We start from the raw sequence: 72,089 nt of genomic DNA on the forward strand, positions 1-72,089 counted from the left end.
AGATTTATTATTTAAAGTTTCAATTAAGTTCGTAATGTTTTTTGTTGTTTGGTGGAAATGAACCGCCCTACAAAGAATTGACCCGTGATGAGTATGTTCAAGCAGTGACCTTACATAGCGAAGGATTTAGCTACCAGGCTATCGGTCGGAGGTAGGGAGTTTCACATACATCAATTTCACGTATTATTCAACGCTTTAGAGAAATGAACGACTACAGCAGATGTCCCGGATAAGGTAGACCTCGACTTACTACGGTCGATCAAGACCGTTTTATTAGACCCGTGTTGAGCTGGCCCCCCCCCCCCCCACTTGCAAAAATTAAAAAACAAATAGCCCTGATTTATGAGCTATTTATGAGCTCTCATATTCCGCAAACTAAAAATTTTGAGCTCGTTCCACTGAGCAGGAATTTAATACCCTAGTGGGGGGGGGCTGAGTCAGCCCCCCCCCCCCCACTACTTAAAAATAGGAATATTGAATCGGTTTTTGCGGCAGAATTACGAGCTATTTATGAGCTCTTGAGATTATATAGTTTCGATTTTTGAGCTCATCCCCTTCACCCCCAAACAACCCTTTAATTGATTTAACTTAAGAGAAAGATGCTGAGAAAACTTAAAATATATCGTATTGCGGATATAATTCCTACAGCTTATATACTCTAAGACTAAACTATTAAATCAAGGGCATTTCGATTATTGAGCTACAACCCCTTCGCAAGAAAACCACCCTATCTTCCCGGCTTAAGAGAAAGTTGTACTTAAAATGCGTTAAACTAATTATTTGGCGACTACATATCATTTAATAATTTATAAGCTACCAAATTACGCGCATTTAGATCAGTAAATTGCAATTTATTTTGTATAGTGCAGTCATTGAAGGTAAAAATCAACGATTACCTTCAATTTCGGTGAACCTTCATCGATTTTCACGAAAATTGGTCAGTGGTTAGAGGATACGTCAAGAAACAAAGGTGACATGGTACCTCCTTGCGCCTTTACCCTGAGGGTGGATACCGCCCCTTCTCCGGGGTGAAAATTATTTTATAAAAAATAACTGCACAAATCAATAAAAGAACAAATTAAAAGCAAAATTTATTATATAAAGTTAATAAAATAAGTCAATACTTTTTAGGTTATTAAAGATCAAAGATTTTAATTATTTGTGAAAAAAATGCATGTTTTGAAGAGGTTTTTTGTAAATCACTGAAAAACTGTAAGTTTTTACAAAAAAGTTAACAGTAGTTTAATTCGTATAGCTTATATTCTAAGAATAATCTCTAAAATCACGCGCCTTTCGATTATTGAACTACAACCCCTTCGCAAGAAAACCATCCCATATTCCCGGCTTAAGAGAGGGTTGTACTTAAAATAATTTAAATTAATTATTTGTCGACTATAAATTGTTTAATAATTTATGACCTCGCAAAATATACGCATCTCAATTATTGAATTGCCATTTTCTTTCTATAGTGCAGTCACTGAAGGTAAAAATCAACTATGACCTTCGATTTCGGTAAATCTCCATTCATTTTCACGAAAATTGGTGAGCGGATTTTGAATCAAAATTTTTGATACTATCAACTTTTTCTGGATCTTATTTTTGATGGGTATTTCTAAGTACTTTGACAAGTATTTAGTACCTAAGTGTTATAAATTGCATCTTTTTCCCGTTATTTAAGCTTGAACCCTTAGATTTGAACAGTCGCGGAAAAAAATATACATTTAATTACCAATAACTTACTTTAAATTAACATTAAAGGTTTTTCAAGTAAGCAATTTATTATATTTTTTATTAGCTTCAATTTTAGTGATGAAAACTTTTTTGTAAAAACTAACAGTTTTTGAGTCATTTATGAAAAATCGCTCTAAAGCATGCATTTTCTTTCCAAAAATTAAAATATTTGATCTTTAATAACTCAAAAAGTATTGATTTATTTTAATCACATTATGTAAGAAATTTTGCTTACAATTTGTCCCTCTCTCGATTTGTGGGGTTATTTTTAATAAAGTAATTTTCACTCCCGAGAAGGGGTGACATATACCCCAGGCTAAAACCCCAAGTTGTTATTGTCAATTCGTGAAAATAAATGGAGATTTACCGAAATCGAAGGTAATAGTTGATTTTTACCTTCAGTGACTGCACTATAGAAAGAAAATGGCAATTCAATAATTGAGATGCGTATATTTTGCAAGCTAATAAATTATTAAACGATATGTAGTCGCCAAATAATCAATTTAAATTATTTTAAGAACAACTCTCTCTTAAGCCGGGAAAATGGGGTCGTTTTCTTGCGAAGGGGTTGTAGCTATATAATCGAAAGGTGCGTGATTTAAGGGTTTATTCTTAGAATATAAGCTGTACAAATTAAACTACTATTAACTTTTTTGTAAAAATTTACAGTTTTTCAGTGATTTACAAAAAACCTCTTCAAAACATGCATTTTTTTCACAAATAATTAAAATCTTTGATCTTTCATAACTTAAAAAGTATTGACTTATTTGAAAAACTTTATATAATAGATTTTGCTTTTAATTTGTTCTTTTATTGATTTGTGCAGTTATTTTTTATAAAATAATTTTCACCCCGGAGAAGGGGCGGTATCCACCCTCAGGGTAAAAGCGCAAGGTGGTACCATGTCACCTTTGTTTCTTGACGTATCCTCTAACCACTGACCAATTTTCGTGAAAATCGATGAAGGTTCACCGAACTTGAAGGTAATCGTTGATTTTTACCTTCAGTGACTGCACTATACAAAATAAATTGCAATTTACTGATCTACTTACTTACTTAGTCCTAAGCCTTTCTACCTTTAGGTGTAAGGCTGGTGGAGTTGAGTTTGGCATTGTAGTCTCCATGCTTTCCGATCTTGCGCTAGGTTTCTTGCACTTTCCAATGTCAATCCCTTCTTCTCGACTTCTTTCCCGATTTCATCTACCCACATAACTCTTGGTCTCCCTCTTTTGTTTTTCCCCTGCACTCTCGTTTCGAACACTCGTTTTGTTAGCCTCTCGTTCGACATTCTACACACGTGCCCGAACCATCTAAGTTGTCCTTCTACTATTTTTTCATTGATTGGTTCTAGTTTTAGGTTTTGTCTAATTGTTTCGTTTCGTATTTTGTCTGTCCTTTTTCTGTTTGCTATTTTCCTCAGGAACCTCATTTCCATAGCATTGACTCTGGATTTTTGTCTCCCCGTCAATGTCCATGTCTCGCTGCTATACATGATTGTTGGTCTAACTACTGATTTAACGACTGCCGTTTTTACTTTTTCCGGTATCCCTTTTTCCCAAAAAATGTTGTTTTCATAGTGTTAAATAAGCTTCCTGTTCGTCCCATTCTCTCGTTTATTTCCATGTCTTGTTTACCATTTGATTCGATTATTACTCCTAGGTATTTAAAATATTCCACTTGCTCTAGTTGTTTCCCGTCTAATTCTATTGCGTGTGTCTTCCTCGTATTTGAAATTATCATTGTTTTTGTTTTCTCTGTATTAATTTTCATATTTATGTTTGATAGTTCTTCTTCTAGGATTTCAAGATTGTTCTGTAAGTCTTCTCTGTTTTCTGCTATCAATACCATGTCGTCTGCAAATAGTAGCTCCGATAGTTGAGTCTGTTTCATTTGCCAGTATCCTAATGTTAGTTTTCTCATTCTTCTCTTGGCTTTCTTTATCGCTTCATCCAGTACCACTGAGAATAGCAGTGGACTCAGCACGCATCCCTGTTTGACGCCTTGACTTGTAGAAAATTCTCTGGATTCCTCGTTATTGGTTCTTACTGTATTTGTATTATTTTTGTACATATCCTTTATTACTTCTATTATGTGTCTGTCGACTCCCCTTTCTGTCAGTGTCTTCCAAACGTCCTTTCTTCGGATTCTGTCAAACGCCTTTTCCAGGTCAATGAAGCACATATGTATCTCTCTATTTTTCTTGATTACCTTCTCACTTACTTGTCTTAATGTGAATATTAGGTCTTGCGTGCTTCTGTCCTTCCTGAATCCACACTGTGTGTCTTCCATAGTTGTTTCTATTTGTGTTTTTATTCTTGTCTCTAGTATTCTTGCTAATACCTTCCCAGGGATACTTGATATGGTGATACCTCGGTAATTATTACAGTTTCTCTTGTCTCCCTTTTTGTGTATTGGTAATATAATGTCTTTCTTCCAGTCCTTTGGTAATTCTGCTCTATTTATGATATCATTCATTAGTTCTTTCATGCTATCCATTCCCTCTGTCCCCATGAATTTTATCATTTCCGGGGTGATATGATCCTTGCCTGGTGCTTTGCCCAGTTTTACTCTTTCTATTGCTTTCTCTAATTCCTCTCTTGTTATGGATTCCACTTGTTGTTCTTCATTCCTTTCTTGTATCTCCCCTATGTTGTCCTTGTCTACATGAGTTAGCTCTTTGAAATGTTCTCTCCATCTTTCCATTATTTGTTTTTCTTCTGTTAGTACGTTTCCATTCTTGTCTTTTATATTCGGCATCGTGTGCTCTTTCTTTTGTCTGAGTTGTTTTAATGCGCCGTAGAAGAGTTTTTGGTTTTCCCTATAATTTTTTGTCATTTTTTGTCCAAATATCTCCCATGACCTTTCCTTTCCTGCTTTCACCGCTATTTTAACCTCTTTCCTTTTTTCTTTATATGCTTCGTAATCTTCCGGGTGTTTTGTGCTTAGGTATCTTTTCCATTTGTCTTTTTTGTTCTTTATTTTCTCTCGTATTTCTTCCGTCCACCATTCTGTTCTCCTCATGTTAGTGTTTGCTATTTTTGCTTTCCCGCAAGTTTCCTCAGCTGCTTTGATTATGCTGGTTTTTAGATATTCCCATTTTTTTTCTATATTTGTATTTTTTGCCCTACCTTTCAAAGTATTATCTAATTTTTCTTGGAATTTCTTCTTATATATTTCCTCTTTTAATTTGTAACTTTTTATTTTTTCATTTACTACCTTTCTTCTCTTTTCTTCTTTTTTCTCTGTTGTTCTCATTCTCATTATTACTAGATGGTGGTCACTGCCAATCTCCGAGCCTCTTTTCACTTTCGTATCCTGTACTCTTTTCCATTTGTTGCTGCTTACCAAAAAGTAATCTATGATTGATTTTTCGTTTCTGCTGTCTTGTACTCTCGTGTATTTGTGTACTTCTTTATGTTTAAATTTTGTATTTGTTATAACTAGTTTATTCTCCATACATATTTCTATTATTCTTTCACCATTTCTGTTTAGCATTTCTTCTCCTTCTTTTCCCATGCACTCCTCTATTCCGCTGTTGTTGTTTCCGACTCTACCGTTTAGATCTCCCATTACAATTATGTTTTCTTCCCCATTATCAATTTGCATTTGGAGCTCCTCGAAAAATTTATCTTTCTCTTCCTTTCTTGCATCTTCATTTACTCCGTAGGCTGTTATTATTGTCCATATTTCTTCGTCCATCAGTTTAATTTTCACCGATAATATTCTCTGGTTAACATATGTTTCTTCTATAACGTGTTGTAGTCTATTCGGTGCAATTATTATCCCGACTCCTTCTTTTGCTCTCTCTTTTGTATCCGCTCCTACCCAAAGTAACCAATATCCTTTGTGTATTTTCTTAAGACCTTTTCCTTTCATCTTCGTTTCTGTTATTCCTAGTATTTCTATTTTTTGTCTTATCATATCTTCTACCAGTTCTTCCTCTTTTCCATTGATGCTTCTCACATTCCATGTTCCCATTTTTATCTCTCCTTTTTTCTGCAATTTAGCTTTCCCCTTTTTCCTATTTTCATCCTTGTTTACCTTTGCATCATCTTTTTCCCTATCGCTTTTCCCATTCATTGCCTTGGTTGTCATTGTTGTGGGTCCGGTCTCATTATTTTCTTTTAGTTTTTTGAAGTCCCTTCCCCGATATTTCTGTGAGTTAGTATAAGTTTCTCTTTATTATGGTCCCATTTCCACTCCTTTCCTTACTGATCTAAATGCGCGTAATTTGGAAGCTTATAAATTATTAAAGGATATGTAGTCGCCAAATAATTAGTTTAACGCATTTTAAGTACAACTTTCTCTTAAGCCGGGAAGATAGGGTGGTTTTCTTGCGAAGGGGTTGTAGCTCAATAATCGAAATGCCCTTGATTTAATAGTTTATTCTTAGAGTATATAAGCTATAGGAATTATATCCGCAATACGATATATTTTAAGTTTTCTCAGCATCTTTCTCTTAAGTTAAATCAATTAAAGGGTTGTTTGGGGGTGAAGGGGATGAGCTCAAAAATCGAAACTATATAATTTCAAGAGCTCATAAATAGCTCGTAATTCTGCCGCAAAAACCGATTCAATATTCCTATTTTGAAGTAGTGGGGGGGGCTGACTCAGCCCCCCCCCCCCCACTAGGGTATTAAATTCCTGCTCAGTGGAACGAGCTCAAAATTTTTAGTTTGCGGAATATGAGAGCTCATAAATAGCTCATAAATCAGGGCTATTTGTTTTTAATTTTTGCAAGTGGGGGGGGGGCAGCTCAACACGGGTTTTTATTAGATTATGCGCTTTAAAAGAATGATTTACCACGTCAAGGAATCTTTTAACGGAACTCAGCACAGTTCATAATATTTAACCCATTATTGATACCGTGAGGATACGTCCTTTAGAACATGACTTGCGTATTCGAAGACCAGCTACAGGTCCAGCATTAACTGCAAACCACCACAGAGCTAAATTTCAATTGGCCAGAGCCAGTAAACTGGAATAAGAGCCAGTAAACTGGAATAATGACCACTGGAAAAACATTATATTTACAGATGAATCCAGATTTTACCTCTATAGTTTCAATCGACGTTTAAGAGTAATCGACGACCAAATGAGCGTGTTTCCCAGTGCAACATGCTCTTGGGGATCTTGGGGAGGAATTGATTTAACAGCGCGGTCAGATCTTGTTCTTTACGTGGAAGTTATTTAAACAGTGAAAGATACATAACCGATATTTTATCTGAGCATGTTGTACATTTTGCTCCTGACTTGGGTAACAATTTTTTGCTAATGCAAGATCTCACGTTGCACGAACTGTAACCGAATAAAAAATAAACTAATAAAATAACCTGAATTGAAAATGGTTATTCATTTTTGTAACCGAATATTTACATCAGGTTAATCTTTGGACTTTGAATTGGCCACCGCATAGCCCAGATCTTAACCCCATCGAACATTTGTGGGACATAATTGGCAGAAGATTACGACAGCGTTTGCCACCTTCTAGAACCCTACAAGAGGTAGAAACAGTAGCTCTCGAGATTTGAAATGATATTGATCAAGACCAAATAGCAAACCTCATTTCGAGTATGTCTCGTCGATGTGAGGCCATCATTAGAACTAGAGGCGGAAACACGCGATGTTGACGCGTATTGTATTGATTTATTTTTGTTACTTTAGTGATGTTATAACCTGAATTTCTTATAGGTCTGGATCCCGCATAAGAAAAAAAAGTTGATTAATAGCAAGCTGAAAATTTGTTAATGGTTTAACGGTGTCTAGTCGAACAAACATTGATATATGGGAACATTGGAACAGGGGAAGTTTTAATAGTGGAACAGGTTAAAAATTTGGAACGTCAGACTACGAAAACGTCAGATGTATTTTGTCGAACAGAACTTCCAATTGATTTGTTGCTTTTTCATTAAACTCTCATGCAAAAATCAGACTGGTGTTTATCACCAACTGCGCATTTTAATGAGTGGAACACGAAGAACATGTCAAATGACAGGGATCATGTTGGTTAGTAATAGCAGTCTGATATTTGCGTGAGAGTTTAATGAAAGGGAACAAATCCATTGGAAGTTCTGTCCAACAAAATACATCTGACGTTTTCGTAGTCTGACGTTCCAAATTTATAACCTGTTCCACCATTACAACTTCCTCTGTTCCAGTGCATATATCAAAGTTTGTCCGACTAGACACCGTTAAGCTATTAACAAATTTTCAACTTGCTATTAATCAACTTTTTTTTCTTATGCGGGATCCAGACCTATTACGTTATGCTAATAAAAACCTTTTGTATTATACAAGGACACATCTCTTTCATTATCGAACATAAGTGAATGAATCACAAAGAATATGAAAAAGTCTAAGGCTACAATTAATTTTTGATTTTAATATTTTATCAACCGAATTTTGAGAAAAACACACAGTATGATTATTACGCCCGGTATACAATGACATTTACCTGTCTATCAGCAATATTATTACAGCGATATTCTTAATGAATAAAGCTATAACATTTTAACATTTTAAAAAATCACTCAAATCGGGCAACAGATTGAGGAAATTCGAGACATCAAAATTATCCCAATTTTAAGATGGTGCTTTAATTGTGCTGCTCAGTGTATTGTACTTTATTGCCAAGCAAATGCCTGAGTTTTCTGCAAAGAAACACCCTTGTGTAAATCTCTGATTATCTTGAATTATATCTGAGATTTGTTTTAAACTTTAGGTACAACATAATCTACAAGCTACCATAATATACACACACCCAAACTTATATGGAATCACCATGTATTTCAAAGTAATATTTATTTCTTTTGAAAAAACTTGTTATTGTTACGAATAATAAAGGTTTTTATTGAAAATAAACAAATATATAAGACAATCGGATAGTACAGCTCGGTACGGTATAGGTTATTTGCTTGAGTTGTAAATTAAACGAAAATAATAAACTAACTTTTGCGTCCAAAAACGAAAATATGCCTAATGTGGGGTTATAGAACTTACAACGAGGAAATATTATTGGTCTTGTGGAGAAAGTAATGTTCTCAGAGGGACATAGGTGTAGAGCTGTAGAGTAATACAGGGCGTTCTGTCCAAAACCTAGGCTAGGAAACAGGATCTAGGAAAGCTCAAAAATAAAGCAACGGAATGTCGCCAAAAGTAATAACGGCTCTCCAAGATCGTTTAATTGTCCAATCAGCTGGAAGACACCCAACCATTTCTCACCTGCAGCTCCAAGGGCAGCTTTTCAAAGCTACAGGTGTAACTGTTTCAGTTGAAACGATAAGAAGAAGAGTTCGTACCAAGAAGTATACAGCAGGAGACAGTTATGGGTTCCCGAGTTATCCAGGCAGCACAAGATTGATCGCCTAAATTGGTATCTTCACCACCAAAACTGGAACATTGGGAATTGACAAAATGTGCTATTTTCAAAAAAAGTCAGGATTTGTGTAAAATCATATAACCCACGAAATCGCGGTGTTAGTGGTCGAGGAAGACAAGCAGGAACGAAAACTGTCAGATCTGTTCAAAAATATACAAGGGGAAGTGTAATGTTAAGGAGAGGAATTGTGATCCGAAAAAAAACTCCTTTAATTTTCATCCAATCAACTTTAACTGCTCACAGGAATGTTGATAACCTGTAGTCAGGCTCTGGAGAGGTGCAGCAGGAGAATATTTTATTTTATTTCATGATAATGGACCTCTACACAACATTAGAGTGACTACAGACATCCTTGAAGCACAAGGTATCCCTTGTTTGGAGTGGCCTGCTTGCTCACCCGAGCTTAATACTATAGAGTATTTGTGGGATATGCGTAAAAGAAAAATTAGAGCTCGCCGGGATAATCCACAAAACACCGCACGGCTAGTAAAAGCTGCGCTTAAAGGATGGAGCAACCTACTAGTACACACACTCAAAAATGTTTTGCATATTATCTGTAACGCCACTGAACGTTTCTTATTTGAAATTTTTTGCGCTGATTTTTTTTTGTCTACTAAAATAGTGTATTTTATTGCTTGTTTTTTGTTTCTTAATCGTCGCAAAGATTCTTAGTATTCATATTGCGGTTATCAGTTTTCGAAAACCGATTTTGTAAAAATTGGTTTGCGTTTTATTCACTTTGTAGTGAACAATATGAGTAGACAAGTGATATCTGAGTTCAACAGAGTTTCAATCGTTAATTTGATTGAGGAAGGCCACACACAAGTCGACGTTTCTGTCCTGGTTGGAGTTAATCAGAGTGATGTGTCTCGGATTGTGAAAAAATACCAAGAGACGAATTCTGTTAGCGATCGTCCAAAAAGCGGAAGACCCAGAATTACTACTAATGTCCAAGAACGCTTTTTAACGTTAACTGCCCGGAGAAACCCCTCTATGACTGCCCCAGCTATTAGAAGAGAGCTCCAGCAAGCTCATAATATTGTAATTTGCGATCAGACTATTAGAAACAGGTTACATTCGGCGAATTTATTTACAAGAAGACCATTGTTTGTACCAAAGCTTACGTTAGAGCAGAAAAGGACTCGACTGGAATGGGCCAATGAACATTTACAATGGCATGACAACAGATGGGATAACGTGTTATTTTCTGATGAAACCAAAATTAGCCTTTTGTCGGATAATCACCGAATTAGGATTTGGAGGAACCCAAATCGACAGGATAGACTTAACCAAGCTGTCCAAAGAGTCCCATATCAAGGTGGCTCCATAATGTTTTGGGGCGGCATCATGCTGAATAATAAAACTCCTTTAATTCCTATTGTTGGTAACATGAATGGACAAATTTATATTGATACCATTCTTAGGCCTGTTGTACGCTTGTGGCGAGGAGCTGTTGGTCCAGAATTTATTTTTATGGACGATAATGCGCCTCCCCATCGTACGAGACATGTGGCAGATTTTTTAGAGACAGAAGATATCGTCAGATTACAATGGCCACCTTACTCACCTGACCTCAATCCCATTGAGCACGGATGGGATACTCTCAAAAGAAAAATTCAGTCCCGGCAGCCACCCCCAAGGACACTACAAATCCTTAGAATAGCAGCGATTGAAGAATGGGGCACCATGGACCAGAACTACATTAATACAGTTATAAGAAGCATGGGACATCGCATTCAGTCTTGCATTGATGCAAGAGGTGGAAATACGGCATATTAAGTATTAGTTCCTATATCTGTATAAATTTAAAAAAATATATTTATAATACATATTATAAATAATAATAATAAATTGTTAATCCTTTAAATTTGGTTTATTGTTTTTTTTTTCAAAACATACAATTTTATATATATAATAAAGTATTTGGTTAAAAAAAATAGATTTTACCAGATTTTGTGGATAATTTTGAAAATATTACATTATGCAAAACATTTTTGAGTGTGTGTAGATGATCCGATATAAGGACGATTTGCACCGATCTGTTTAATGGATAAAAATTATTGGATATGTAATTTAGCATGTTAACAATTATAAAAAACAAGGGTTGCCCGATCTAATCTTGTTCTAACTATAAATAATTAATAATCAAAAATGAAATTTTTTTTATGAATTTTAAAATAAAATTTTTGACCCGGGCAGATATTATTTCAGATTTCTTGGATCATTCTAAACAAAAAAGGTATTTTGTATTTTTTCTCTAAAGTTGATCGTTTTTGAGTTATAAACAATTTAAAACTGAAAAAAGAACGAAAGATGACAATTTTCAAGGCTCAAAAACATAAGTAAAAAATTTAATTTTTGTAATCATTCAGTACATAAATTCAAGTTCAAACCTTTTTCTATCAGGTCTCGATAATAATTTTAGCCATGTTTTATTTTAAAACATATTTTTTTAATTGTTAATGAGGAAGGTTTGTTATGGGGAGACGGGCATTAACAACTAAAAAATAATGTTTCAAAATCTAATAAGTCTAAAAAACTTATCAAGAACTGATAGAATAAGGTTTGAGCTTAAATTTAGGTACTTCGTAATTTCAAAAATGATATTTTATACTTATGTTTTTAGGCCTTGAAAATCGTCATCTTTCGTTCTTTTTTCAGTTTTAAATTGTTTATAACTAGAAAACGATCAACTTTAGAGAAAAATTACAAAAGACTTTTTTGTTTAGAATCACCTAAAAAATCTGAAATAATATCTGCCCGGGTCAATTTTTTTTTAATTTATAAAAAAAATTTCATTTCTTAATTATTAATTAATTATAGTTAGAACAAGATTAGATCGGGCAACCCCTGGTTTTTGTAATTGTTAACATGCTAAATTACATATCCAATCATTTTTATCCATTAAACAGATCGGTGCAAATCGACCTTATATTGTATCTTAGGCTATACCACATCCAAAAGTTGATAATTTGATCAGGAGCGTGCCCACGCAAACTGAAGCATGCATAAGGACTAGAGGTGATAACACTGACTACCACAAAATACAAAAAATAAAAACAATTTAAACATTATTAGTTTTACATTGAAATTTTGTATGCTATTGACTTTAAAACAACAACTACTTTCAATTTGTTTGTTAAATACTTTATTATTTTATTTAATTGTTATGTATTGGTTATTAAATTGCTTTGAAATAAATATTGTTTGACTTCGCGTGTTTGTTTTTTTTTAAATTCGCACGAAATAGTAACAAATATCAGATGATTCCATATAAGTTTGGGTGTGTGTGTAATCTCTTGATAAGTCTAGTTTTGCTATTATTAGCAAATTACCGTGAAGTGTATTCCGTAACTCAGCTCCAAATTTCCTACCAACTGATGAACTGATTACTAACTACCGTATCTATCCCTTAATTGGACGAAGAGCGTGAAGTTGTTTACTCGTTCAGAGATCAGACTGCTGTTCAACCATCTATTTATAGTTATTTTTTACTGAATATTATGTAAACAAGTGTAAAACATAAAATGTAAGTTTAACTATTTTCAGTTTTTTTTATTTATATTAACGTGTCTCTCAGCAAAGGACATTAGCACGGTTACAAAAGTAAGGATTACAGGATAAAAAGAAATATGAGCAAAATGTTAAGAACAATATCTATCTATATAACGCAGTATAACTGACAGTCTTTGAGAAATATTATTACAAAAAGTTATTATTTTCACTAGTGGCTCTTCTAGTGTCACTGTATAGCTGGAACTCAACTAGTGTTTGACGGTGACATAGGAATTGCAGATATGACACAAAGGAGGTTTGCTTTGACTCATCGGGCAACCATGCGTAGATGGAAATGTCCAATTTTTAGTCTTCTTATGAAAACTTTGTCCCTTCTACAAATTGCTGGTATTTTTAAGGTATTCTGGGTTGAATATCGTGAACATCTACGTGCGGTGGAATCCAAACAATGTTCACCAATACGTTTTTATCTTTTATTTGGAGGCATGCGTTATGGATATTTTGAGTTAATGGATTTTGGGAGTAAATATTCTTGATAGATAGGATGGAGTATAGTGATTTAGTGTAGATTGCAAGGGTTTTGTTTTTGTTGGTTGGACAACTGAATGCTCGCATGACGGCATATAGTCCTGCTGTGTAAATGCTACAATAATATGGAAGACGATAGGTACCTAGCTATAACTTCGTTGGTGGTAAGGACAGAAGAACCAATCTGGTTTTCAATTTTAGAAGCTTCTGTGTAGATGAGATGATTGAGTCATACTGTTTGATGTGGATTAGTTCCAGGAGGGATGTCTTCAGGACGGAACTAGGAGTTTCTTTTTTGTTATTATGTTAAAAGACTAGTGTTTATAGTGGGCAACGTTATTGTTCATGGTGGAGTATTGAGTATGAAATTGGAATAATACTTTGTAAATCTATATTACCTATTAGTTCTTTAGGAAATTGTGAAACTGGTTTTACTGCTCTGGGATTGTTTACTGTTATTGGTTTGATATGGTTTACTAACCCGTTGACTGGATTATTTGGATTAATTGATACTTTGAAAAATTATATTTTCAGATTTAAAACACATATGCGCATTAACAGAAAAAAATTTTGCCAAATAGAACAATAAATACCAAATGTATAATTTATCGAAGTGATCAAACGTTTGCTTTTAAAACAGAAAATGACAGTATAGGTATAGCTTTTAAATGACAATTAATAAAGAGAATAGCAATAGCCAAACTTCATTCATCAAAGCCATTGAAAACCAGAGGGCCCGGATTACGTACACTCGATACGCATCGTATCCGCCATGTTTTACTGTAGCGCCTTATGGGAAAACATGGCGGATACGATGCGTATCGAGTGTACGTATCGAGTGTACGTAATTGGTCTATTTTGCTACATTGGTCTAGAATAAGTCGACTCCAAAATCTCAACTGTCATCAACACGCCTAACTTCACGCGCAACTTTGATACATCCAAAATGCATAGGCACCAAAGTTGGATACAACCCTATCATATACACAGGAACTAGCATACATAATATTAAGAAAAATAAATATATAGAATATACTTAGAAATTGAATTAATGATGACATGCTATTATATTTATTATACGTGACGTTTGACAGTTCAACGTTGTTGATGTTTTGCGCCGCACGCCGCAATATCTAGAAAGAATCTACAATATTAGTATAGACACCTATCCATAGATGTCGCCCCTCTAATACTTTATTAATACATGTCAATTGCTGTGAACATTTTTTCGACTCCGCATATTCGACTGCCAGCGCTCCTTATTTACGCACTCCCACCTTACTTCCCACTACCATTGACGAGTGCTAGGAGAATAATCACCGAGAGTTATATAAAAGAAGTTTCGCCGCAACAGAAGAGGAGTTCTACCGTAGAATTGATCTGGTAAGAACTCCACTGGCCGCCGAAATATATTGGTCCAAGAGCTGTGAGACATTTTTGAGTAGGTATTTTAGGCAACCTGAAATTTTTTCAGGTGACTCTTCCATGATAGCTTAATACAAAAATGCCGGTCTGGCTGGAGGGTAGCGGTTATTTTCCCCAAAAATTCCCCCCAAAGTTAAACAAAAGGGTAAAAATTGTTATTACAAAAAATATCATTGACGTGACTTTAAAGTAAATTTAAATATTCAAATATAAAAAAAATAAACAGGACAGGCGATTTGAGGGCGATTTTAACTCTGCAAGATACTTGCATGGGCGCCCCAGGATTATTTTCAGGGGATGCATCTGAAATTCAGAAGATTTCACCTGAATCTGTACATACTATTAACGAGTATAAAATATACAACTATACATGCATAGCTATGTACATTCCTTCCGGACAGTGAGGTGCAATTATTATTTTGACAGGGTATTTTTAATATTAAAAATAAATATTCTAAAAAAGACAGGTTCCTTTTTGGTGAAATTTTCCAACTGATAGGTGAGCAAACAAATTACGCGTGCATATACCTACACGAAAAGCCCTATAGGTAAGCAGCAGTGTGAGAAAGAGCGTACACCGATAGCTGTTTGCGTCCTCTGTTGTAGCTGAGTGAGTTCGTTCGCTCGAGAAAAATCACGTGACCTGACGATATCCATGTTATTGTCCTCGAAACGTTAGAGTAAATATAGTTTTTTAAGTAACTTTTTCTTAATTAAAGAAAAATAATACGTACTATACAATAGATTTTGCAAATATGATAGAAAAAGACACATTTATTATTTTAAATTATATAGGCAGAAAAGTATAAAACTATAAACTAAATTAAATCTGTGTCCGAATCTTGTACTTCTTATTCAAACTCCTCATTTGAGCTTAAATATTCATTCTCTTCTTCTTCGTCAGACTCCCCTCGAGACTCAGATTCCTCTTCTACATGATCTGTAAATAGTTGTAATATGTATTTAGAATTAATTAAAAATTAATTAGTGATTAATTAGTTAAATTTTTAGTTAAGACTTGCCGTTGTTGAGATGTGGAGTTATCGAATAATGTTAAATATATCATGGACACACGTAACAAACACGGAAACATTAAAAAAGATGAAAAAGCAAAAGAAATACTCAACACTATAAAGGAAAGAAACGTGATCTACTTTGGTCATATACTAAGAAATAAAAAACGTGATGTGATTAGTTATATAAGGAAAAGTATTAAGCATTGGTTTTATAAGTAAGAATACGTTGCAACTCAATCAATTTATCACTAATTAATTTTTCATTAATTCTAAATACATATTACAACTCTTTACAGATCAGGTAGAAGAATCTGAGTCTCGAGAGGAGTCTGACGAAGAAGAAGAGAATGTATATTTATTTTAGCTCATTTTTCTTTCCTTCATAGTGTTGAGTATTTCTTTTGCCTTTTCCATCTTTCTTAATGTTTCCGTGTTTGTTAAGTGTTGTGTCCATGATATTTTTTACATTATTAGATAACACCACATCTCAACAATGGCAAGTCTTTCTTCAGATGCGCCTGTGATTGTCCAGGCTTCGACTCTGTATAAAAGGACAGAGAATAGGTAGCAACTCAATTAATTAATCACCGATTAATTTTTAATTAGTTCTAAATACATATTACAACTATTTACAGATCATGTAGAAGAGGAATCTGAGTTTCGAAGGGAGTCTGACGAAGGAGAAGAGAATGAACATTTAAGTTCAGATGAGGAGTTTGAAGAAGAAGTACAAGATTCGGACACAGAACTAATTTAGTTTATAGTTTTACACTTTTCTACCTATATATTTATAATAATAAATTTGTCTTTGTCTATCATATTTGCAAAATCTATTGTATAGTACGTATGATTTTCCTATAATTAAGAAAAATTACCTAAAAAACTATAATATATATAATAATTACTCTAACGTTTCAAGGCACAACAACATAGATATCGCCAGGTCACGTGATTTTCTCGAGCGAACGGACTCGCTCAGCTACAACAGAGGACGCAAACAGCTATCGGTATACGCTCTTTCTCACACTTCTGCTTACCTATAGCGGTTTTCATTTATATGCACGCGTAATTTCTTTGATCACATGGCAATTGGAAAATTTCACCAAAAAAACCTGTCTTTTTTAGAATATTTATTTTTTAAATTAAAAAATACCCTGTTAAAATATCAATTGCACCTCCCTGTCCGGAAGGAATGTACATAGCTATGCATGTATAGTTGTATATTTTATACTCGTTAATAGTATGTACAGATTCAGATGAAATCTTCTGAAGTTCAGATGCACCCCCTGAAAATAATCCTGGGGCGCCCATGCAAGTGTCTTGCAGAGTTAAAATCGCCATCAAATCGGCTGGCCTGTTTGTTTTCTTTATATTTGAATATTTAAATTTACTTTCAAGTCATATCAATGATATTTTTTGTAATAACAATTTTTACCCTTTTTTTTTAATTTGGGGGGGATTTTTGGGGAAAATAACCGCTACCCTCCAGCCAGACCGGCATTTTTGTATTAGGCTATCATAGAAGAGTCACCTGAAAAATTTTTAGGTTGCCTAAAATACCTACTCAAAAATGTCTCACAGCTCTTATACTATATTGTCTGGATGCCAACCGGGCTCTTATCGTGTTGAATTCCTTACCAGACTGAGTACTGATTTTTCTGTCACATTTTTCCATCCCATACCTACTCACACCGACCATCTCTCCTATTTGATGTGTGTTTATAGGAAAAGTCAAACAATAAGCAATACACGTAATTTTCCGCTTATTCTAAATTTGAAAAAATATATAGGAAATAATCATATTTTTTTGACACGCCATTCCTATTACAGCGAGCATTTCATTGGCTAGAATTAGTGACGAGTTTATATGATGTCATTATTATATTTGGGGAGATTGTAAATGGTAACTGGCGTCTGTCATAATATTGGAGGTTAAATATAATATAAAATTATTGTTTTCAATTTATATTTTACTTACTTAGTTTATATTTTAAGGACAGTTTATTTTTAACCAACTTCACTTTCCCTTCCATCTTCCATATCCTTGATTGGTCGATTAGGTTTGTAATACTCTTGCTGTATGGTATGGTAGAATTAGTTAGGCGTTAATTTTAAGAAATGTTGCTAGCTATGCCTGGGCACATACACAGCTCCCAAAGGCCATAAAAGAAGAAGAAGAAAAAATAAACAAACAAAAATCTTACATAACCTTCTATAGGACAATGTCAGTTTGACACTTATAGTACCTACAGATAGTTAGTATAAGACAAATAGAAACACTGTAGCCGGTAGTTGTTTTGGTAAATATATATGTATATATGTTATTTATTTGGCAACAACGCAACGCTTTCCTGTTAAACGTGACGGTAGCAAAAAACTAATATATGAGGAAAAATTTGATGAATTTGTTTGCCATCAAGTTTGTACCGGCGGGTTATGATGTCATTAAATATATGACGTGCATTCCTAATTGTTTGACTTTTAGTTTATATACTTAGTGTCCGACTGGTATATTATTTGACAAAAAATGACATGATTTCGAAGTCAGTTATGTATGATATAATGCCCTAGTAGGGGAGTGCAATTAGAACGAAAACATGCATTGTTTCGGAAAACTTCAAACAAGCTTATATTTTTCTAAAACTTTTTTTGCTAGTTTATATACTCATACATGTTAAAGTAAAAAGTTCTACTCGCAGATTTGGCCGCTAATTGTTTATTAATTGTTTAAACAATAGCAATTGTTTTGTATAAATAATTTTAAAAATATCGTTGAATTCATCATTTTACTTTGATCAAATATGTTTCTATTTTGTTTTTGATTATGCTGAATCCGAATATGACATTGCAATTTGAAAATTCTTAAACAAAAGTGCTCTTATACGTTAGTAAATAAGTATGAAAAATCCAAGGGCCAATTCTACATGAAAAAATAATGCCGGTTTGCTCTATAAACTATGTCCGCAAATGCTTCGTTACCGAGATACGGGGTGTTGAAATTTTTATTTTCCACTACCAATTTATTTATTGCTCTAAAACCAGTTGAGCTATGAAAATGAAATTTGGTGAGTTTTAGCAGGTAGTTATTGCGCAATTTTTGACATACAATTAAGAATTTTTGTGTTCATCATCGACGCGCATACGTGTAATAGTCTGAATTTTTTAAAGAAAAAAATAGTACGCCACTGAGAAATTTTAAATTAAAAATTATTTTTAAATTTCACGTTTAATTTTTGATAAAAAACCTTTCTTGCTTTTTTTTCATATGATGCACCGTTTTTATGCAGAAAAATAAAACATCTATATTTGGGTGTCACATACAGCAGCTTAAACTTATTAGTTCCTTTGTTTGTGTTTTATTACATTATGTTGTAGGTTCAATTTTGCAATTTATAGTAATTTTGCAATATATTGGTTTTTGTTTTTTTACTTCACTTTTTTTTAACTTGTTTATATATTTTTTTTATTGACGATTTATCTAATTTTATAAAATTGTATTTGTTATTGTTATTGTTATGTATATCTTTTTCGTGAATCTATGTTAAGCTTTGTCCATAAAATTGTATAATTTTCAGTGACAATAAAGCATATTTCTATTCTATTCTATTCTATCTTGGCGCGTATTTTTAATTTCTTAATACATCATCAAGAACTATCCAATATAATAATAATAAACTAGAACAATAACAGAAAATATTACTTTTAAGATTTCAACTAGGTGTAAAGCTGCAAGAAATGTTTAAAATGATCTTCTTTACAGATAACAGAAGAATTTTATATTCATCATTGGCGCGCGTACGGATAATGGTCTGAATTTTTTGAAGAAAAAAATAGTACGCACTGAGATATGTCAAACTAAAAATTATTTTTGAATTCCTCGTTTAATTTACGACAAAAAATTTTTCTTGCCTTTTTTTATACGAGGCGCCGTTTTTATAAAAAAAAAATAAAACATCTTAACGCTTACAAAGTATTTGAGGTAGTTTCCATATGCATAGAAACTTAGTTCAAATACTTTGTAAACGTTAAGATGTTTTATTTTTTTTGCATAAAAACGGCGCCTCATATGAAAAAAGGCAAGAAAAATTTTTTGACGTAAACTGAACCAGCAATTGAAAAATGATTTTTAATTTGACATATCTCAGTGACGTACTATTTTTATCTTAAAAAAATTCAGACCATTACCGGTACGCGCGCCAATTATGAATATAAAATTCTTCTATAACCTCTGAAGGAGGTCATTTTTAACATTTGTTGTGGCTCTTCACCTAGCTAAAATTTTGTTAGTAATATTTTCTATTATTGTTCCAGTTTAGTATCATTATATTGGATATTTCTTGATAATGTATTAAAAAAATTAAAAATACGCGTCAATATGTTTTATTTTTCTGCATAAAAACGGTGCACCATATGAAAAAAAGGCAGGAAAGGTTTTTTATCATAAATTAGACGTGGAATTTAAAAATAATTTTTAATTTGAAATATCTCAGTGGCGTACTATTTTTTTCTTTAAAAAATTTCCGACCATTACCCGTAGGCGCGCCAATGATGAATAAAAAATTCTTAATTGTATGTCAAAAAATGTGTAATGACTACCTCCTAAAACTCACCAAATTTCATTTTCATAACTCAACTGGTCTTAGAGCAATAAATAAATTGGCAGTTTGAAATAAAAATTTCAACTGTTGTTCTGAAGTTATTTTCTTGTGGCATTTTTATAATCAAGTATATTCAAATGGGAAATAAGCCACAATTTTACCTAAATTTTTTGTGGCGGATATTCTTGAGTTGGGATTGATTTCATGTAATCGAATGAACTATCTTTTAGTAAAGTCGTCCCAGGAACGCAACTCATCAATATTGGCAATATCATTTTAAAGTCGTCTACTTTAAAATGTATAATACGTGTCTGAATTGCCGATATAAATGAGTCAGATTAAATAAATTATTAGAAGAATTTTTTACTAAGCAACAACATTTTTGTTTGTTTAGTATTATTTTGTATTTTGACAACGACTCCCGACTTGGGCGTCGAAACGTTAATAAAATCATTTTTAGGTAAAATTGTGGCTTATTTCCCATTTGAATATACTTGATTAAAAATTTCAACACCCCGTATCTCGGAAACTAAGCATTTGCAGACATATGTTTATAGAGCAAACTGGCATTAATTTTTCATGTAGAATTAGCCCTTAAAATTTTTCATACTTATTTACTAATACCCTGTATAACCCTATTCCACGAACATACGCCTGTTTTGGATTACTTCGACAACGAATATTTTACTGTGCAAAATAAGAAGAACGAAAGTAAATTGCAAATTACATTGTTGTTTATTGGAGTAATTATTAGCGCCATTTACTTTCCTACTTCTTATGTTGCAGAGTAAAATATTCGTTGTCGAAATAATCCAAAACAGGCGTATGTTCGTGGAATGGCCCATACAGTGTGTCTGCTTAGCTAAGAGCCACATGGAAAACTTTTTTATTATCAATTTTACGAAAAAAAGTTATTCTTCATAATATGCTCTGGATAGTCAAAAATCTAAAACTCAACCATCATAATATATCAAATTTTATCAATTTTATACGAGTTATGTCAAAAATATGAATTTCGTTAAGGAGTAAAGTACCTTTATATTCCAGAATATCAAAAAATGCTATCATTAAAAGTTGTTTGAAATTAGAAACTATGCCTAAATATACAATTACATTATTCTGAGCAAAAAAAATTCAATTTTTTCTCAAATTACAGATACTCATCATCATTTTATTACATTTATGATAAGTATTTTATTATCACTTTTGCGAGAAAAAGTTATTCTTCATAAAATGCTCTTCCTGGTATAAAATCTAGGATACAACCATAAGATATCAAATTTTTTTAATTTTATACGAGGTATGTAAAAAATATGAATTTTTCTTAAGAGAAAAGTGCCTTTATTATTCACAATATTTTAATTAGAAGGATGTAATTGAACGCTAAAACAAATTTTTTAATTCCAAGCAACTTTTTTTAATAACAATTTTCGATATTGTAAAATGTAAAGGTACTTTACTCTTGAGTGAAATTCATATTTTTTGACATACCTCGTATAAAATTAATTAAATTTGATATTTGATGATTGCATCTTAGATTATATACTATGCAGAGTATTTTATAGAGAATAAGTTTTTTTCGTAAAACTGATAATAAAAAATGTATCAATAGGTTCCAAGTTACGCAGACATACTGTATAGGAGCTAAAAAAAATTTTTTTGCTGAACATTTATTATTGTTGAAGCGTATTATTAAATGTATTTTAGGTAAGTTTTACAGAGAAAAGTTTTGATCACTTTGTATAAACATTTTTTTAGCTGGTAATTTTCGGTTTTTGTATTACATTTTTGTTATCTTTCTTAATTTTGTTAAAAAGAAATAGTTTATTTTATTTCTAAAGTAAAATAATTTAGTGTATTTTAAAGATTACATCCTAAGCCTTAAAAAAGCACTCATACAACTGTAATAGATCTGTTCAAACTTGAGTAATACCGTCTTAAATGGTGGTAATTCTACAAAACTACGAAGATTTAAAAAATTACATTTTTTGAGACGTCATATCATAGAATTAAATTTTTGAGATTTTTTTTTTTGAATGAAACATCATTTAGTAAGATGCTTGAAAGTTAAGTTGTGCAAAATTGAGAGTTTTATAAGAACAATTTTATTAGTTACACATTTTTATAGGGCATTGAATTTAAATACCTAGTTAAATACTGTCAAGTTGACAAATAGCAAAATAAGTAAAACTATGGTTACCACAATTACGTTACGACTATTGCTGGTAAATGTACTTATTTGAAAACTAATTAAATCAAAATTCATTCAATTTTTTTGCATATAAAGAATAATTTAGTCGGACATTAAACGTTGAAGGCACCACGGGTATTATAGATAATAACGCTTTCGGTCAACGTATATCCCTCGGGCCAAAGGCCCTCGATATATACACCACTGACCTCAAACGTTATTATCCTATAATATCCTTGTACCTTAATAACTAAAATAACACGTCGGGTTGTCACGTCAATTAACAGTATTTATTTTGTTCGCAGGTAATCAACAGTGAGTCTGGGCTTTATCAACCTCCGCCGGGATTGAAATTTTTGTTTTATTGTAAAAAGAAGTTGATTTTATTTTATTATTCATTTATACTTTTATACGAATACATTTTTATCAACGAAAACTTTTCGTTTATAAATTCGCAAAAGTCTGTGTGTTATTGCATTGCCGCTCCTGCAATACTCAGATCAGATTTATCGATGGATTCTTAAGTAGTTTTTCTTCTGAATCCAAATCTGAAAATGGCATTTTGATATCTCTAACCGTCTTCGAGATAATCGACCTCAAAGTCTAAAATGTGACGTCACAATCCATTTATTTTCTGCCGACACACTACACCTCAGCTGACATCGTTGCTAGTAAGTAGGCTAGTTTTTTATTCTCGATTTGTTAAGCAAAGCATAGGTTATTTACATTTGAATTTGAAACTTCGTGAATGTCAAACTAAATTTTAAATTAAGTATTAATAAAATATCAATGACATTTGATAGTGAATTTAATTATTATATAAAATAAATAAGATGTTCAAAAATACAATTTGAGTATATTTTAAAAGCAATAATGTATTAACAGCTTTAAAAAGGTTTATACGAGTATACGGCCTCCCCTTTAATGATAAATGGACTGTTCCATTCGTTATGAAATGAAAATTGTTATTATAGTCGGTTCGCTAAACTCGACACAACTGGCTAGTGATTTTAGTAGTTAATTTTTTTGTTTTTTGCTAATTATTTAGTACTTATTAACTGTTTAGTAATTATTTTTAATTGGCAAAATTATTGACTAAAATCACTAGCCAGTTGTGTCTGAGTTTAGAGAACCGACTATATGAAATAATATTGTTTGGATAAAAAAATTATGGTCTGATATGTGCAATTATATCCTTCTAAGGAGAAAAAATATTTGAAGATTTTTCTCAAATTATGGATACCAACAACATGTTCATTTATAACTCTTTTATTTTTAATTTGACGAAGAAAAGTTATTCTTCATAAAAAGCTCTTCATGCTCTAAGATTTATGATGCAACCATCATATATAAAATTTTATTAATTTTATACGAGGTATATTAAAAAAATTAATTTCGATAAAGAGTAAAGTGCTTTTATAGTTTATAACATTTAAATTAGAATGATATAATTGCACATTAAAACATAATTATTAGTTCTAAACATCTTTTCATAATAGCAATTTTCCATATTATGAATTAAAATATGTAAATAAACAAAGTTTTCGTTATGATAATGCTCGCATTTTCAGTTTGTTTAAATTAAACTTGCGATTTACTGGGTCTCCTGTCTATCAGAGCTACCCGTCACACATTCTAAGGCAAAAAGTGGAAAATATTTAGCTAAAATGTTCAAAAAAGACCAGTCACACTTAGAATAATAATTGTGTTTTGCAGTTCAAGATATTGGTTGCAATATTGTTTGAGAAATTAAACATAGAGAGTTGTTACGTACTGGCTGTATTTAAAATAATAAAAATTCGGAATTTACCTTGGTCATATAAAAATTTCCATGCATTTATTTTTACTTTGAGCATATACAAATGAAACAAAAAATACCCCAACCAAATACGTTGCTATACTGCACTGCACTAGGTACATCTGCAGTCATTGAATAGTTTACATTTAAACCCTTACATAATATGGAATCTAATAGCTGATTTTTTGCATTTTTAACTCGTTTAAACGCAGTCTTTACGTGAAAGTGACGCACCCAAAATAGGTTGATTAAATTTTAAAAAATCAAAATTGAAGGTAAATAAATGAATCAAACAATAAATTAAAATAAATGTAAAAATGAAGGTGTATACTATTCAATGACCGCAGATGTATTGACCGTTATACGGAATATTCAGATTAATAATTAACTGCGGGGACAGGATAAACAAGTCAAATTTTACTGTGATTTTTTTTGTTTCACTATACATGCTTTAACTGTAGATTTTGCGGGTTCTTTAAAAGAAGAATAACGACTAGTGTTGCCCAAATGCAAGACCAAGACGAGACTTAGAGAGTCTTGGTCTTGGTCTTGGTCTTGCAGCAAGAGTCTTGCAAGTCTCGCAGTTGCCCATTAGCCTATTACATATCTTAGAACAACGTAACACAGTAGGTCAATTTTAAGCTTCAATATCACAGCCCTGGTAAAGACCAACCAAATAAATAAATATCTAAACAACTGACGCCGGGTGGGGTTTGAACCTACGATCTAAGCGATCCGTGTCTATATTCTAGCTAACCAAAGTTTATACTTACGTATTTTTTCGAGTATTTGCCATTGACAATGTGTGATTTGAAAAGAATTCAATTCAGTGACAGATGTGCACAATGTGAAGGGTCAGAGGGAAAAAGGATGAACGTCAATTTTTGTCATTTTGAGGTTGTTGTGCAATCTGTTAGCTTAGAAAGAGTACTATCAATCTGTGAATGTACAAGGGGAAATAAATATGATAATCGTCTTAAAATCACGTCGCAAGATTGGACAAGGGGTAAAAACAATGAATATGTAACTTTGTTTTTCATTTTACCGAAAATGCTTGCAGATAGACATTCATCGTTCTTTCCCCTGGCCCTTCATATGTTAACGCCAGTTCTCATTTTGGTGCCGAATACCAAACCGAGAATTATACACTTCTCCAAGAAATTAAGGCACCTCCTTAAAAATAGGTCATTTTTGATGTCTCGAATTTCCTAAACCTGTTTTCTGATTTAAGTGATTTTTTATTATTATATTCGTTAACAATATCGCTGTAATAATATTGTTGCTAGAAGTTAAATTGTCGTTGTATAGGTACCCGATAACTTATCGGTACTAATGAGTGTTCCAATCAAACTGTGTTTTTTTCTCAAAGTTAGCATCGTCCTGTGGAATTTTCTAGCATTTATAAAATACTGAAATTAAAACCCAACTACAGTCTGATATTTTTTTTTCATTTTGTTTTTTCATTCGCTAATGTTGGATAACAGTAAAGTTGAGTATTTTAACAACTAGCCATGTTTTCCATCAATACAGGGTGTTTTTAAATAAGGATGGCAAATTTTAAGGGGTAATTCTAAACAAACGGGTCATGTTACCCGTATGCGCGCCAATGGTGAATATTAAATTCTTAATTGTATGTAAAAAATGCGTAATAACTACCTCATAAAACCCACCAAACTTCATTTGCATATTTCGACCGGTTTTAGAGCAATAAATAAATCGTCAGTTTGTAAGAAAAATTTTAACACCCCCTATTTCGGAAACGATGCATTTGCGAACATACAGTTATAATGTAAACTGTCAAATTATTTTTCGTGCAGAATTACCCCTTAAAGTTTGCCATATTTATTTAAAAACACCCTGTATTGATGAATAACATGGCTAGTTAAAAAAGTACATACCTAACTTTTTATTATCCAACATAAGCGAATGAATCAAAAAACAAAATGTTAAGAAAACCTGAGGCTATAGTTGGGTTTTAATTTCAATATTTTATAAATGCTAGAATATTCCACAGAGTGATGCGTCTTTGAGAAAAAAGAATACTTTGATTGGTACACCCGGTGTACAATGACAAATTTACATGTCTAGAAACAATATTATTACAGCGATATTTATACAGAATAAGGCTATATTATTATCAAACATTAAAATCAAATTATCAACCACTTAAATCGAACAAGTTTAGGAAATTCGAGAGACCAAAAATGACCCGTTTCTTGAAATAGTGTGTATGTCAACCAAAGAGTAACAAAAGAACAACAGCTGATTGATAAAACAAATGACCAGTTTAATTTAACTATCTACAGAAAAAACAGCTATAAAGGTCCTTTTGTTTTCCATGTATTTCACTGTAAATATGTCTTTGTTGAATGCCTCGTAGACTAAATATTTGGGTATTTGGTTACACCATATATTTAGCCGGCACGGCATTATCTGTTCTAGTCTGTCTCCTTATCGTAATCACACTCAGCAGAAAAAATATACATAATAGTCTTATTATTCTATACATCGATATAATTTGTCGTGTAGTCGTGTTTAAATTCCTAGAAAACTAATTAAGGAAAAAAATGAACTACATACTTATTAGGTGGTATATTTTTTATCAGCATATGACATATTTTTAAAAATTTCGATACATTATATGTCTGGATCACGCGTATGAAAAAAAAATTGATTAGTAGCAAGCTGAAAATTTGTTAATAGCTTAATGGTATCTAGTCGGATAAACTTTGATATATGGGAACACTGGAACAGGGGCAGTTGTAATTGTGGAACAGGTTAAAAATTTGGAACGGTCAGACCACGAAAACGGCACATTTATTTTGTCCGACAGAATAGACTTAAGCTCTCCGAACAGAGATTAAACTCTCATGCAAAAATCAGACTGCTATTTACCACCTGTCATAATTCCTGTAATTTGACATATTCTACATGTTCCACTCATTAAAACGCCCATTTGGTGATAAATAGCCGTCTGATTTTTGCATGAGAGTTTAATCTCTGTTCGGAGAGTTTAAGTCTGTTCTGTTGGACAAAATACATGTGCCGTTTTCGTGGTCTGACCGTTCCAAATTTTTAACGTGTTCCACAATTAAAACTTCCCCTGTTCCAGTGTTCCCATATATCAAAGTTTGTCCGACTAGACACCCTTAAGCTAGTAACAAATTTTCAACTTGCTATTAATCAACTTTTTTTCATACGCGGGATCCAGACCTATTAATTTATGAATGGAGGGCGGCTATTCTCAATACCTGGACAATTAATTTCAGAGCGAAGAATGTATGTTTGTTTATGGTATTGTTCGTAAGGCGCATAAGTCCAATTTTACAAATTTTTTTGCTTCTCATAGAGTACCTACCTAAGAAATACCCGAACTAATATACTTCATAAAACGACCCTCAGTTCTAATTGCAAGACGCAAGAGTCTTGCAGGCTTAGTCTTGTTCTTGCTCAAATCTTGCACGGTAAGTCTTGGTCTTGGTCTTGCTCAAATTAGGCGGTCTTGGTCTTGGTCTTGGTCTTGCTAAAACGCAAGAACAAGACCAAGACTGCAAGACCAAGACTGAGTTTGGGCAACACTAATAACGACTTCTCAGTGAACAATTTAATGAATTACAGACACTGCTTCACTTCCACTTCCATAAATTGACTGATGAAAATTTTAAGGAAACCATAATAGGTTTCTCTGTTTGGGCTAAGCTGGAAATGGATGGTACTGGGACAAACCCCAGTACCTGGTAAAAAGTCAGTTCTTCAAACTCTCAACTGAAAATTTTCTGATACTCGAGTGGCGAATTTCAAGTCCCAGCCTTGCCAAAGGCTAGAACAAACTCATTATGTTTAGCAATATTTGCTTTAAAAGCGTAGTTAAGAGAAGTTTCGATTCTTGTTTTGCCAAACTGAATCAAATTGGCTATACCTACATCTTACATGTAGGTAACGGAGAAATTTCATGTCTCCTTTTTAAAACTCTAAAACTATTTAAATCGTGAACTCGGCCGCTGGTCCACCCATTTTTTCTGTAAAAACAAGAAGACATGGCCAATGATACAGTCTATTTTTCTTGCAACCACATAACCAAGGATTTTCACTGTACCAACTAAAGTTGAACTTACAATTAAAGAAAGAAAACTACAGTATCTCGGACATGTGATGCGGGGCGAGAAGTATGGCATCCTGCGACTCATAATGCAGGGAAAGATAGATGGCAGAAGAAGCATCGGCAGAAGACGAATTTCATGGCTGAAGAACCTCAAAGAATGGTTTGGATGCAGCTCAAAACAACTATTTAGAGCTACTGCCTCAAAAATTAAAATAGCTATGATGATTGCCAACCTCCGTAGCGGAGATGGCACCTGAAGAAGAAGAAGAAGAACTAAAGTTAAAATATCGAACTACTTTTTTGATTACTTTTTTAAATTGTTTAAAATAGTTCTTCCATTTTCAATAACCTAATTTTATTTTTCAAAATTATACACGGAGAATTACTTTTCAAGTGTTGATCGATTACGCAGCGACACTCATCCATGGTTAATTGAACGCACACTGTAATAGGTACTGTAACCAAATCAAAATCTGGTAACAGGCCTACTGATATACACAGCGCACCCACGCCGCACGGTGGTGTTTTTTCATAATCTATGGTTGCAAAAGGTATAAAATTCGTCTTCAAATAATCGGTTGTAATGACACTCATTGAATACCTAGATAATCAGGTAAACAAAATAAATCATTCTTAGAACTCAACTCCCACCTCGAAGTGAACAATTGAAACCGAAAGTTGTACTTCTTTACCGAACTTACGCTCAGTAGTTTCAGGCAATTTACCAGCGCTCGCGCCCTTTCAAAGTGAATTTAAGTGTACCTAAAACTGTTATTTTAATATTTTTTTGAAATGGAAGTCGAGCGAACAGGTATATTTACAATATTATAAAACAATAGTTGTACCTTTGTTGATAAAAAAAATATTTGATTGTAAAGATGATGATAGATTAGCACTAAAATAAGAATTTGTAAAGAATTTAATAGAGTAGAACTTTTGGGATTGTTCGGAATTGTTGCTAAACTAGTTTTTTATTGTTACTTTATTTATTTTTCTCTCAGAAAAAGTTACTCTTGTGTGCTCGAACGTGCTCTTTCTACTCGTATATATTTTTGTAAGTTCTTGTATTTTACATATACAACAATGTTTTACCTGTATACGAATTTTCATTCCCTTATATTTAGTCTAAGAGCTGGGAGCGGATTTTGTGCGTGATAAGTAATATGGAAAAACTATACGGGGGTATATTGAATTAGTTGTGTACATGACTTTCCCCAACGGCCGGAAACCAGAGTGGGGGACGAGGGTAGTTATAAGGGGTCAACGTCGCGGTTTTTATTATTTTTTTGTGATGCTCATGATGAGTGCATCAAAATTTGGGAATAAGTAGATCATGACATTACTAAGTAAAATCTCCAGGGGCGGAACGCTGCGTGGCGGGCAAATGTTATGATGCGTCACAAAAAAAATAATACAAACTGTGACTTTGACCCCTTAAAACTACCCTCATCCCCAACTCTGGTTTCCGCCCCTGGAGATTTTGCTTAGTTACGTCATGATCTACTTACTCCCAAATTTTGGTTTACTATCTCAATCACGAACGTCACAAAAATCCCTTATAATTTTTATATTTAACCCTGCCCCCACCCCTTTGTCGGCACGCAACGTTCCGCCCCTGGAGATTGTACTTACTTACGTCATGACCTACTTATTACCATATTTTGGTGCACTTTCTCGATCATGAGCGTCACAAAAAAAATAATAAGAACCGCGCCTTTGACCCCTTATAACTACCCTCGTCCCCCACTCCAGTTTCCGGCTCTGGGAATTTTACTTAGATATGTCATGGTCTACTTATTACCAAATTTTGGTGCACTATCTCAGTCACGAACGTCGCAAAAAAACCCTTTATATTTTTTATATTCACCCCTACCCCCATCCCTTTGTCGGCCACGCAGCGTTCCACCCCTGGAGATTTTACTTAGTTACGTCATGACCTACTTATTCCCAAATTTTGGTGCACTATCTCTATCATGAGCATCACAAAAAAAAATAAAAACCGCGACTTTGACCCCTTATAACTACCCTCGTCCCCCACTCTGGTTTCCGGCCGTTGGGGAAGTCATGTACACAACTAATTCAACATATTGCCGTATAGTTTTTCCATATTACTTATCTCGCACAAAATCCGCTTCTATCTCTCCGACTAATTGTGGTGTAATACTTTTGCAACCATAGATCGTCAGAAAGGACCACTGTGCGCCGTCGCTCCTTCAAAATTTTCAGCCACTAGCCGGTCCCGACCGACAGCCAGGATCACCACATTGTACCACATGTAACCACAACCGACAGTGGTAAGAACGTATTATAAAGTGCCACATAAACTCGCTAATATTTTCGTGTGTCTACGAGTAGTTGGCTATTTACTGAATTAGGTACATACTATTAACACACAAAATATTTCTATTGGTAAAAATATAAATGCAATTATTTCACAGTAGTCATTAAATATTTATTTGCAAGATTTTTAACTGTTACCAATGGTAACAGTGGTTACATGGACGCTTCAGCAGTGCTGTCTGCGTTTGCCGGTAGAGTTTCTGGACACCCTGTATATGTCTTAACAAAGACACTCAAATATTAGTCACAAATTGCAACTATCAAAATATTTATAAAATTGAGTGTTATAACGAATGTCAAACCTAATGAATTATTGGCGAGGACATCAAATACTATAATGATATGTGATATGACGTCACGACCAATGAGGGCGCGTTTTAGGTTGCCTGCTATAATTTGAATTTTCTCTCGATTTTAATCGTCTTTAGGGGTCAAACGAAAGGCGAAAAAAACTTTTTTTCTTTGATATATGTTTTAAATTATGTTCTGTTGTGATTTATAGCATTTTTTTCGAATTTAAAACTTTATGCAAGTTCCCTATTATAATTTTAATAATTTGTTTTGAAAAAATAGATTATGGCAACAAATAGTTATAATAGATCCTATACGTCAAGAAGACACTGTATCTCCTACTATTACTAAGAGTTTAATTATAATTTAATAATTTGTTTTAAACTAAAATCCGAAACAAACTTTTACTTTTCTATTATATACATGAAACACTAAAATTGAACATCTGAATATTCTGACCGTACAAGCTGTTGTTAAAACGAAAAGTTTGAGAAATGGAAATGCAAGGGTAGAAATCTCAGGTGACTAGCCCTTTGTCAACAAAAGTAGCCAAGGGCGCATTTCAACTTTATACAAAGCAACAAAACGATATATTTGGCTTTTGAAAGTTATTGTTAGGTCATGAAAAGCTATAAATTACTATATAATTCGTTTATTTTTCCGTAGTTTACATATGTATATAATAGGCGGGTGGCTTTTATTAAAAAGGCCGATTTCATACCCACAAGCTGAAACTTATTTTAATATCGATATATTATGGGGAGTCAATATAGAACGAAAACTTTACTTGTTTCGGAAAATTCAAACAAGCTTATTATTTTCTAAAACTTTTTTTGTTAGGTTATATATGTGTCAAAGTAAAAAGTTCTACTCGCAGATTTAGCCGCTAATTATTTATTAATTGTTTAAACAATAACAATCTTTTATTATAATTTTAAAAATATCGTTGAATTCATCATTTTACTTTGATCAAAAAGGTTTTTATTTTGCTTTTCATTATGCTGAATCCGAATCTAACATTACAATTTGAAAATTAAAAAAAATATTTTGAGTTCTTATACAATATGTCTGCGTAACTAGAAACCATGTTACGAAAATAGTTATTTATGAAACAGTTCGTGAAAAATGCTTTTTGCGAACGCACGCGATTTTTAGAGCACGCGCGTAAGTTCGCAAAAAGTACTTCACGCACAGTTTCATACAATATTTTATCTACGATAAATAACTAAAAAAAGCTGTAACTCTTCGTCACTGGAATTCATTTCTATTCTACAATTTTTAGAACTTTGACATTTAAAAATTCTAACTACTTTCAAACCACAAAACTGTCAAAACTTTTGTTGTAATTCATTGCTCATATTGTCGTCACCATGACAACGCGAAAGTTAAGGATTGTCACCATGACAACGCGAAAGTTAAAACAGTGCGAAAAAGTAAATCCCATTTAAAACATATTGTTACTTCACGCACACTTTTAATCCTTCACGCACTGCTATCTATAATGACAGTTTTCACATACTAAAAACTTATGCATAATATAACATAGAGTAGATAAACTTTTTTATTATCGATTTTACGAAACAAAGTTGTTCTTCATAAAATGCTCGACCTAGTGTAAAGTTTACGATGCAACGATTAGATATCAATTTTTTTTTAATTTTATGGTATGTCAAAAAATATGAATTTCGCTTAAGAGTCAAGTACCTTTATACTTTATAGTTCACAATATTTTACTTAGTATAATGAAATTGAATATTGAAAGGGACTTTACTCTTGAGCAGAATTCATATTTTTTGAGAAACTTCGTATAAAATTAATAACATTTGATATCTGATGGTTACATCTTAGATTATATATGATGCAGAGCATTTTAAGAAAAATACATTTTTTTCATAAAATTGATAATAAACAAGTTTTTAATAGGTTCCAGGTTACGCAGACATACTGTATAAGAGCTAAAATTTTTTTTAACGTTTACGCTTGTTATTAAATGTATTTTAGGTAAGTTGTACAGAAAAAAGTTTTGATCACTTTGCATAAACATTTCTTTAACTGATAGTTTTCGGTTTTTGTATTACATTTTTTATCTTTCTTCTTAATTTTCTCAGAAAGAAGTTGGTTATTTCATTTTTAAAGTAAAATAATTTAGTGCATTTTAAGGACTACATCGTTAGCTTTAAAAACAGCTATAAAATTATAATATATCCGTTTAAACTTGAGTAAACTTGTAATATCCTCTTAAAGTAGTAGTAATTCTGTAAAACTACGAACTTACGTCGTATCATTTGAATTAAATTTTTGAAATGATTTTTTTAATGGAACATCATTTAGTAAGATGTTTTAAAAGTAAGTTGTTCAAATTTTAGAGTTTTGTAGGTAAAATTGTATTAGTTACATAGTCTGGGCAGATTCTCGGAGAATAGGCCATTTTTGGGAAAAGTTATTTACCAGCAATTTACCAGCAAAACACAAATATTCTCATTTGAAAGCTGTATAATTATTTAAACAATCGTAATTTAATAAAATTTAAAAAATTGTTATAATAAATAAATTAATTTATTATAACAAAACAAAAAATTATTTAATAATGCATTAGTTAGAAAGCTCTACTCGAGTTACTTGGGAAGAAAAAAATATTGAAGAAAATTTCTCCATGGGAAGCCGAGAAAATACATTTTTTTAACGTATACCGCTTTTGAACTTTGAGATTACATTTTCTCCAACCTAATTTTTGATTAGAATTTTGCAATTTTTGTCAATTTTCACTCGTAATATCGATAGTTTTTATTATAATAATATATGTTATCAGTATTTTAAAGATATAAAAATTGGTGTGGAGAAAGAAAATAAAAATGAAAAGGTGACGGTTTGAAAATTATAATCCTATTGTTTATATCTTTGACGTAAATGTCGGTTAACTTTGACCGGTTGTATCTCAGGAACCACTCATCACATTTAAACGTTTTTTCTTTTAAAAGAAGCGTCCTGCCGTTTTTTTTTACCAATAACGTTTTCATGATTTAATTTAGTTTAATATTTCCCGAGATATTCCATTTGTTTATAAGTCAAAAAATTGTTTATAATTTTAAAATATTCCTGAGGTCGCTTAAATAGTCCAATTTCAGTTCTGTAAAGTACATTAGATAGGTACAGTGTATTTTTATACAAAAATCATAGCTATTCTTATGTATCATCATTATTGTGGTTATTGTAGCGACTGTAAATTTTAAATTAACAATTCAATTGTTGCTAAAATGTTCATTCAATTTCCAAAACAAAATCTTTAATTTTCAAATAAAATTTTAGATTAGATAAGTAATTCAAAAATGAATAACCATTTTCAATTTCGTTGCAAAACGAAAACACAGCCGAACCATATCCTAGTCCAATCAGAGAGTGCCGCAAGCACCCCTACCGGTTTCGAAACTTATTAGTCTCTCATCAGGAGGCACATATGCTGCTCTCCCCGATCCAACCAAAACAAACCCCAGCGTGCAGTCCCGGATAGCAACGAACGAAATGGCATAGATGCACTAGCGGCAACTGCTAGCAAAAAGACTAAGTTTTCACTTTAATGGCATATAAAACAACATAATACTATCCTACATCCCACCAGAATGAAAACAATGGGAACCTTCTCTGGTTAGACCTCCGAGGCTTCTACAATTTGCAAGCCATACGGATGCTGAGACTAAGGAAGATGAGGGAATTCTACAATTTACAATTCACGTCCCATCTGCTCAGCGCGGTAAAGTTCCGGTTCCCTTTATACTCCACACAGAGTAAATGTAAATCAAAAATGAATAACCATTTTCAATTTCGTTGCAAAACGAAAACACAGCCGAACCATATCCTAGTCCAATCAGAGAGTGCCGCAAGCACCCCTACCGGTTTCGAAACTTATTAGTCTCTCATCAGGAGGCACATATGCTGCTCTCCCCGATCCAACCAAAACAAACCCCAGCGTGCAGTCCCGAATTGCAACGAACGAAATGGCATAGATGGCCTAGCGGCAACTGCTAGCAAAAAGACTAAGTTTTCACTATAATGGCATATAAAACAACATAATGCTATTCTACATCCCACCAGATTGAAAACAATGGGAACCTTCTCTGGTTACACCTCCGAGGCTTCTACAATTTGCAAGCCATACGGATGCTGAGACTAAGGAAGATGAGGGAATTCTACAATTTACAATTCACGTCCCATCTGCTCAGCGCGGTAAAGTTGTAACGAGAATTGTTCCCTTTATACTCCACACAGAGTAAATGTAAATCAAAAATGAATAACCATTTTCAATTTTGTTGCATAACAAAAACACCGCCGAACCATATCCTAGTCCAATCAGAGAGTGCCGCAAGCACCCCTACCGGTTTCGAAACTTATTAGTCTCTCATCAGGAGGCGGCACATATGCTGCTCTCCCCGATCCAACCAAAACAAACCCCAGCGTACAGTCCCGGATTGCAACGAACGAAATGGCATAGATGCCCTAGCGGCAACTGCTAGCAAAAAGACTAAGTTTTCACTCTAATGGCATATAAAACAACATAATGCTATTCTACATCCCACCAGAATGAAAACAATGGGAACCTTCTCTGGTTAAACCTCCGAGGCTTCTACAATTTGCAAGCCGTACGGATGCTGAGACTAAGGAAGATGAGGGAATTCTACAATTTACAATTCACGTCCCATCTGCTCAGCGCGGTAAAGTTCCAACGAGAATGGTTCCCTTTATACTCCACACAGAGTAAATGTAAATCAAAAATGAATAACCATTTTCAATTTCGTTGCAAAACGAAAACACAGCCGAACCATATCCTAGTCCAATCAGAGAGTGCCGCAAGCACCCCTACCGGTTTCGAAACTTATTAGTCTCTCATCAGGAGGCACATATGCTGCTCTCCCCGATCCAACCAAAACAAACCCCAGCGTGCAGTCCCGGATTGCAACGAACGAAATGGCATAGATGCCCTAGCAGCAACTGCTAGCAAAAAGACTAAGTTCTCACTCTAATGGCATACCACCATTATCGTTGGAACTTTACCGCGCTGAGCAGATGGGACGTGAATTGTAAATTGTAGAATTCCCTCATCTGCCTTAGTCTCAGCATCCGTATGGCTTGCAAATTGTAGAAGCCTCGGAGGTGTAACCAGAGAAGGTTCCCATTGTTTTCATTCTGGTGGGATGTAGAATAGCATTATGTTGTTTTATATGCCATTAGAGTGAAAACTTAGTCTTTTAGATAAGTAATTGTTTATCAATAATTAAATCACTTGGTAATATAAAAGTTCTTTTCATGTAGATTATAATTCCAGAAGCCGATGGAAATTGAATGAACAGTTTAGCAACAATTAAATTGTTAATTAAAAATTTTCGGTCGCTATAATAACCCCAATAATTAAGATACATAATAATAGCCATGATTTTTGTATAAAAATACACTGTACCTATCTAATGTACTTTACAGAACTGAAATTAGAATATTTAAGCGACCTCAGGAATATTTTAAAATTATAAACAATGTTTTGGCTAATAAACAAATGGAATATCTCGGGAAATATTAAATTAAATTAAATCATGAAAACGTTCTTGGTAAAAAAGCGGCAGGACGCTTCTTTCAAAAACGTTTAATTCTGATAATAATAATAATAATAATAATAGCTTTATTGCCCAACAGTTTCCCATTTATAGGACAAATACAGAAAAAAAATAATCACATAATTCATTAGTATAACATCTACAAAGTAATAGTAGAGACCTAATCTAAGTAAAGAGAAGCCATTTTTAACAAATCATTAAGTGAGCACGAAAAAATATCACAATGATTGCAAATACTATTATAATTCTTACACATGACAAAAAGAGGCGATTTATCTAATATATTTGTTCTTGCTCTTGGACACTTAAATAAAACGTTTGATCTAGATCTAACTCGAGGAACGTTGAAATTAATTTGTGCTAATAAATCACTACAGTCAATACTGTTATGTAATAATTTATACAAAAATGTTAATGAACTAATTTCTCTCCTTAATTCTAAACTAACCATGTCAACTCTACAACATAATGTATTATTATCACATCCACGGTTAGGATAGATTCCATCAATTTTAAATATCAGATATTTTATAAGTTTTCTCTGTACTTTTTCAATATCTTTTGTATAACAATTATATATAGGATACCAAACTAAACTGCAATATTCTAATTTTGGACGTACTAGAGAATAGTATAATAATTTTATTGGTGTTATGTTGGTGAAGTTTCTGCAATTCCTAATAATGAAACCGTACATTCTCATAGCTTCAGAAACTTTTTGTTCAATATGCAAATTGAAAGTTAACTTGCAGTCAAAAATGACACCTAAGTCTTTGAGGCTATTACATTTTTCCAAAACAGAGTTCTGAATTATATAGTTAAAGTTAACTGTCGTCAATTTCCTGCAAAAACTCACTACTTTACATTTTGAAGAATTTAATAGTAGTTTGTTATTAGTATACCATGTATCAATAGCAGTTAAGTTACGCTGAAGTTCTAAACAATCGCCAATAGTGTCGATCTTACAGAAAATTTTCAAGTCGTCCGCAAAACACAATTTTTTACAGTTAATTTCTTGAAACAAATCATTCTGATGAGTGGTTCCTGAGATACAACCGGTCAAAGTTAACCGGCATTTACGGCAAATATATAAACAATAGGATCATAATTTTTAAACCGTCACCTTTTTATTTTTATCTTCTTTCTCCACACCAATTTTTATATCTTTAAAGTACTGATAACATATATTATTATAATAAAAACTATCGATATTACGAGTGAAAATTGACAAAAATAGCAAAATTCCAATCAAAAATTAGGTTGGAAAATGTAATCTCAAGGTTCAAAATCGGTATACGTTAAAAAAATGTATTTCCTCGGCTTCTCATGGAGCAATTTTCTTCATTCTTTTTTTGTTTCCAAGTAACTCCATTAGAGCCATCTAACTAACGCATTATTAAATGTCAAACTTGCTTTTGTTTTGTTATAATACAGAGAGAGTCTGTAATTTGGAATAAATTCAATATCTCAAATACTAATTGTTTTTTTGAAAAATGCTCAGACCCGTCGATTAGTACAATTTCAAATTGTCCTCTTTGACATATAATAATAATGTATACAAGATGTCCCGATTTAGAGATATGACATCATCGTTGATTTTATTAAATGGCAACACTATCATTTTGATAGCTATTTTGATAGGGTGTGTAAAGTTATACCTAACTGTCAAATATAAAATTTTTAGTTTCTACCATTTACAAGATAATAAAAAATAACAAAGATATGTCTGTAATTTGGAATAAATTCAATAATTCAAATATTAATTGTTTTTTTTTTTGAAAAAGGCTCAGACCCGTCGCGATTAGTATTTCTAATTGTCATTTTTGACATACAATAATAATGTATACAGGGTGTCCCAATTTACAGATATGACGTCATAACTGATTTTCTTTAATGGCAACACTCTCATTTTGATAGGTATTTTGATAGGGTGTGTAAAGTTATACGTAACTGCAAAATTTCAAATTTTTGTTCCCTACCATTTACAAGATAATAAAAAATAACAAAGTTATGAAAAACAAGTAATCAAATAATAATTGAATTCTTTAATTATTTCAATTAAGCAAATGCTCATAATGTTGCCCTTAATTATTGTCAAATAGTCAATGGGCAACATTATGAGCATTTGCTTAATTGAAATAATTAAATTCAATTGTTATTCGATTACTTGGTTTTCATAACTTTGTTATTTTTTATTATCTTGTAAATGGTAGGGAATAAAAATTTGAAATTTTGCAATTATGTATAACTTTACACACCCTATTAAAATAGCTATCAAAATGACAGTGTTGCCATTTAAGACAATCAACGATAACGTCATATCTCTAAATTAGGACTTACTGTATACATTAATATTGTATGTCAAAAATGACAATTTGAAATACTAATCGACGGGTCTGAGCATTTTTCAAAAATACAATTAGTATTTGAATTATTGAATTTATTCCAAATTACAGACATAACTTTGTTATTTTTTATTATCTTGTAAATGGTAGAGAATAAAAATTTGATATTTTGCAGTTATGTATAACCTTACGCACCCTATCAAAATAGCTATCAAAATGATAGATAGTGTTGCCATTTAAGAAAATCAACGATGACGTCATTACTCTAAATTGGGACACCTTGTATACATTATTATTGTATGTCAAAAAGGCCAATTTAAAATACTAATCGACGGGTCTGAGCATTTTTTTAAAATACCGTTAGTATTTGAGATATTGAATTTATCCCAAATTACAGACTCTCTCTCTGTAGATTAATTTATTTATAAGAAAAAGAAACTACATATTTTTTCCAGTTGTAGACTTTTATTAGATAAATTTACTACAAGTGTACCTTTTAACGTTAAAAACACAAATATTCTCATTTGAAAGCTGTATAATTATATAAACAATCTTTATTTAAACAAATTAAAAATTTTTGTTATAATAAATAAATTAATTTATTATAACAAAACAAAAGCAACTTTGACATTTAATAATGCGTTAGTTAGATGGCTCTACTCGAGTTACTTGGGAACAAAAAAAGAATGAAGAAAATTGCTCCATGAGAAGCCGAGGAAATACATCTTTTTAACGTATACCGATTTTGAACCTTGAGATTACATTTTCCAACCTAATTTTTGATTGGAATTTTGCTATTTTTGTCAATTTTCACTCGTAACATCGATAGTTTTTATTATAATAATATATGTTATCAGTACTTTAAAGATATAAAAATTGGTGTGGAGAAAGAAGATAAAAATAAAAAGGTGACGGTTTGAAAATTATGATCCTATTGTTTATATCTTTGCCGTAAATGCCGGTCAACTTTGTTCGGTTGTGGAACCACTCATCACAATTAAACCATTTTCATGATTTAATTTAATTTAATTTAATTTAATATTTCCCGAGATATTCTATTTGTTTATAAGCCAAAACATTGTTTATAATTTTAAAATATTCCTGAGGCCGCTTAAATAGTCCAATTTCAATTATGTAAAGTACATTAGATAGGTACAGTGTCTTTTTATACAAAAATCATAGTTGTTCTTATGTATCATAATTATTGCGGTTATTATAGCGACCGTAAATTTTTAATTAACAATTCAATTGTAGCTAAACTGAAGAATCTGATAGAATGGTTTGGATGCAGCTCAAAACAACTATTTAGAGCTACTGCCTCAAAAATTAAAATAGCTATGATGATTATCAACCTCCGTAGCGGAGATGGCACCTGAAGAAGAAGAAGAATCTGAATGTTTGTCTTTAAAATCTGGTCTTCTTTATTATAATAATGTAAAGGGGGCCTTTTTCTGTTATATGGTTTAATTCTCTTTATTACTGGTAGATATTTTGTGATTTGAATGTTGTCCAGACTTCTAAGGAAATGGGGATATCAATTGACCCAAGCCTTGACCTCCTCTTCGTCATTTATCCTTCGTAAGGGTACGGACATGTGACGATGTAATATTGGATGAGTTCAATTAACCCAAGCCTTGACATTGGATGACAACTATATTTATTTTGCTATCCAATTCCTTCGACCTTTATCTTTCGTAACGATATAGTGAAATGTGACGATGCAGTATTCGATATTTGGTTGCCATCAATTACTTCATTGACGAAAGTTTGGAAGACATAAATATTTCTTCCTACCAATTCCTCTTTTCCCTCGATCTTTCCGTTGAGTATTAACTGAAATAGCCGGTATCTACTAATACCTCTCATTATATGATCCAGATATTCAAGTTTTCTTTTTGTTATCATCTTCGTCAAGTCACCTTCGCGCTAACCTATTCGGTTTAAGACTTCTATGTTTGAAATGCGTTGAACCCATGACATTTTGTGCAGTCTATATGTTATAGTCAAAGCCCGAATTTCAGGCACTCCTAGGTTTGACTAGGCAATCCTCAGGACTGACTGATGGTCTTAGTCAAAGCCCGAAATAAATTGCAGTTTCGGCCTTTGACTAGTCAAACCTAGGAGAGACTAAGGTGGTCAGGCAAAGGTCGAAATTTAATTTTATCAAATCGGGGTTTGACTAGTCAAACCCCGATCAGCTATTAAACTGTCGTAATTTGTTAGATTAGGTTTAATAAAACGTAATTTTTTAATTTTAATGTTTATTATTTTTATATTGTCTTAATTAAAATAAAACAAGCTGAAAATGCGAGCATTATCATAACGAAAACTTTGTTTATATACCTGTTTAAATTCATAATATAGAAAATTGCTATTACGAAAAACTGTTTAGAATTAAAAATTATGTTTTAATGTGCAAGTACATCATTGTAATTTAAATGTGAACTATAAAGATACTTTACTCGAAATTCATATTTTTTTACATACCTCGTATAAAATTAATAAAATTTGATTCATGATGGTTGCATCATAAATCTTAGACCAAGAAGAGATTTTTATGAAGAATAACTTTTCTTCGTCAAATTAAAAATACAAGAGTTATAAATGAAAATGGTGTTGGTATCCATAATTTGAGAAAATTCGTCAAATATTTTTTTCCATTAGAAGGATGTAATTTCATATATCAGAACATACTTTTTTATTCCAAACCACATTTTAAATTTTTCAATATTGTAAAATAAATAATACATACATGATAAAGATACTTTTTACTGTGATGAACTTTACTTGGATCTACAGACCTAGCGAGTCTCGTAAATTCCACGGATTTGCGCCACGCTTCACGCAACCGTATTTGCGTACTTGTGTTTTGAGTTGTGTGCGCTGGTCGCTGGTCGAGTGGAGTTATAGATAATTTACCAAATTTAAATATAATTGTTTCTACTGATTCATTATTAATATAGTATAATATGTATTATTGCTTTCAAAATATACTCAAATTGTATTTTTATACATTTATTACACATATTATTATAATAATTAAATTCACTATAAAATGTCATTTATGTTTTATTAATAGCTAAATAATTTAAAATTTAGTTTGACATTAACGAAGTGTCAAACTCAAATATAAATAATAACATTTACTTTGCTTAACAAATTCAGATTAAAAAAAGTAGCCTACTTCCTAATCAAAGATTTCAGCTGACGTTTAGTGCCTGGTAGGAGATAACCGGATTGTGACGTCACATTTTAGATTTTGAGGTCGATTATCTCGAAGACGGTTTGAGATATCGAAATGCCGTTTTCAGATTTGGATTCAGAAGACAAAACTACATAAGGATCCATCGATATATCTGCTCTAAGTATTGCAGGAGCGGCGACGCAATAACACACAGACTTTTGCAAATTTATAAACGAAAAGTTTTCGTTGAAAATAGTGTTTATTCTCATATGTTGAGGCATTATGGCATTTATAGTTGCACATTACGTTAGATCTTTTACTCTTACATAATTTTGAAGAGCATTTCTTATTGCAGTAGCATTTTATAAAGTCTTGTCCTTCAAATTTAGAATCTTTTGTACTAATTTCTCTTAGAGATAGCCTGGATGTCTTCGACATTAAGAAAATTCCCTTTGCATTCTCCTATTTGATTTCTTGAAAAAAGTGTGTTTATTGTTTCGTATTTCGTAAAATCTCTATATAAACCGTCAATTGTTTTATCTTGCATTATACCCAAAATATTTCGAGCATCTCCTTTGGCTCTATCAAAGCTGGGGATAGATATTGTTACAGTTTTTCCGATCGAATTAGGAGGAATTTTTTATTTTCACTTAATTGTTTGATAGAATTAACCTGGGCATGAAGACCTTCAATCGCCTTTCCTTTATTTTAATCTTATTCTAGTCTGAATCTGTCAAAATGCGAGTGGAGCGAACGGAGTTTGATTATTATTTACACGTAATTTGATTTGACTAAGTATATGAATTTTATTCTAGCAAAAACAAATGGAATAGGAATGTCATCGTCAACTGTGAAGATATTACAATCGGAGAAAAATCTTAGGATCATCATAATACTAACGAAGCCCCTGGATTGTCGTCACTAGGAGAGAAAGAAAATTGTCAAAAAATTCAGATTACTTTTTCAGATGTGGTTTGTTGTATTTGCCAAAAGGGGAGCTCTGACGCACATACGTGCATAATTTGTAATCAGGTGGTACATGTTGTGTGCGCTGACAGCACACTAGGTGAATACTATAAAGGTTTTGAAAGAAAAGTTACATGCATGCATTGTACACAGACAGAAAAAATTAAAAAAAAATAAAGTAAAGGCGGTGGAAGGTCTTCATGCCCAGGCTAATGCTATGAAACAATTAAGTGAAAAAAATGTCCTCCAATTCCGATCGAAAAAACGGCAACAATATCTACCTCCAGCTTTGATAGAGCCAAAGGAGCTGCTCGAAAAACTTTTTGTATCATACAAGATAAAAAAATTAACGGTTTATATAGAGTTGGTATGAAATACGGAACAATAAACACACTTTTTTTCAAGAAATCAAATAAGAGAATGCAAAGAGAATTCTCTTAAGACTAAGTTTTCACTCTAATGGCATATAACATATCCCACCAGAATGAAAACAATGGGAACCTTCTCTGGTTACACCTCCGAGGCTTCTACAATTTGCAAGCCATACGGATGCTGAGACTAAGGAAGATGAGGGAATTCTACAATTTACAATTCACGTCACATCTGCTCAGCGCGGTAAAGTTCCAACGAGACTGGTTCCCTTCATACTCCACACAGAGTAAATGTAAATCAAAAATGAATAACCATTTTCAATTTCGTTGCAAAACGAAAATACAGCCGAACCATATTCCAGTCCAATCAGAGAGTGCTGCAAGCACCTCTACCGGTTTCGAAACTTATTAGTCTCTCATCAGGAGGCACATATGCTGCTCTCCCCGATCCAACCAAAACAAACCCCAGCGTGCAGTCCCGAATTGCAACGAACGAAATGGCATAGATGCCCTAGCGGCAACTGCTAGCAAAAGACTAAGTTTTCACTCTAATGGCATATAACATATCCCACCAGAATGAAAACAATGGGAACCTTCTCTGGTTACACCTCCGAGGCTTCTACAATTTGCAAGCCATACGGATGCTGAGACTAAGGAAGATGAGGGAATTCTACAATTTACAATTCACGTCACATCTGCTCAGCGCGGTAAAGTTCCAACGAGACTGGTTCCCTTCATACTCCACACAGAGTAAATGTAAATCAAAAATGAATAACCATTTTCAATTTCGTTGCAAAACGATATGGCTTGCAAATTGTAGAAGCCTCGGAGGTGTAACCAGAGAAGGTTCCCATTGTTTTCATTCTGGTGGGATATGTTATATGCCATTAGAGTGAAAACTTAGTCTTTTGCTAGCAGTTGCCGCTAGGGCATCTATGCCATTTCGTTCGTTGCAATTCGGGACTGCACGCTGGGGTTTGTTTTGGTTGGATCGGGGAGAGCAGCATATGTGCCTCCTGATGAGAGACTAATAAGTTTCGAAACCGGTAGAGGTGCTTGCAGCACTCTCTGATTGGACTGGAATATGGTTCGGCTGTATTTTCGTTTTGCAACGAAATTGAAAATGGTTATTCATTTTTGATTTACATTTACTCTGTGTGGAGTATGAAGGGAACCAGTCTCGTTGGAACTTTACCGCGCTGAGCAGATGTGACGTGAATTGTAAATTGTAGAATTCCCTCATCTTCCTTAGTCTCAGCATCCGTATGGCTTGCAAATTGTAGAAGCCTCGGAGGTGTAACCAGAGAAGGTTCCCATTGTTTTCATTCTCGTGGGATATGTTATATGCCATTAGAGTGAAAACTTAGTCTTTTGCTAGCAGTTGCCGCTAGGGCATCTATGCCATTTCGTTCGTTGCAATTCGGGACTGCACGCTGGGGTTTGTTTTGGTTGGATCGGGGAGAGCAGCATATGTGCCTCCTGATGAGAGACTAATAAGTTTCGAAACCGGTAGAGGTGCTTGCAGCACTCTCTGATTGGACTGGAATATGGTTCGGCTGTATTTTCGTTTTGCAACGAAATTGAAAATGGTTATTCATTTTTGATTTACATTTACTCTGTGTGGAGTATGAAGGGAACCAGTCTCGTTGGAACTTTACCGCGCTGAGCAGATGTGACGTGAATTGTAAATTGTAGAATTCCCTCATCTTCCTTAGTCTCAGCATCCGTATGGCTTGCAAATTGTAGAAGCCTCGGAGGTGTAACCAGAGAAGGTTCCCATTGTTTTCATTCTGGTGGGATATGTTATATGCCATTAGAGTGAAAACTTAGTCTTTTGCTAGCAGTTGCCGCTAGGGCATCTATGCCATTTCGTTCGTTGCAATTCGGGACTGCACGCTGGGGTTTGTTTTGGTTGGATCGGGGAGAGCAGCATATGTGCCTCCTGATGAGAGACTAATAAGTTTCGAAACCGGTAGAGGTGCTTGCAGCACTCTCTGATTGGACTGGAATATGGTTCGGCTGTATTTTCGTTTTGCAACGAAATTGAAAATGGTTATTCATTTTTGATTTACATTTACTCTGTGTGGAGTATGAAGGGAACCAGTCTCGTTGGAACTTTACCGCGCTGAGCAGATGTGACATGAATTGTAAATTGTAGAATTCCCTCATCTTCCTTAGTCTCAGCATCCGTATGGCTTGCAAATTGTAGAAGCCTCGGAGGTGTAACCAGAGAAGGTTCCCATTGTTTTCATTCTGGTGGGATATGTTATATGCCATTAGAGTGAAAACTTAGTCTTTTGCTAGCAGTTGCCGCTAGGGCATCTATGCCATTTCGTTCGTTGCAATTCGGGACTGCACGCTGGGGTTTGTTTTGGTTGGATCGGGGAGAGCAGCATATGTGCCTCCTGATGAGAGACTAATAAGTTTCGAAACCGGTAGAGGTGCTTGCAGCACTCTCTGATTGGACTGGAATATGGTTCGGCTGTATTTTCGTTTTGCAACGAAATTGAAAATGGTTATTCATTTTTGATTTACATTTACTCTGTGTGGAGTATGAAGGGAACCAGTCTCGTTGGAACTTTACCGCGCTGAGCAGATGTGACGTGAATTGTAAATTGTAGAATTCCCTCATCTTCCTTAGTCTCAGCATCCGTATGGCTTGCAAATTGTAGAAGCCTCGGAGGTGTAACCAGAGAAGGTTCCCATTGTTTTCATTCTGGTGGGATATGTTATATGCCATTAGAGTGAAAACTTAGTCTTTTGCTAGCAGTTGCCGCTAGGGCATCTATGCCATTTCGTTCGTTGCAATTCGGGACTGCACGCTGGGGTTTGTTTTGGTTGGATCGGGGAGAGCAGCATATGTGCCTCCTGATGAGAGACTAATAAGTTTCGAAACCGGTAGAGGTGCTTGCAGCACTCTCTGATTGGACTGGAATATGGTTCGGCTGTATTTTCGTTTTGCAACGAAATTGAAAATGGTTATTCATTTTTGATTTACATTTACTCTGTGTGGAGTATGAAGGGAACCAGTCTCGTTGGAACTTTACCGCGCTGAGCAGATGTGACGTGAATTGTAAATTGTAGAATTCCCTCATCTTCCTTAGTCTCAGCATCCGTATGGCTTGCAAATTGTAGAAGCCTCGGAGGTGTAACCAGAGAAGGTTCCCATTGTTTTCATTCTGGTGGGATATGTTATATGCCATTAGAGTGAAAACTTAGTCTTTTGCTAGCAGTTGCCGCTAGGGCATCTATGCCATTTCGTTCGTTGCAATTCGGGACTGCACGCTGGGGTTTGTTTTGGTTGGATCGGGGAGAGCAGCATATGTGCCTCCTGATGAGAGACTAATAAGTTTCGAAATCGGTAGAGGTGCTTGCAGCACTCTCTGATTGGACTGGAATATGGTTCGGCTGTATTTTCGTTTTGCAACGAAATTGAAAATGGTTATTCATTTTAGAATTCTCTTAATTTCGAAGATGTTTCAGACGTCAAGCTGTCTATAAGAGAAATTAGTACAAAAGATTCTGAATTTGGAGGACAAGGCTTTATAAAATGCTATTGTCATAAGAAATGCTCTTCAAAATTATATAAATGTAAAAAGTCTAACGTATTGTGCAACTCTAATTGCGATAATGTCTTAACAAGTGAAAATAAACACAAATTTTTTAATTTTAATTAGGACAAAATAAAAATAATAAACACTAAAATTAAAAAATGACGTTTTTTTTTAAACCTAATCTAACAAATTACGACATTTTAATAGCTAATCGGGGTTTGACTAGTCAAACCCCGATTTCATAAAATTAAATTTCGACCTTTGCCTGACCAACTTAGTCTCTCCTAGGTTTGACTAGTCAAAGGCCGAAACTGTAATTTATTTCGGGCTTTGACTAAGACCGTCAGTCAGACCTGAGGATTGCCTAGTCAAACCTAGGAGTGCCTGAAATTCGGGCTTTGACTATAACATATATACTATATGATCACATCTCGAAGGCCTCTAATTTGCTCATTATTATATTAACCTTCATGATACAGGTTTCACAACTACAGAGTAATACAGCATACACATTTATACAGGGTGGTCCTTAAGTAATTGTACAAAAAGGAACAGTAGATTCTACACTCTAAAATATTACGATTTAACCTTTCTTTATATCTTTCTTAATATCAACATTTTGTTAAAGTAAGTTGGGTTAAATCGTAATATTTTAGAGTGTAGAATCTACTGTTTCTTTTTGAAAAATTACTTAAGGACCACCCTGTATATAGGGTGATGCAGATAAACGACCTATTAGAAATATCTTGAGAACTAAAGGCAACAGAATCATGAAAATTGAAATAGAGATAGAAGTTATGAAGGGGGGTCAATTAAATGAAAATATTTTCACCTATTTGCTACTTCCGGTTATACCGGAAGTTGCTTATAACTTCGTTTTTTTAATGGGACACCCTGTATATTTTTACATTTTTGGAGGTTTTGTAATGTTATACAAGGTATTTTTTAAAAGATTATTACGTTTTTTATTAATTTCGTAGCAATATTCACCCCCTGTAGAATTGTAGTAGTTTGACATCAAAAACTCTACTTACATTCAAGTGATTTTTAATATTTTTTTAATTTCAGTATACAGGGTTGGTCGAAACTCTGAACGAATATTTTCTGAGTTTTCTCAAATGGAACTAGTATTTTAATATTGTAATGAAATGATATTTTATGGTACTTTGTTATTTCTTAAGCGTTCCCTATAACTAAGTGCTTTAATCTGTGAATTATCGGTGATTCAAGCCAAACATTAATTGCAACAAAAAATACGTAAAATATTAGGTTGGTCGTGAAAATATTCAATCACAAATATTTTTTTGGAAATCAATACATATTAATCTAGACTGATCCTTAAAATTACCAATAATGGTTTAGCTATCAAAATACCTACGTAGTTAAGGTTGTTGATGCGATTAACAATTAAGCACAAATTAAAGCAGTCAGGTATAGGGAATGCTTAAGGAATAAAATAGTACCATAAATAGTTATTTATGAAACAGTTCGTGAAGTATGCTTTTTGCAGCAAGTGCTATACATCGCGTAAGTTCGCAAAAATTACTTCACGCAGTTTCATACAATATTTTATCTACGATAAACAAATAAAAAAACTGTAACTCTTCGTCGATGGGATTCATTTCTATTCTAAAATTTTTGGAATTTTGACATTTAAAAATTCTAACTACTTTCAAACCACAAAACTGTCAAAAGTTTTGTTAAAGTTTTGTTGTAATTTATTGTTCATATTGTCATCACCATGGCAACGCGAAAGTTAAGGATATTTGATTATATGAAAGTGTGTCCAAAACAGTGCGAAAAAGTAAATCCCATTTAAAATACATTAAATGCGTTCGCGGGTACAGTTGACAAATTGTCGCCGACAATTTCTAACCTCACTTAATATAAATAATACCGTTAATAGATAAATATACAAGGTATATTTACTTTTAATTAATGTTAATAACTAATTATTAAATTATACTAATATTTATCTATTAACGATATTATTTACATCATTTTAAAGTGCGCATGCGTTTTGCTGCTAATTTGTCGCCGACTAGTCGTCGACAGGCACCCGCGAACGCACTTAATGTTACTTCACGCACACTTTAAACCCTTCACGCACTGCTATCTATAATGACAGTTTTCACAAACTAAAAACGTATACATAATATGACATAGAGTAGATAAATATCATTTCATTACAATACTAACATACATAGGTTATTCCATTTAAGAAAACTCAAAAAATACTCATTCCGAGTTTCGACCAACCCTCTATACTAAAATTAAAAATTTGGCTATACTAATTATTTTTAACAATAGTAGACTCTATTAAAAATCATTTGAACGTAAATCGAGTTTTTGATGTCAAACTACTACAATTCTACAGGGTGTGAATATTTCTAGGAAATTAATAAAAAAAGGTAATTAATTATCTTTTAAAATACCCTGTATAACATTACAAAACCTCATATTTTAAGAAAGAAGACATCTGAGTCCCATTAAAAAATCGAATTTATAAGCAACTTCCGGTATAACCGGAACTAGGAAATAGATGAAAATATTTTCATTTAATAGTTCACCCTTCAAAACCCCTTTATCCAATTTTCATGATTATGTTGCCTTTAGTTCTCGAGAAATTTTTAATAGGCTGTTTATTTGCCTCACCCTGAACCACTGTTCAAAGTACACTTTTCTGCATAGTTTTATGTTAAGAAAATTTATATTTTCTCACAGTATAAGATTTATGACATTAGTGTGCAAAAAATGACGTTTCTGTGCAGAAAAGAACTTTCCGTCACAGAAACTTCACTTTTCTGCACACTAATGTCATAAATCTTATACTGTGAGAAAATATCACAGTACCATTACATTCCACAATAAAATCATAAAAATATAATTATACCATGTTTAGATGAAACGGTTTTATTAAAGATATTAGATTTGATAGTGCTTTTCAAAAAAGAACCGAGTTAACTCATGTCCGAGAAATCTGCAGAATTCCCTACTTTAACACATTATTTTTGAACACACTGGTATTTCACAAATGACTACTTGATTCTGAGTAACGTTATATATTCTGTTTACATCTGTGGTTAAAGTGTAAAGAAATATAACCTGTAAGACAGTTATTATACTTAATTATCGAATAGAAATTAAATTATGGATTTTACAACTGTTTTATTTTAAAATTTTATTCTTAATAAACATTTTATAATTATCAATTAACCAATAACGATTTAGCAACCTCAGCAAGATACGTCGAATGAAGTAGGGTTGGTGGAAATCCGTGACTGCATAAATATATCGTCAAATGTGACGTTATTTTGTAATAATTATTTAAAATAGTTTAAATTTAAACAAATTAAGTCAGTGCATTAATTTTTTAACTGATTCCTGTGTAATTTGTTTAGGTATAAGGAATTTAAATAGAGTAGTATTAATTAAATACAGTTTATCTACTCTATGTCATATTATGTATAAGTTTTTAGTTTGTGAAAACTGTCATTATAGATAGCAGTGCGTGAAGTGTTTAAAGTGTGAGTGAAGTAACACTGTATTTTAAATGGGACTTACTTTTTCGCACTGTTCTTGACACACTTTCATATAATCAAATATTCTTAACTTTCTCGTTGTCATGGTGATGACATAATGAGCAATAAATTACGACAAAAGTTTTGACAGTTTTGTGGTTTGAAAGAAGTTAGAATTTTTAAATGTTAAAGGTCTAAAAATTGTACAATAGCAATAAATAAAAGTGACGAAGAGTTACAGTTTTTTTATTTGTTCATCATAGATAAAATATTGTATGAAACTGCGGGAAGTACTTTTTGCAAACTTTCGCGATGTATAGCACTCGCTCCGTTATCGCTCGTGCTCTAAACATCGCGTGCGTTTGCAAAAAGCATACTTCACGAACTGCTTCATAAACAACTATGAAAATTTATAATTTATTATTATAATAAGTCTTCGTTTGGAAATTGTGATTTTTATTTTTAACAACAACTGTGGTTGTAGAAAAAGTATAGTGTGTAACAGTGCAGAAAGGTAATTTCTCACTCGTTTGAATTGCGGCACTCGCTTGCGCTCGTACCGCAACTTTTCAAACTCGTGAGAAATTAGTATATTTCTGCACTTGTTGCACAATATACTATTTAGGAACTTGATTCTTCGTTGTAATTTCAGCTGATAATTCCACAGTATAGATCTAAGTTTCATAAATGCTCTTCTTGCAATTTCTATACAGTTTTAATTTCTTCATCAGGATTATATACGGAGTAGAAACGTGGACATTGAAGGCAGAAACTCTATCGAGACTTCAGGCTTTCGAGCTATGGTTGTACAGAAGGATCCTGAAGATACCATGGACAGATAAAGTCACCAATGAAGACGTATTACGGAAGATGAACACAACCGCAGATTTAGTTAACATCGTAAAGGGCCGTAAGCTGCAGTACTTGGGACATATAATGAGAAATCAAGGCAGATACGAGCTATTCCAATGCATTTACCAAGTTAAAATTTAAGGAAAAAAGGCCCCAGGACGAAGAAGAATATCCTGTCTTGCTAACCTAAGAGCATGGAATAGAAAGACCTCAACATAACTATTCCGTATAGCAATCAACAAAGTCATCATAGCCAGAATGATCGCCAACGTTCGGAACGGACAGGCACCCTATAAAAAGATTAGGATTTTGTGTTTCGTTTATCCTGTATCCTAGGTATTTAAAATGGTTAACATTTATAATCGGTTCATTGTTGACAATTAGTTGTTCAGGTTTAGTTCCATATCTTATTGCATTAGTTCCATATCTTACCTTTGTCTAACTATGTGTCCTAACTACCTCAATATATTTTGGTTAGTGACTATGGTAAGTCTAGTGGTGATATCGAGTTTTGTTAATATTGAGATATTTGTGTGACTTACTGTTCAGGGTATGCGAATCATTCTACAAAATACCCATATTTCAAACACCATTATCACAACGAGGCGAAATGCGAGCGTTCACGAAAATGAAGAGAAGGATACTCTGCTCTAGGCGAGGATACCATCCGATGGTCTCCGTTATGAACGCACCTTTAGCTATGATCGTATCTTTACAGATTTTGGTAAGTTTGGAAAGCATTGCTGCGAAAAATATTAGGTATACTTGGGTTTTTAAAATAGAAAACAAGGGCAATCGTCAGGAAAAGTTGGCAGTATTCTTCATTTCTTAACATATAAAAAATGCCCAAGGAAAACTTTGTCACAAATTGAATGAGAAATTGAAAAATAATTTTTTATTTAAAATATATCAGTGGCGTACATGTTTTTTTTTATAATAAATTCAGACCATTACCGGTAACGGTGCCACTGCAGAAGAGGCGTATCCCGGTTTTGTATAGTTGGAACTAGCCATTTAAGAGATACATAGGCGCCTCCATGTTTTTGAACCACTCTGTATATATTTAATATATACCACTCTGTAAATGTTACATAAAAATTTACAAAGGTAAAGTTTTCAATCCTAATAGCAACATTAATAATATTGAAAATTATTAAAAATGTTACTAAAAGATTTTTAAATTGAAAACTTATTGGTTCATTTCCCTGGTGACACCTCCAAGGCTTCTACAATATGCAAGCCAGATGGATGCTGCAGTGAAGACAAAAGGGAAAGAATTCTACACTATGCAATTCACAACCCCCGTCTGCAGCTTGGTAAAGTTCCAACGGAAAATGGACCTAGTAAATTTATAGGAGTAATACTAATAAAAATAATAATGTATACCATTTTTATTCAGTTCCAATGCGAAGGTAAAACATCCATCTGGCTTGCGTATTGTAGAAGCCTTGGAGGTGTAACCAGGGAAATGGACCAATAAGTTTCAATTTAAAAATCTTTTAGTAACATTTTTAATATTTTTCAATATTATTAATGTTGCTATTAGGATTGAAAACTTTACCTTTCAATTGCCAGATGACCCTAGTCACCTAATCCATACACGTCAGTTGCAATGTGGGGATAAGCTTTCATGGTTGGTCACTTCGAGTATAGAGCAGCAGGCCTACGCCTCTCCGAAGATGACTCCAATAGGAGTCGAAAATCGTCGGTTCAGAGTGCTGGACTGCGTCCGTATTCTAAGTGAAAAATAAGATTGTTTTGCCTTCGAATTGCAACTGAATAAAAATAGTATATATTTTTATAAAAATTTACCTTATTCAAAGTTAAATACCTATTAAATAATCTCAGTCAATTTTCAGTAGTAATTACACGAGAGCTCTAAAATTATCGGTTTGTATCCCGAGTGACACTTTTACAGTTTTAATTTAAATTATGTCAAGGTGTCACGAGAAATACAAATCGATAATTTTTAGGAGATCGAGAGTAATTTGATATACTCTGGGCTAATTAGCAAAATTCATGGAAAAGTTATTTACCAGCAATTTTATTGCTGGAATCGAATTATAAGATCCTATATATTAATAATGTAGGTATGCAAAGTCCGCAAATAGTGTGCTACTTTTTTTATAAACAAAATGGCGCCGACAAATCGTATTTTTTTCAATTATTGCTCTATAACACCGAAGATTTTAACTTTACCACAAAAACACTCAAATAAAAATTCACCGCAATTAAATTTTGCATAGAGATATGTTTTTCACGATTTGCTCCGACGAAAATTTTTCTCGGAAAATGCGGGTTTTCCCAACAAAAACTCTAATTTTCAAATAAAGTTTTGGGTAAGTATTTATTAATCAATAATTAAATAACTTATTGACATCAAAGCTTTTTTGGTATAGATTGTAATTCCAGAAGCCAGTGAAAATTAAACGAATATTTTAGCAACAATTCAATTGTTAATTAACAATTTACGATCGCAATAATAACCAAAATAATCATGATACATTGATCAAACTGAAAAAAATTATAAAGATGAGATGCTTATTTAAGATTTTATCGACAAAATATAAATTTTTCTTTTTTTTGCATAATCTTTAAATTAAAAAAAAAATAGTTATAATACGCTGGTCTAATTAGTAAAGTACAAAGAAACGTTATTTACCAGCAATTTTATTGCTGGAATCGAATTATAAGATCCTATATATTATTAATATAGGTATGCAAAGTCCGCAGATAGTGTGCTACTTTTTTTATAAAAAAATGGCCCCGACAAATCGTATTTTTTTAAATTATTGCTCTATAACTCTAAAGATTTTAACTTTACACCAAAAACATTGAAATAAAAATTCACCCCAATTTAATTCTACATAGAGGCATGTTTTTTCCGATTTGCTCAGACGAAAATTTTCCTCGGAAAATGTGGGTTTTCTCAACAAAATCTCGAATTTTCAAATAAATTTTTTGGACCAGTAATTATTTATCAATAATTAAATACCTTGGTGAAATAAAAGCTTTCTTGGTATAGATTATAAACTCAGAAGCCGGTGAAAATGAAACGAATATTTTAACAACAATTCAATTATTAATTAACAATTTACAGTCGCAATAACAACCAAAATAATCATGAAACATTGATCAAACTTAGAAAGACTATAAAGATGTGATGCCTATTTAATATTTTGTCGACAAATTATAAATTTTTCATTTTTTTGCATAATCTTTAAATGTTTAAGAAAAATTGTTATAAGCAAATTAACATTTCTCAGAAATTGTTTATTATATTCTAATCTTAAAAAATACTTAATATGCGTATTTCAAAGGTCTTGAAAATGAATGCCTTAAAAAATTTTTCCAACCATTTGCAAAAAAGTTATGAAACAGCACAATTAATATACGATTGCTCCGTTGTTTGTAATTTGTTTTATTTGTTTCAAAGCTTAAAAGTGAGTATGTGGCACAATCTAATTACTCACAAAGGATATCAAATATTAGTTCAATGGTTATATTTTAATCAAAGATTAAAAATATTTTTTTTTGTAATTTTTAGCGCAAAAGTAGGCTTGATACAGAGCCGGGCTAAAATGTTCAATCGAAGCGACTGACACGCAGCATACATTATTTATTAAAAGTGTACGTCGGGCGGCCGGTCGTCGCTTCGAGTGAAATTTTAGCTACAGTACTGTATTAGTCTACTTTCGCGCATGTAAATTACAAAAAAATATATTTATAATCTTTAATTAAAATATGACCATTAAACTAATAATCGATACTTTTTTGTAATTAATTAGCTTGTACTTTAAACTCACTTCTACGCTTCGAAAGAATTAAAAAAAATTATAAACAACGTAATAATCGTATGTTTACTTTTCTGTTTCATAACTTTTTTGCAATTGGTTGCAAAAAAGTTTTAAAGCATTTATTTTCAAGATATTTGAAATGCGCATTTTAGCTATTTTTTAAAATTAGAATATAATAAAAACTTTCTGAGAAACGTTAATTTGTTTATAACTATTTTTTTAAACATTTCAAGATTATGCAAAAAAAAATAAAAAATTTATATTTTGTCGACAAAATGTTAAATAGGCATCTCATCTTTATAAGATTTCAAAGTTTGATCAGTGTATCATAATTATTTTGGTTATTATTGCGACCGTAAATTATTAATTAACAATTGAAATATTGCTAAAATATTCGTTTAATTTTCACCAGCTTCTGGAACTATAATCTAAGTCCAGAAGGCTTTTAAGTCACCAAATTATTTAATTATTGGTAGATAATTACTTATCTAAAACTTTTTTTGAAAATTAAAGATTTTGTTGGGAAAACCCGCATTTTCCGAGAAAAATTTTTATCGGAGCAGATCGGGAAAAACAAGACTCTATGCAGAATTTAATCACGGTGAATTTTTATTTTGGTGTTTTTGTTGTAAAGCTAAAATCTGCGGAGTTATAGAGCAATAATTGAAAAAAACACGATTTTTGGACGCCATTTTGTTTATAAAAAAAGTAGCACACTATCTGCGGATTTTGCATACCTATATTATTAATATATAGGATCTTATAATTCGATTCCAGCAATAGAATTGCTGGTAAATAACTTTTCCCAAAAATGGCCTATTCTCCGATAATCAGCCCAGACTAATAAGATTATTTCATGAATAAAACTGTATTTTTAAATCATTTTAACTAATATTTTATATATCTTCACCTTCATATTTGCTAAACCTATTTCTTGGTGTTCTCTGTGACAAGTTGTATAAAACATTAATTTTCATTAATGTCACTGAATGTATTTTTGCATAGTAACGAAGGGCATCTGACGTAATGCTTGACGACGGGAAATTATCAAAAATTATCGGGTATAATATCACAAGAGAGTGAGAATAAATTGAAAATAATGCGACAGTTTTTCGAAAATTTGTTGTCTGACAATAGACACGAAAGCCCGCAGGACTCGAATGTCTATTGCCCAATGACAACAAATTTGAGTAAAAATGAAGCATTATTTTCTTATTTATTCTTACTGTCGTGTGATAATCGTAAGATTATTTTTTAATACGTATATTATGGATATTTTCTTAAATGTGACAATTGTCAAAACTAGGAAACTGGTTGCGATTAAACAGAAACAATCTACTTAAAAAAATTATATCGGTAATTTTCTACAGTAGATAATTCTCAGTATACTTTTAATCTGATTGGACATAATTAAACACGTGATCAAATATCTTACTATAGGTTTGGAAGTTAAAATCATCAAAAAATAATCAGTAGCAATTGCACAAGAGCTCTAAAATTATTGAATTTTTCCCGAGTGTCACTTTGACAGTTTTAATTTCACGAGCCGAAGGCGAGTGAAATTATTTCAAAGTGTCACGAGGGCAAAAATTCTATATTAATTTTAGAGATCGAGTGCAATTTGTTGCGATTATTTCATGAATAAAACTGTTCAAAACCAAAATTTTATTCTAATTTATTTATGTAAGTACAAATTACTACAATTAAACACACAGTTGTTATAAATATCTCACGGTTGAAAGTCATCACTATTATAATTTTTAAAACATTAATTGTCATTAATGTCACTGAATGTATTTTTTCGTAGCAACAAAGGGCATCTGACGTAATATACTTGACGAAGGGAAATTATCAAAAATTATCGATTTAATTTAGATTTCTGTAGCTTTCTATTAGTCAGAATCTCCTATGAATGAAATAATCGCTGTAATTTTTATTTCTGTAGCTTCCTATTGGTCAGAATCTCTATGAGTGAAATAATCGACATTATAGAAACAATTATTATTAGCAAAAGTTCTCTTAGTAAGTCGTGAATATATTTATTACAACATGAAAGAAGATTAAACCAAATAATTCCTATTTACATAACTTTCCATGTATGCAGAACGTAATAATATACTCTCATATAAATACCCTGCCGTACAAATATTTAAATTATGTGAGGTTTACTTTGTTGAACGTTTCAAAATAATAATTTGAATTCATACATTCTACATTATTAGTTTACTATGAAAACACTGAAGCATTTTTATAAGAAGTCTAAATTGGATATTAAGCTTTAATAATAAACATTTTAACATTATGACATCCTGTCTTAGAAAAGCCAGCAATATTAAAGAAAGCATTTTCGGAAGCAAATAAATAGCATCGAATGGAATTTATGGCTTTTCAACCATTAACTTATAGTTTCATTATATTTTTTATACATTATCTATGATTAATATTATGACTTTGCATTCGTCCTTATTTCTCGATGTCTTCCATTTGTCTAGGTACTCACGCCATAGCTCCAGTTTTCTTACATATACAGTGTGCGAGTAAAGTATGAAAACGTAAAGATATCCTTGACAGCCCGTATGATATAGTAACAAAATGTTGGTTATATCTATATTAGAGGGACCAGCGATTTAAAATTTTATATTTTCTACGTTGCCAAATCTACGGTTTTTGAGATATATGGACAATATGCGTAGACACAACCAAACATATGGAATCATCTGATATTTCTTATTATTTCGTGCGAATTTAAAAAAACGAACACACGCAGTCAAACATAATTTATTTTTTCTTCAACCGTGTTAAAAATGCAATTTTTAGCACTCCATACGAGCGTTAAAAATGCTACTTTAAGGCACTAGTGCTTTAAAATATTTTTAAGGCACTGCAGTTCCTATTGACCGTATAGACAATTTTGATGTAATGTCAAAAAAATATAAAAATGGAATGTCCGTCAAGTTCAAGTAAAAGTTTTTGTAGATATTGTCCTGTAATTACGTTTGTAGGAAAAATATTGTATAATATGCGTGTTAAAAAGTACATTTTTAAGGCACTCATGTGAATTGCAAAACTCGCTATTGCTCATTCTGCAAACTTTCACATGCGTGCCTTAAACGTGTACTTTTAACACTTATATCATAAATAACTATTAAAGCAATTTAATATGGTGTATTCCACGAATATACGTCTGTTTTGGATTATCACGACAACGAATATTTTAGTGTGTAACATAAGAAGTTAATAAAATGATAATAACTCTAATAATTACTCCAATAAACAACAATATAATTTGCAATTTACTTTCGTTCTTCATATTTTGCACAGTAAAATATTCGTTGTCGCGATAATCCAAAAGAGACGTATATTCGTGGAATTGGGTGTAACACATACGTAACAATTAAATAAAACAATAAAGTATTTAACAAACAAATTGAAACTAGTTGTTTTAAAGTCCATAGAATAAAAAATTTTCATGTAAAACTAATAATGTTTAAATTGTTTTTATTTTTCTTTTGTTTTTTTTTGGTAGTCAGTGTTATCACCTCTAGTCCTATGCAAGCTTCAGTTTGCGTAGGCACGCTCCTAATCAAATTTCAACATTTTCTTGTGGTAGGTTGCTCCATTCTTCAAGAGCAGCTTATACTAGCCGTGTGGTGTTTTGTGGATTATCCCGGCGAGTTATAATTTTTCTTTTAAGCTTATCCCACCAATACTCTATAGGGTTAAGCTCGGGTGAGCAAGCAGTCCACTCCAAAGAAGGGATACTTTCTGCTTCAATGATGCCTCTAGTCACTCTAATGGTATGTGGAGTGTGGAGGTCCATTATCATGCACGAAAATTAAACTTTCTCCTATTGCATCTCTCCAGAGCTAACTACAGGTTATCAACATACCTGTGAGCAGTTAAAGTTGATTGGATAAAAATTAAAGGAGTTTTTTACGGATCACAATTCTTCTCCAGAACATTATACCTACTTCCCCTTGTATATTTGTGAGGAGATCTGACATTTTTCGTTCTTGCTTGTCTTCTTCGACCTCTAAGTACACGATTTCGAGGGTAATCTGATTTTACACCAATCCTGACTTTTCTGAAAATAGCACATTTTGTCAAATCCCAATGTTCCAGTTTTGATGGTGAAGACACCAATTTAGGCGATCAATCTTGTGCTGCCTGGATAACTCAAGAACTCATAACTGTCTCCTGCTGTATTCTTCTTTTCACGAACTCTTCTTCTTATCGTTTCAACTGAAAAAGTTACACCTGTAGCTTCCAAAAGCTGCCTTTGGAGCTGCAGATGAGAAATGGCTGGGTGTTTTCCAGCTGATTAGACAATTAAACGATCGTGGAAAGCCGTTATTAATTGTTGGCGACTTTCCCTTGCTTTATTTTTAAGCTTTTCTAGTTCCTGTTAGCTAGCATAGGACAGAACGCCCTGTGTTACGCATAGCTCTACAGCTATGTCCCTCTGAGACCATTACTTTCTCCACAAGACCAATATCTTTCCCCGTTGTAAGTTATATAACCCCACATGAGGCAAATTTTCGTTTTTGGACGAAAAAGTTTGTTTATTTATTTTCGTTCAATTTGCAACTCAAGCAAATAACCTATACCGCACCGAGCTGTACTTATCTTATCGATTTGTTTATTTTCAATAAAGACCTTTATTCTTCGCAACAATAACAAGTTTTTTCAAAAGAAATAAATATTGCTTTGAAATACATGGTGATTCCATATAGGTTTGGTTGTGTGTATTTTTAAATAGGACCTCCCGTATATTTTACAATATTTTGTTACAACTTTTTATTGCCGATGCAACATATAATCTGTTAATGGTCAATATTGAATATTAATACAAAGAAATTGGGGAAAACATTTTTATTTTGTAATTAATATTGCTGTATAAATAGAAAGTACTTAAAGAAAAAATAATTAAAGGTGTTGTTCAATATGGCCAAAGAACTCCATTCTGATTGAAAATTTATCTAAGACTTTTCTAACCATTTCCGGAGAAATTGTGGTCTATTTACATATATTTTGCTTTCTAAATAACCCCGTAAGAAATAATCAAGAAGTGTCAAATCCGGCGATCTTACTAGCCGTAGTGGCCAAACGAAAGACAAAAAAAAATTTCTTTGTCATATGTTTTAAATTATGTTCTGTTGTAATTTATAGCATTTTTTTCGAATTTTAAATTTTATGCAAGTTCCATATTCTGCGTGTGTCCGTATTCCTGGCAGCGCTTGCATTGGGGCAGCAGCTTAGGTTTTCTGAAAGCCTCTATTTGTACTCGTAGATGCAATATTCCATTAATGGTATATATTTTTTTAATATATTCATTTTTATCTAAGGATAGAGTAAAAAGTGGAAGTGACGTTTCATCTCTCTTGGTTAGAATTGGATTTACCTCCAGTATATTGAATCCTTTGTTCTTTAGGCATTCTAAAATTTGTTCAGCTTTGCAAGAATGGTGTAATTCTCTTGCAACTAACTTAATATATCTTGACCACTTGTTTTCAAATAAAAATCATTCCATTTCCTTATTGTTTAAGACTTGAGTAAGACTCCTGTGTGCATCTGAGTCAATGACGGTAATATTCATATTTCCTTCAGCCAGCATGGTTATCTGAAATTTATTCGGTACGCCAATGTGTAAACTATGATGGACCACTATTATCGACAACCTCTACAGAAGATGTGACACAAGAAGATGAATAATTAAGAGGGTAAACTTTCGTAAAATTTATGCTTATTGGGACAAAAATATTTATTAACTATTAAAGTCAAACAAAAGTATTTAATATTAATCAGGAATCCTTGATTTGAAAATAATATGCAGCCCAAGGCTCTGCCTTCTTGACGCCGTTCCTGGGAAAATAAGTCGATTTTTAAACACAGCTCCTATAAACTTGCAACTTTTTACATTATGTTCAGGATGCTGTCAAGAAAAAAAGTCTACTAGCGAAAAGTGGGTGAAAATGCATACTTGCATTTTAAAGTGCATGAAATGCATCAAAAGTGCACAAACAGGTCAAAAAAGGTGTATTAAGGGCCAAACTTTGTTACTATTAGAGGGTTTTCGACTAAATTGATGCAAACAAATTGATGCAAACAGATAACTTGGAAGTTTTTGGGGTTGCTAAACAAGAATGCGCCATCAGGACTGACCCCCTCCCCGGTGCAGCTCTTACCCAAAAACCTTCCAAACTCTAGAAGATAATACACCTTAGCAATGACCTTGGGCACCAGGCGGTCTGGGGGGTAGGTTCTGATGGCGTATCCGTATTCAGCGACCCCAAAAACCACCTAGTAATCTATTTGCATGCATTCAGTGTCGAAAACGTTCGAAACTACAGAAGATGACGTCCTTAGCAATGATCGTGGGTACTAGGTGTTTCGAGAGTCGGTTCTGATGGCGTATTCGTGTTCATCAACCATAAAAGCCTCTATGTAGTCGTTTGCATCAATTTGGTGTCGAAATCACTCGAAACTGATGTCGAATCGTGTCGTTCTACTGGCATATTCGTTTTCAGAAACTTCAAAAACCTGCTCTAGCAGTGACACTGGGCACCAGATACTCCTAGGGTAGGTTCTGATGGCGTATTCGTATTCAACAACTCCAAAAACTTCCAAGTAATCTATTTGCATCAATTTAGGATCGATAACCCACGAATCTCCCGATGACGTATCTTAGCCGTGACCATGAGAACCAGATGCTCCGGGGGTTGGTTCTGATGGCGTAGTCGTGTTTAGCGACCCCAAAAATCCCCCAAGCAACAAAATCCTGCCATTAATATGTTTATTTTGACATGTGTATGAACTTTTGTATGCATTTTAAGCACTTTAAAGTGCAATTATACATTTTCACCCATTTTTCTATAGTAGACTATTTTACTGACATCATCCTGAACACAATGCAAAAAGTTGCCCGTCTCTAAGCGCTGTATTTAAAAATCGATTTATTCCGGTGTTTTTGGTGCTAAATGCCCTGGTCTAAAACAAGTCATCAAGATGGCATGTGAGTTGACTAAGAATTTATTCGGCACGCCAATGTATAAAATAAGATGGACCGCGGATATCGCCAACCTCTAGGCGAAAGGGGGGCACATTCAACCATTTTTCACAAAATATGGGACAACTATTATAAAAACCTATTTAACATCTCAAAATATGGCACCATGCAAAATTTATACTTTAAGGTAGTGACCTCTTATAGTATTATGTATTTAAAAAATTTGGAACAACATAAAAAAAAATTTGACAACTCTGTAACTGACTAAATGTGCCCCTCGCAGGTGGCAGATTCAGCCATCCTGATTTAAATGAGAAATAAGGTCAAAAATCCTTTATTGAAATTAAACTATATTAAACTACGAAAAAGAACAAACATAAGGGACAACAAATATATTTGTGAGGCGTATGGGGAGCTATTGATAGTAGGACTATTCCATTATCGCGGCAAAAATGTATTGCCTTTTGCGAGTGTTTTGTGGGTGTTCTGATTGTCCAGTAATTAAAGTATTTTTTTATTTTTGTCGAATTTGGTGTGACCCTTAATATGCTTCAGCACTTCGAAAAACAAGTCAGATGGCATCCAACCATTAGAGCTTCATCAGGCTAGGCTGGAAGTTGGACCATCAAAAAGGTACTCCTGGATTACGTATCCTGAGAAATGCATAGACTGGTGGCAAGGCATTGCCTACTGCATTAATTATCCAAACCAAGGTAGTTAATTTTGACTTGCTTTTATTCCTTTAGGAGCAACAACCTTTAGTGGCTTAAGAACAGTTGCAACACCACTTCCGTCCACGTTATAAATATTTTCTGGTTTGAACTGGTATTTCTTTAAAACCGATGTGTAGTTATCAAATCATTCTGAAAGAGCTATTTTATTAAAACCCGGCAAAGCCCGTACTTTTTGGTCTTAAACTGATATCATTCTTATTTCTTTTCGTAAAATATTTAACCCAATCAACTCCTGCTATTTGGTTAACTTCCAATTTTCTGGGCTATTTGCAGTCGGGAATAATGCATGCATATTGGTATGCCAATTTTCTAATTTGGTAATATGTCATACTATAAATTATGTTGATACATACTTTTATATATTTAACTAATTCGATTTCTTGGTTATTGTTAAATATTTGAGCTACCATATATTTTCTTGAATATATGGATTTCTGTTGAAGCTCTTGGTCACTGATTTTATTTTATCTTCATTGTACATCCTAGCTAGATACTCCGGAATGTATGTTTGTGTTATTTTTTAAATTCTGGAATGCAAAGTATACAATGGTAATATTACGTTTAATATTCAAATGTCTCGCAGCCATTCTCTCAGACATTCTATGTCTATTTTCGTCAAGCCAACTTCTATTTGTTTTCTTTCTATAGTTCCTTATAACTAAAAGAAAACGGAAAACTAATATTAATTTAAAAAAGAAATGAAATTTTGTTGCCATTCCCATAAATAATCCTCTCCCGTTTTATACCGCTGACGCGGCTTTGGGGTTATAGCAGAATAGTCTGCTATAACGGCTTACGGTATACAAGGGCTTACGGTATACAAGGAAGGTAACAGGGCTAGTGTTACCTTCAACCGCCTATTATTACCCCTGGTTTTACTTAAAGTACTCATTTTTTTCAGGCTGAGTAGACCTGGGGCCTATAGACATTTTTAAAAATGGCTAGTTGTTCTTGCCGGCACGGCGGTGGGATTTGAACTCCGGCCTACCAGCACGCGAGCCAAGCATACTGCCGCCTGAGCTACGCCGTCCCAATACCATTCCCATATTGAACCCTTAACGGCTTTTAGCATTCTTATGCTAATTAATTTATTACTATAGCACTGGTTTAAAGTGTGTCGGTATTAAAATCTTAGATTATAAATATCTAATCTAACCAAATGCCAAAAAGGATGACTGGGGCAGATTCTATCAGCAGCGCTTGAAAGTGCCCCCGCATACGTGGTTGAATCTTTTATTTTATACAACTTAATTTTATTCCATGTAGAAATAAATTAAGGTTAGATTTAACATATATTTTTAATTCCAAAGTTAACCCAAAGTATTGGACAACAACTACATAATAACTTTCGAAATACAATTTCGATGAAAATTCAAGTAAAAAGCTTACCTACCTTTTAACCAAATTTTCGGAATGTTTATGTTTGAACACTAAAGAATGCAATTGCATCAACAAAACTTTCCATACTGGCGATTATTGAAATGTTAAACAGTATGTGATCATTGGAGGCGGTAAATTCAAAACTGTTTTTAAGTTATTGACAGTGGTTGAATGTGCCCCATTGTTGAATGTGCCCCCCTTTCTCCTACAGAAGATGTGACAAAAGAAGATGAATAATTAAGAGGGTAAACTTTGGTAAAATTTATGCTTATTGCGACAAAAATATATATATTAATTATTAAAGTCAAATAAAATTTGTCAAATATTCATCAGAAATTCTTGATTTGAAAATAATATGCAGCCCAAGGCTCTGTTATTTTAAAAGTCCAATTGTATTCCATTGAGGTATTCTAAGGTCAGGGGGCATTAGAGCCTCATTATCGGCTTCTGATGTTTTCAAGTCTGTCCAGCCTTTTAAGTACTTTTTTATCAAATTCTTTTTGATTACTCATTTCCTCCATTATTTTTCGCAGCATTTCAGTTACAGTATCTGTATGATTTTCTGTTTCTGGTTGTGTTATTTGCGCGTAAGACACTCCTTAAAGACACTTCTTAAAGTTTGGTGTCTATTTTCACTAATTTCTATATTTTTCTGCTCTCAGGAGCCTTGTTATTTGTAATTTTATTTCACACTGTTTGCAGATTTTTTTCAGAGGTGCATCCTCTCTACTCTATAATAATTAGCACGATGCTCATTGCCGCAGTGAACACATTTTGGAGCTATATTTTTGGGTTTTATACAGACTTGGGTTTAATGTTTTCCAATGAATTTGACACATCTTGGTTCCTTTTTGGCAGCGATTGCATTAGGGCAGCAGTTTACGTTTTCTGAAAGCCTCTATTTATACTCGCAGATGCAATATTCAATTAAAGGTATAGATTCTTTCAAATATATTCATATTTATCAAAGGATAGAGTAAAAAGTGGAAGTAGCGTTTTATCCCTCTTGGTTATTATTTGATTTACCTCCAGTATATTGAAGCCTTTGTTCTTTAGGTCTTCTAAAATTTGTTCAGCTTTGCAAGAATGGTGTAATTTTATTGCAACTAACTTAATATGTCTTGACTACTTGGTTCCATTTCCATATTCCATTTCCATATTGTTTAAGACTTTAGTAAGGCTCATGTATGAATTTGAATCAATGACGTTGATTTTCATTTTTCCATCAGCCAACATGGTTATCTGGAATTTATTTGGTACGCCAATGTATAAACCACGATGGACCACGATTATCGCCAACCTCTACAGAAGATGTGACACAAGAAAATGAATAATTAAGAGGGTACACTTTCGTAAAATTTATGCTTATTGCGACAAAAATATATATTAATTATTAAAGTCAAACAGAATTTATTAAATATTAATCAGGAATCCTTGATTTGAAAATAATTTGCAGCCCAAGGCCCTGCCTTCTTGACGCCGTTCCTGGGAAAATAAGTCGATAATTTAGTAGCGGCTTGTATCTCAGTAGACTGAAATTCCTGTGTTAAATGATGAGTGACACTAAGTTGCGAAATATATTTAGGCCACTTATTTATAAAAACCTAATTCATAAATTTATTCATATCTTTGAGGTAGTTATAATAAATTATGAAAAAATAAAACAACTTTAAATAACTTTAATGCACAGAGACGTATCACAAAAGGGTTTATTTGAATGTTCAAAGAATGTACTCTAACTAGAGCATATCGCGACATGGTATTATTCAAACATTTTTAGTCAATGGGGAATAAAAGGTAATAAGGCACAATTCATAAAAAATTTCATATCTCATCGAACATTTAATGTATGAGTTAACGGAACTTTATCTAATACAAAAGTTAAAAAAAACGGAATTCTTCAAGGATTTAATTTAAGCCTCTCCCTATTCCTTGTTGCAATAAATAATATTATCTCCACTTGTGCCTTACCAGTAAAAGCTAGACTCTTGGCTGATGATTTAATCATATTTGTTACGGGCATAAATGTTAAAACTCTTCAGGCCCATCTACAGAAAGTGGTATGGAAATGGAAACTCGAATCATGGACAAATTCTACTGCTCTTCAGTTATCAACCACAAAATCAAAGGCTGCGTTATTAAAAAAACGGAGTTATATCACTCCAGAATTAAAACTGTTTGATAAAGAAATAAAATATGTTGTGAAAATTAAGTGTTTAGGCATGACATTTGACAACAGATTATCATGGAATCACCACATTCATGACCTAAAAGGTACTTATCAATCTGCACTTAACATTATAAAAACGGTTGCACACAACAAGTGGGGAGCAGATGGTAAAACTCTAACTCTTATGTACTGGGTCTCCCAATAAGAATGGCTCTCGGCCATATCTCAGGAACCGTTTATAGTACAGCTTGGAGAAAAAATATTTATAACAAAAGTTGCCTCGGGAAAAGCCTGGAAATTATTTTCATAATTGTAGTTCTTCCGCTAGAGGTCGTAATTGAATATCAAAAATTTTAAAATCAAAATTTTACAAAATTTACCTAATGAAGGGTACTAAAAATCCAATCATCGTATTCTTCATAAAATTCTGCGCATATTTGATTTCACAAGTTTAAGTATACCTTTGAAAATAAGAGGTGGGGGTGAGTGGAAACCTACTTATGAAAAAATGGCTGTAAGTCCGGTTCTGCTAAATCGAATTTTGCATACTTGGTCTTGTTGAAAACAGCTTTTTTTTGTCAACGTACAGTAGGAAAAATGAAAGAATACCCATGAACGAACATATAAAACACGCTGTATTTTTCTGTCACCGTGTCACACAAAAAATTGACCAGGGCAAGTACATGTAATAATAATTATTACATGTACTTGCGCTGGGCAATTTTATTTGTGACACGATGACAGGAAAATACAGCATGTTTTATATGTTCGTTCATGGATATTCTTTCATTTTTCCGACTGTAAGTGTCTTATTTTCGAAATGGCCTAATAAGTAATATGTAAGCTAGGAGGCGTTATTTAATTATTTTCAGAAATCTAGTTTTCTTTGGAAAATATTAAATACAAGTACGCATTTCTAATTCTGTATTACAAAATTAGACCAAATTAGCAACATAATACCGAAAACCGCATGTCGATACTTTTTTATATCTCGAGATATCTTAAGAAATGTGTAAATTTTAAACATAACTGTTACTATCACCGGTAAACGAGGTTAAGGAAAAGTAGTGTGCTATGGAAAAAAATAAACATTTTTCAGATGTAAACGTATATAAATAATTAAACCTACAATAAGACAAACAACACTATAAAATATAACAAAGAATTAAAAGAAACTATTTGCTTATAATCTTAGTGACTGCCTAAACGTTCAAATTGTTGCCCATCATTTCCGATGCAAGCATAAGAATGAATAGCAACAGATTTAACTGTTTTATACTTTTATTTATTAGGACGGATTAAAGACCTTATTTTTTCCGCTAGGCCCACTACTCGAGAAAACATGATCAAGAATCTAGAGAATACGAAACGCCATTCAAAGCATTGCGAAAGCAGAAATTGAGACTGCTGTTCAATCTACTCTTGATAGAGTAAATTCTTGCATCGAAAATGATGGGCAACAATTTGAACATTTAGGTCGTCACTAAGTAAGTAGTTGCTTTTATTTCTTTGTTATATTTTATAGTGTTGTTTGTCTTATTGTTGTTTTAATTAATTATATACCTTTACATCTGGAAAATGTTTCTTTTTTTTCCATAGCACACTACTTTTCCTTAACTTCGTTTACCGGTGACATTAAGTTGTTTAAAATTTACACGTTTCTTAAGATATCTCGAGATAAAAAAAGGTATCGACATGCGGTTTTCGGTATTATGTTACTAATTTGGTCTAATTTTGTAATATAGGATTAAAAATGCATACTTGTATTTAATATTCTCCAAAGAAAACTAGATTTCCGAAACTAATTAAATAACGGATACTAGCTGGCATACCACTTATTAGGCTATTTCGAGAAAAAGACTCTTACATTGACGAAAAAGAGCTGTTTTCAACAAGACCAAGTTTGCAAAATTCGATTGAGCCGAACCGAACTTACAGCCATTTTTTCATAACAAGGTTCCCACTCACCCATCTCTTATTTGAAAAGGTAGACTTAAACTTATAAAATCAAATATGCGCCCAATTTTATGAAGAATACGATGATCGGATTTCCAGTGCCCTTTCATTAGGGAAATTTTGTAAAATTTTGATGTTTTAATTTTTTATATTCAATTACGCCCTCTAGCGGTGAACCTACAATTATGAAAATAATTTTCAGGCTTTTCCCGGGACAACTTTTGTTATGAATAATTTTTTCTCAAAGCTGTAATATAAACGGTTCCTGAGATATGGCCGAGAGCCATTCTTATTGGGACACACGGTACAAGTCATTGATCAGGTCCAAATTCGATTATGCAAATTATGATTCGATTATGATTATTATTTACGATTCAGCAAAACCATATTTTTGATAAAGTAACTAAATCGAATACAAAATAGTGCTTTACAAACCATACTAGGTACCTTTTAAACTAGCCCAACTGAAAGTTTACATTGTGAAGCTGGAGAAGTCCCCCTGGAATTTCGAAGAAAACAACTTTCCCTGACATATAGGGAGATATATATCAATACGGGAAAATCCCATGAATCCTCTTAACCAGTACGTAAATTCACACCGTTTTTGGGATATTTTTACAAGACATTCTAGGCTTAACCTTCCTTTTTATGAAAGGGTCAATAGGTATCTCAATGAATTTGAATTGGACTTTCCAGATACTTATTGTTTACCAACTGTCAACACTGTTCCTCCTTGGACGATTTCTATCCCAACTATCAATACCAAACTCTTCATACATAAAAAAATAGGTAACCATCCCAAAGTATTATATCAGTATGCCCTTCAAGAACTCAAAACATACAATAATCATAATCCTATATATACCGATGCCTCTAAAACTATAGAGGAAGTGGGAGCAGCATTTACACAGCCGAATTAACCGCTATCCTCAACGCAATAAATTTTTAGAATTTTCCATCCAATAGCCGTGGTACACAATAATATTAAAATCTCCGTTATTATTACGGATTCTCTAAGTTCTGTGACTTCCTTAAATGACTTATATCCTCGACATCCAAGTCTACTACTTATTGAATCAGCATTAAACCAACTGCAAACTATGAATATAAATGTCAACTTTGTATGCCAAGCATCAGAGTTGGAGTTCTAGACTAGATACGAACCGAGGAAGAGAGCTATACAAAGCAATAAACAACGATAATCTAGAAGTAGTAACAACACGAGAACCAACGTACTGGCCAACCGACTTAAATAAAACACCCGATCTTCTGGACTTTAGCATAACTAAACAAATTAACAGGAACTATATGCATGCGGAGTCATGTTATGAACTTTCTTCCGATCATTCGCCAGTTGTTATAACACTAAATAAAAAAATTCTCCACAGGGAAAAACCATGTGTATTGCACAACCGAAAAACAAACTGGAACATCTTTAAACAACTGGTCGAGGAGCGACTTCAACTAAACATTTCCCTAAAGACCAATGAGGAGATCGAATATGTAGTAGAACACCTAAACTTAGTTATACAACAAGCTGCCTGGGACTCAACAACACCCAGCAGCAATGAAATGAAGAGTGAATACACTTCAATATCAATAAGAGAGAAAATAGCCCAGAAAAGAAAACTCAGAAAACAGTGGCAAGCAACTAGAGCGCCACAAACAAAAACGCAATTAAACAATGCTCTTAAGGAACTAAAAGAAATGATAGCAACAGAAAAGAATCTACAATTCAGTGAACACATAAAACAACTAGATACAAATGAACAAACAAACTACTCCCTATGGAAGGCTACTAGAAAATTAAAAAGACCCCAATACAATATACCACCATTAAAAAAAGAGCAGGGCGGATGGTTAAAAACACCAAAAGAAAAAACAGAGACATTTGCAAACCACCTAAGAACTGTGTTCATTCCCAATTAAACAACTGACCCCAACCAAGAAGAAACAATAAACCAAGCACTTGAAGAACCATACTAGCTAGAATTTCCAGAAAAAAAATTCAAAAAAAGTGAAATAAAGGCCACAATAAGATTCAATACCAACCCTAAAAAAGCTCCAGGGTACGACCTAATCACAGGACAAATATTACAAGAACTGCCGGAAATAGGATATACATATCTAACACAATTATTCAATTCAATCATGAAAATCAGCTATTTCCCGCCACAATGGAAAGTAGCCGAAATAACACCCATTTTAAAACAAGGCAAACCACCTGAAAGGGTAGAATCATACCGGCCCATCAGTCTACTACCAGTGCTATCCAAAGTGTTCGAAAAACTTATATTAACAAGACTAACGCCTCTCCTAGAAGACAAGAGAATGATTCCAATTCACCAATTTGGATTCAGGCAAAAACATTCTACCATTCAACAAGTACATCGAATAGTAAACAGAATCCATAAAGACCTCGAAGCATCCAGATATTGCTCCGCCCTGTTCATAGACATAGGACAAGCGTTTGGCAAGGTATGGCACCAGGGGTTGCTCTATAAATTGAGGAGTTGTTTGCCTCTAAATTATTACACACTATTAAAGTCATACCTTACAAATAGACGCTTTAGAGTCAAATACGACAATGAAATATCAGAACTCCAACCCATAACAGCGGGTGTCCCCCAGGTAAGTGTACTGGGTCCTGTCCTGTACCTACTCTATACTGCCGACCTTCCAACATCACCTGCCACAACAACAGCTACATTTGCAGATGATACTGCGATCTTATGCTCCAACAAGGATCCAAACATCGCATCAGAACTACTACAAAATAACATAACTGAAGTCGAAAAATGGTTACAAAAATGGAGAATTAAACCAAATGAGCAAAAGTCGATACATGTAACATTTACAACCCGTAAAGGAACCTGTCCACCTGTATGTATTAACCGCAAACAAATACCACAGAAAGATGATGTAAAGTACCTTGGGATTCAACTGGATAGAAAACTCACGTGGAAAAAACACATATTTTCCAAGCGAAAACAATGGGACCAGAAAGTGAGAGATATATATTGGCTAATAGGAAAACAATCCCAGTTATCAACACAAAATAAATTACTCCTTTACAAAGCGGTGTTGAAGCCAATTTGGACCTATGGGATAGAACTGTGGGGAACAGCCGCAAAATCTAATACAGAAATTATACAAAGGTTCCAATCCAAAATACTAAGGATGATTTTAAATATACCGTGGTATATCACCAACAACGCCGTACATCGAGATGCAGAGGTAACTTATGTAAAGGAAGAAATTACATATCGAATAAAAAAATACAAGGACCGATTGCGGGAACACCCAAACCACCTAGCAAGGAACTTGATGCAGATGTGTGCAGTGCGCAGGTTAAAACGTAAAGTGACTAGTGATTTAGTGTGAGCTAAAACCAAGTGTAGTGTTTATTTATGTTTTCCCAGAACCAATAATAGTTTAGTAGACTAACGTTAAGAGTGGCATATTAATGGGTATGTTCGCCACATGTCAATAGTTTAGCCGAGATAAATATTACTTAATGCTTATTACTTTGTAAAAAACGGCAGATTGTAATAAATTGGGACGTCAATAAAAAAAAATTTTGTATCGATTCCATCACATATCGGAATTGCTGGTAATTAAGAAGTAGATTCTTTGGCAAAACTAGCAGTATCGTGCCCGGAAGCTGTAGAAACCAGAAGCATTCCACATCTAGATGTAAAACCTGTATCAAGAACTTTGTAACCAATGCTTGGCAGAC

This window comes from Diabrotica virgifera, chromosome 3 (assembly GCF_917563875.1).
Source record: "Diabrotica virgifera virgifera chromosome 3, PGI_DIABVI_V3a".
NCBI classification, from domain to species: domain Eukaryota; kingdom Metazoa; phylum Arthropoda; class Insecta; order Coleoptera; family Chrysomelidae; genus Diabrotica; species Diabrotica virgifera.